Consider the following 72,089-nt stretch of genomic DNA (forward strand, 5'->3'; position numbering starts at 1 on the left):
AACCCATATCAAGTTCTACTTACTGCAATAAAGACCCTCACATTTGGATCTATATTTCATATTGTAAGACAACAACCACGCCACAAGACTTTGGATGAGCACTACCTGCTTCATCAGAAACATTCCCATCAATGAATGGTGAGCCAAGTGCCAGTCAGCAGGGTAATATACATACAGAGGTGATGCAACTGCCCACCAGATTTGCCACAGAATTCCTGCTATGCCTTCCAGCCAAGAAGCCACGTCTGCATCTAGCATTTGGCTCCCAAAATGGACATGGCTTATCATTCTGTGGCTGTTTTTTAGTGGACTCCTCTTGATTATTTTTTGTTATTCATCAGAATTAGAAGATAAAAAATCTCAGAACCAGACCAACTTGCTGTTCCAGGCAAAAAGGTCATCATCCGTCCTAAGGGCATATAACAAGCCTTCCTATACACATCACACAAGCTTCCTAAAGACTAAAAACTAGAAGTTTCTAAATACTAGGCACATACTCTTATTCCTGACAACATGGGAGAAGGTTTCACATTGATAGCTATTCTACAGATAATCACAGACACAAGTGTTTTTGCTTGCTATAAGAATTAACTATGAACAGACATGTTTAAATTTCTGCTTTAATTTTTTTTAAATGCATGTTTAAATTCCTCTGAGTGAGAGAATAGAAGGTTTAAAGATGAGTATTATTCTATATCATCAAATAATGCCATCAATGGCCCTTATCTGCAGCTGTCTCTAACTGAACAGACTATTGGATTTAGCATATTGTCTAAAAGAGGGTCAATTTTACTAGGTCACAAAGGTAGCCAGTTGGCATGGTGAACAGAGCACTGGATTAAGAATCAGACAGATCTGAATTTGAATCTTGCCTAAAGCACTTACTAGTTGTGTGACCCTGGCCTAGTCATTTGACTTCTCTTGGTTTCAGTTTCCTCATGGGTAAAATGAAGATAATCATAGCACCTCCTTCACAAGGTTAGAGTGGGAATCAAATGAGGTAATATGTGTAAAGAGATATGTAAATGTTAGCATTATGATCAGCTATATATATTTTGACTATATTATAACTAGCTTTCATTTTCATTCATCAAAGAATTTATCTGTCTATATTTTAAATTATTCTCAACAGTTACCAATACTATTTTAATCCTTAATGGTACGTATAATTATATGTTGTATTTATATTTGTCCTTTTACCAGCAAACTGGCCAGGATCATGTTGTGCATAGTACGTAACCCCTGCTATGAGACAAGTTTCTCATCGTGAAATCTATTTCCAAAAATGGAAATTTACTGTCATATTATTCCCAACTTAGGAAGTTGCTAGAGCTTTTAGAAAAAATAAAACTTCCATCAAAGAGTTCAAGAACAAGTGAGCAATGATAGTTTTCCTACTGAAATAATTGAAGAAATGGTCGATATTCAAAGCAGAATTGAATAGCTGTGGATTTTGTACTAGCTGCTAAAGGAAGTATATGCGCTCTTATCAGAAAAACAAAATGTTGTACTTATGTTCCTGTTGTATTTGAACACACTCATGTTCAACTACTCATATCAGATGACAGTCAAAACTCCGTGAAGATAATCAATGGAACTTGATACAGTATACCAATGGCATTGTTCTATTTTGGATCCCTTGTTTCTATTATCATATATGGACTTTTAATACTAATTATTGTACTTTTCAATATTTGTGTGATAATTATAATTGCGTAATGAATACTGCTTGGTAGATACTTTAACTCAAGCATCAAAAAGTTTTTAACCTAGAACAGAAGAGAAAAGAAGGCTTTAATACTTATCCTGAAATGTTGAAAATGAAAGAATTTGAAGAAAGGGAAATAATATTTCATGTATACTGACATTTAAGACACATGTTGGGCCAAAAGACATTAATGGGTGAATTGAGAAATCAAAATATTGGGGTCACAAATTTATAGCTAAAACTAAGTAATGCATAAATAAGCCTTAACAAAAAATCTCTAGTTTTTGAGATGTATAAATTACTACTTGGGAATCAAAACAAAATAGCTTAAGTACTAATTCTAGCATTCACTGTATCAGACGATAATGACATTTTAATATACGCAATGAAGTAGAATTTAGTTTCTTCTCATAAAACTATTATTGTCTAATTTGTTCCTGTTTGAAATATATTTACTTCACCCTGGAAGTCCTTGAAGTTGTATGATGCTGACTATTCTGATTTAACGTGACAAAGTATAAATTTGATTTGTTTTTTTCTCTGTTTGATAAACACTCTGTTCCTAAATTGTAACTGCAGTATTAAACCCTGCAGTATGACATAATGTCTAGAACTTTTTAGAACTTTACACAAAGCCCTATTTGTCACAAGAGTATAAAAGACCCAAATGAATCACATCACTCTGGGACACTTCTTGGGCAACATTTTTACAAACAATTTTGAATATTTTCTAATAAAAATATTGCTTCTATAAATCTGATCACTAAACTCAATTACATGTCACTTAATTTTTTTGTTTTGTCATCGAGTATTCGTATTTTTCAGTCCTTAAGAAAAAGCCCTTCTCAGACCCAACAGTGATTGCAGCAAAGCTACAATGAAAACACAAGAAGTTGGGATGAAAGGAATGGGGAAGGTGCTTTAATTGATCTGTGCCTTGCATCCCTCCACTGGGATATTCTCCTTCCCTCCAGGCTCTCTCCTTTCCAATCCATACTACACGGAGCATCCAGAGTAATACATTTGCCTATGGCATATGTTTGACTGTACTCAATAATCTTCACGGCTCTCTTTTACTTCAAGGATTAAATGCCTAAACCTGGAATTTAAAGACGTCCATAATCTCATTCCAACATGTATTTCCATATTAATTTTACATTATTCCCCATAGTACAATCCTTTGCATACAATAGAGCTTAATGTATGTTTGTTAAATTGAAGTGTTAGACTCCAGTGAAACTGGGCTGTTTCCCAAACTTTGCATAGGGCCACAGGATGGATCATAGAAGGTACTTTAGAGGTTACTTAGCACAAAATATTCTCATTTTGCAGATGCATCCTGTCTGCTGCCACTTCCATGTCTTTGTGCAGACTGCTCGCCTTGCCTGGAACACACTCACTCCTCATTTCTGCCTCTTAGAATCCCTAATCTCACCTCAGGCACCACCACTTATCAAGGGTTTTCCTGATCTCTCTACTGTTTCTACCTGTCTGTCTGTCTCTCTCTCTACCTCTGGCTCTGTCTCTGTCTCTCTGCTGATCTCTGTCTCTGCCTCTGCCTATCTCTGTTTCTGCCTCTGCCTCTGCCTCTGTCTGTCTGTCTCTCTGTCTCTGTCTCTCTTTCTCTCTCTGTCTGTCTCTCTCTGTCTCTGTCTCTGTGTGTCTGTCTGTCTCTTTGTGTCTGTCTGTGGACATGTGTCTCTGTATCTCTGTGTTTGTGTCTCTGTCTCTCTGTCTCTGTCTTTCTTTGTTTCTCTTTCTCTCTCTCTCTCTCTCTCTCTCTGTCTCTGTGTTTGTCTCTCTCTATTTCTCTTTGTCTCTCCCTTTGGATAATGCTTATTTGTCTGTATACTATATTCCTCAAATAAAAGGTAAGCTTCCTAAGAGTTGTTGCACACAACAGGAGTTGAATATATTTTTGTTAAATTAAACTATTGAATTCTTGCAAGGATAATATGAGAGTAAAAGAAAATACAAGCAGTTCTTTTCATTCCTAAAAAGAAAAGCACTTCATAAATTTAAAGTATTATTAAAAGTAAATTCCATCTTCTCTGAATGTAAAACACTTAAGATCAAGTAGTCCCATATTTCTTTACAGCAAAAGTTATCACACCATTAGCCCTGGGGCTGCACTGGTATCCATTTTAACTAGGGACTCAATGCTGCATTCTTTGTTTTAGCGATATTTAAAAGAAAAATATTCATTCAAAATGACAAAAAAAAATCTCTTCCTTTCTTTTGGGAAATGTGTTCAGCTTAAAAAAATTCATTTATACAGTGCAATGATACTGCCATTCCAGGTAAGATGGAAAAGCTTATGGAAAGGGATTTGGGCCTGAAGGTGACAGGAATACTTAATAATATCCCAAATATATAGGTATTATTTGTTGTTGTTGTTCAGTTGTTTCAGTCACGTACAACTCTTTGTGACCTCATTTGGGGTTTTCATGGCAAAGATACTGAAGTGGTTTGCTATTTCCTTTCTCCAGCTCATTTTATAGATGGGAAAACTGAGGCAAACAGGGTTAAACCCAGGGTCACACAGCTAATAGGAAGGAGGATCAGAAGCAGAATGATGATGTTATCAAGAGGAGGAGAAAGAAGAAAGATGACGATTGAGGATTGCTTCTAGTCCTAGGGTATGTGCAGGCAATGACAATCTATAGTCTCTCATCCCATCCATCTTTTTCACAGAGGCTAGAATGAATGAGATATTTGGCCAAAGATAGGGTTCCACCAGGTGGCTGTAGAGAGAGGCAAAGCTAACTAGTCCATGCAGTAATCCAGTTTAAAGCCCCAGGTACCATCAGCATCTTTAGCAGCAGCAGCAGCAGTAGTAGTAGTAGTAGTGGTAGTAATAGTAGTAGTAGTAGTAGTAATAGTAGTAGTAGTAGTAGTAGTAGTAGTAATAGTAGTAGTAGTAGTAGTAGTAATAGCAGTAGTAGTAGTAGTAAATAATAACAGTAGTTGTAGTACTGGTAACAAGATTTGACACTTGCAGCGTATACTAAGGTTTGTTTGTAAGCACTCTCCATACATTATCTTATTTCAACCTCACAACAACCCTGTAAGGTTGGTTCTTCTGGAATCATTATTCCTATTTTATCAATAAGAACACTGAGGCTTAGAAAGGATGCAACTTGGCCCAACTCAATTGGTTAGTGTCCATGGCTGCATGTGAACCTAGGCTTCCCTGACCCTAGCTTCAGCATTCAATCTACTACTCCATGCTGCCTCAAGAAAACTAGAAGAGTCCTCATTGTTGGAACGGCATTTGCTCCATCTATTCAAAGCTCCAAAGGTCCTTGATTCAATGGCAATGACAAATGGCTTTAATCCTTCTGGGGTGTGGTCATCCTGCACATTAGCACATAATGGAAATTTCAGCCAGTTTCTTCTCTAATAAAAAGATTTAGGGGCTCTGATTTTAGACCTTTTTTTTCCCACTGCTTGGGTAATACCACTACCTTTTAATTAACATGGGATCTAGAAAACTTGTTTTACATGCTATCTCACAATATTTGAGATAAGGCCGGAAACATCTCAATGCTTCTCCCCAATTTGTAATCTGAAATCCTTTCTATGACCTTTCAGATAGTATATACAGCAATATTTCTTTAGGAAGGGAGAAAATCCTAGAAATTAAGGCATATAGGAAATTCTCCCATAAAAGTAATGCCTTCCTTTGTTCTAGAATCACAATATTTTCGATTTCAGAAGGAACTTAGAGATCATCTGGTCTGACCATATTTTGTAGATGACGAAACTGAAACAAAGAATAGCAAAATTATTGGAATGTCACACAAATAATAGCAGAGGCCAAGACTAGATCAAGGAGAACCCTCTAACCTTTCCTCCACTGTATCACACTGCCTCTCTGACCACCTTAATCACATACTACAGTAAGAATGGTTTGGAAAGGTATACATCCCTCCAAAGGATGAGATCCAGATTCAATAGGGAACAAAGTTTGGCAGCTACATCTCTAATATGTCCCTTCTAAGAGGGATAAAAAAATCATCTATTAATTCTAGTAGACAAAGGATCAAAGCTGGAAAAATACAGCCCTAAGGATCCGTATAAATTATAGAAAAGGATTTTCAAGCCTTTAAATAATTAACATTTTTAAAGAAAATTTCAAAAGAAGAAAATTAGTGTTTTGAATCTTTTACTCAGTGTTAAGTGCTAAGCTATTATTGCATGTCTAAAACAGTCAAGTAAGCATGGCTGAGAATCAAAGACCATGGAGGGTTGACAATAACATTCCAGTTAATTACCCTGACAGCCAATTCAAAAGGCAGCCATTAACCATGAGGAGCTTATTTTCCTAATTCCAAATTAGTCTGTCCTTCCTGGGAGGTCTTAATGTGCGATTTATTTTTCTAAGCTTTCCTGTATTTCCTATCAAAGGTGTCAGGGTTCAGTGTTTCATATTTAATGTAGCAACCTAGGATGGTTGATCCATTGAAGCCTCATTCATTCCATTCAAAGGAAAGCTGATTATGATTCAATTGCATCATACAAGCCTCCAGCAGTTCCTTCTTTTTCATTTGAACCTCACTGACCTTGTAGTTCCATGACATTTCTCATACCCATTTCCTTTCCACCTACATAGCCGACACTCCAGTTCAGACCCTCATAACCTCTCACTTGGACTGTTGCAATAATACCTCCACTGTCTTCCCTGCATCTAACCTCTCCCTTTTCCTAAGCATCTTTCATCCAGCTGCCAAATTAATATTCCTAAAGTGCAAGTCTGAGCATCTCACTTCCCTCTTTGGGAAGCTTAATAGACTCCCTCTTGCCATTAGGATCAAATATAAACTTCTCTCTTTGATGTTTAAAACCCTTCACAGTTTGGCTCCAATAAAATTCCTCCAGGCTTATTTTAGATGACTTTCCTTCACACACTCTGTGTTCCAAAGAAACTGGCCTATTTAATGATGACCATCCATGGCACTCCATCTCCCATCTCTACAAGGCTTTTGCTTCTCACCTGGCTTACAATGCTCTTCCTCCTCACCTCTGCTTCATTAAAGCTTCCTTCAAAACTCGCTTCAAGCATAAGCTTCTACATGAAGCCTTTCCAGATCCTCTCAATTGCTATTGCCTTTCCTCTCAAATTACCTTGCCTTTATCTTACATTTATTTAGTTTATACTTAGGCATGTGTTGACTCCCTAAATATAATGTAAGCTCCTTGAGAGCAGGGTCTGTTTTGTTTTTTATCTTTGTATCTCTAAAAACTAGCACAGTATATGGTACATAAGACACTTAATAATTGACTATTGATTGATTGATTGTTCCGTTGCAGAGCCATAAACTGGATCCCTAACTCTAACCAGTCAGCTCACAAATATGTGCCATTTGGAAAGAACAATTTATCCAGGAACTACAACATTGTAAAGAAAAATAGCTCTGAAAAAACTTAACAACTCTAATCAGTGTAATGACTAAGCACCTATGATAAAGCAGGTTTCCAGCCTCCTGAGAGGTAATATCCTCAGCACCTGGGACAGTGCCTGACACATACTAGGCATTTAATAAATATTGATTCATGGATGGATTTGAGGTGCTAAATAATGTGCACATTTTAAGATACGGTCAATTTGTAGATTTGTTCTGTTGAAAAATATTTACTTATTATAAAGGAGAGGTGTTGGGGGTGGAGTAAGAAGAGAAGGGAGGTTACTGTCAATGATACAAAAAAAGAGGATGATTAAAGCAATATTAAAATACACAGAACACTAGAGAAAGAAATTCAGAAAAACATAGATAAATAGAAGAGATTTGAAATGAATTTCTGAAATTATTATGTACTTTTTAAAAAAGCAGTATATTAGTAGAGATTTGTGCTTCCATAGACAATCTCCTTTTTCTGTTCTTTGTATATAAAATATGGTCATGTCTGTTGGTGTCTGTCAAGTTTGGAATAACAAAAAATAAAAATTATTTTTTAAACTATATATATAAAAAGTAGTGGCAGGATCAGTACAAACATATTGCTGCTGCTGCTGCTGCTGCTGCTGCTGTTAACTGCTGCTGCTGCTGCTGCTGCTGCTGCTGCTGGAAAATCAATTCAAACAGGTCTTACCTATTTTTCATCAGAGAACAGTCCAGGGCAATCAGTTAACAAGATTGCCTCTGAATTGTTAAGTTTTACAAGCAACACCAGAAAGAGGTGGTGAGCTTCTCAAAACCCATGAGTTTCACCTATGGTAAAAAGGAAGGAGTAGGAATGAAATTGTTAAAAAAACAAAAAAACAAAAAAACATGACTTGAGATCAAGTAGATTCAAGCAGATTAGGATATACTGAGAGAGGGGAGAAGAATTCTGAATTTACAAAGTCAAGGGAATGGGACCATGAGAAAGGAATCCTTTTTTAATTTATTTATTTTTAGCTTTCAACATTCACTTCCATAAGATTTTGAGTTCCAAATTTTCTTCCCACCTCTCTCCTTCCCCCACCCCAAGACAGCATGCAATTTGATATAGGCTCTACACATAAATTCATATTGAACCTATATTCACGTTAGTCAAGTTGTCAAGAAGAATTAGAATCAATGGGTGAAACCATGAAAGAAGAAACAAAGAAAAAAAGAGAGAGCAAATAATGTGCATTCAGACTCCACTTTTCTGGATATGGACTGCATTTTCCATCAGGAGTCCTTTGGAGTTGTCTTGAATCCTTACATTGTTAAGAAGAGATACGTCTATCAAAGTTAGTCATCACACATTGTGGCTGTTACTCTGTATAATGTTCTCCTGGTTCTGCTCACTTCACTCAGCATCAGTTCATATGTCTTGCCAGGTTTTTCTAAAGTCTGCCTGCTCATTATTTCTTATAGCACAATAGTATTCCATTACATTCATATACCACAACTTGTTCAGCCATTCCCCAACTGATGGGTATCCCCTCAATTTCCAATTCTTTGCCACAGCAAAAACAGCTGCTATAAATATCTTTGTACATGTGGGTCCTTTTCCCATTTGTATGATCTAATTGAGATACAGACTTAGAAGTGGTATTGCCAGGTCAGAGGGTATGCACAGTTTTATAGCCCTTTGGAAACAGTGATTCTTCTTTCACAACATAACTAATGTGGAAATATGTTTAATATGATTGTACATGTATAGCCTATATCAGATTCCTATAAGAAATAGTGAGCAGGCAGACTTCAGAAATAGCCATGAGAAAGGAGTCTTGAATCAAAAGCTTAAGTATAGAGATAGAGTGGTATAGAGAAACTAATCTTTCTTTAATATTGACACTTGGGCTCTGATACTTACTGTGTATAGAGAACTCTTAGTGAAGAAACTCTGTACCAGTGCAGATCAGTTACTGTTCTGTAAATTAGAGTCTTGATAGAATTGGCTCAGGCACTGGGAGGTTAAGTGACTTGCTTGAAGTCATACAGCAAAAACATGGCAAAGACAAGACTTAAGGTCAGTTCTTCCTGACTTAGAGGGCCATCTCTCTATTCACTGGAACATGCATCCTTTTGCTACCATATCAAGTTAATAAGGACATCTTCTTTTATTTTTAATTAATTAATTTTTAGTTTTCAACATTCACTTTTATAAGATTTTGAATTCTAAATTTTCTCCCTCTCTACTTCCTCCTCCCCAAGAAGGTGTGCAATCTGATATAGACTATACATGTACAATCATATTAAACATGTTTCTACATTAGTCATGTTGTAAAAGAAGAATCAGAAGAAAAGGGGAAAAGTGCAAGAAAGGGGGAAAAAAAGAGAAAAGAGTATGCTTCGATCTGCATTCAGACTCCATAGTTCTTTCTCTGGATGTGGGGATAGCATTTTCCATCATGAATCTTTCATAATTTTCTTAGGATCATTGCATTGCTGAGAAGAGCTAAGTCTAACAAAGTTGGTCATCAAACAGTGTTACTGTTACTGTGTATAACATTCTCCTGGTTCTGCTCACTTCACTCAGCATCAGTTCATGTAAGTCTTCCCAGGTTTTTCTGGTCTGCCTGCTCATTATTTCTTATAGCACAATAGTATTCCATTACATTCATATACCACAACTTGTTCAGCCATTCCCCAATTGATGGGCATCCCCTCAATTTCCAATTCTTGGCCACCATAAAAAGAACTGTTATAAATATTTTTGTATGTGTGGGTCTTTTTCCCTTTTTTTTATGATCTTTTTGGGATCCAGACCTAGAAGTGGTATTATTGAATCAGAGTATGCACAGTGGGCATAGTTCCAAATTGCTCTCCAGAATGGTCGCATCAGTTCACCACTGATCTCCACCAACAAGGCATTAGTGTTCCAATTTTCCCACATCTTCTCCGATATTTACCATTTTCCTGTTTTGTCATGTTAGCCAATCTAGTTGGTATGATGGGATACCTCAGAGTTGTTTTAATTTGCATTTCTCTAATCAATAGTGATTTAGAGTATTTTTATATGACTATAGACAGCTTTAATTTCTTCATCCAAAAACTGCTTGTTCATATCCTTTAACCATTTGTCATTTAGGGAAGGACATCTTCATAGGTAAAGGACACTCATGTGCTTATTTTATGGCAGGAAAACATCAACAAAAGTAAAGAAAACCATACTATAGAAGAAAAAGTTAAATACACCATCATATTTACCAAAACCTCACAATTAGTCAAATATAAGTTTTAACACAAATAAAGTCAGTTAGGCTATGAGAATGTCCATATCTGTTGCCCACTTTCCAATAATGGCTACAGCTTACACAAACCATCAGGCAAGTTCTGGAAATAGAACCAATATCTGGTCTGATCTTCCAGATGAAAAGCTCCTCTTTGATTTCAGTTTGCTTTGGTTCCAGCATCACAGAAACAACCACTGCCACACAGGGACAGGAGGACACAAGGGCAAGAGTTCCTCTCCATGAAACAGTATTTTGATGTGTCTTTTCTCCCTCTTTTGCTCTTTGCCTTTAGGGGGAAGAAGTGGAATACTAATAATAATAATAATATCACAGAACTTGACACCTGACGTGACGTCCAAGCCCCACTCTTTAGGTGGTGCAAAAGGGCAAGAGAGTCTTTCCCCAGCCAGCTCTTCCTACAGCCAAGGCTGACGTGATCAAAGTTTCCTCCAATCAAATTAACTCCCCAAATCAGCAGCCTGTCACTTGTCAGGTGGTCACAGCTATGCTTGTCTTCATCACCTTCTGTGTTCCGGCTTCTGCTTTTTGGTGTCTCTTATCATTTCTCTATGGTTTCTGATCTACCTTTTATTAATCAAGGCCTCCTTGTGAGTAGTGATCTGTCTGAGACTGAGAAACCCAAATCCACATTTCTATCAGATACAACAGACTCCTAGTCCCAAAAACAATACTTTGACTCCAAATCCTAAAAGCAGACATTTGTAAATTAACCACAGGATAAAAATACAATGTAGCCATCTTTAAAATCAGTCAGTGTTTTTGCCTCTGAGGGACATAATTTCTCTCTGGTACCCTATAAATTTATTTATCTCTCCTTAAGTACTTTTATCTGAGGGGCTGCTTTTCTCTTAGATTCTCTCACAAATTTCGTATTTCTACTTTTCTCTTTGTTTCATACAAAAATGTCTTTTCCCTCCCTTTTCTTGTCAGTAAATAAAATGCTCACATAAAAAGGGGCACAACCTTACAATTACAAAATGTAATTGATTAATGAGTACCCTAGAAGAATACTTTTTATGAAAACACTTCCAAAAATGGAAAGAGAGAGAGAGAGAGAGAGAGAGAGAGAGAGAGAGAGAGAGAGAGAGAGAGAGAAGGAAAGAAGGGAATAGAAAGGGAAATGAAAAAAAGGGAGAAATTTCGAAGAACAAATTTTCCTGAAAAAAAACCTCTTGCCTTTTGTTGTCTCTCCAGAGATGGAAAAGAGAGGAAAAAGGAAAGCCAAGGGAAGGGGAGAGAGAGCAAGGAGAAGGAAAGGGGAGGAGAAAGAGGGAGAAAGAAAGTAGCAAGCCCCTGAATTACATTGCAGAATTCCCTACTCTTGTCCTAACATAAACCGTTTGGTAATCCGATTTTGGGTGTCCCCTGCCTGACTTAAATCTGAAAATAACAAAATCAAATACCAGTCTCAAAGTCTTTAGAAAACAAGTAATGGTTCAAAGAGGACACTCCTGAAGACAGTGAAGGGATTTCAAAGCCCTTACTGAAAACCCCTTGGGTCTTTAATACATTTCACAGCAAAATTGCCCAAGTAATATGTTTTTCCTGGTCTCTTAGGATTTACTTAGAATGGTAACAAAGACACTAGTCATCTATCATTTCTATGCCAGGTTTTTCTCTCTCTATTCATTTCCCTCCTTTTGCTTCTGACAAGCATTTGTTTCCTGTGCTACCTTCAGACACTGGGATAGACTTTCTCCATGAATCCCACTTCCTTTCTATAGAATGGCATCCTGCCCTGATGAAGACCTTGGAAAGAGAGGCTGAGAAATGAGTCTAACCCTGCTACAAGAGGGAGAGAAAAGAGGCTGTTCATCCTATTGCCTGAAGGGCTCACCTGTCCTTCTAATGTCTTTCTAACTAATGAAGGTTAGGGCAATTGGGGACAACTGTATTATTTGTGGAGAGAGGGAAAAAAAAGGAAAAGATGCCTCCTTTTATAACAAGATCAGGGAATTACAAGGCCTCAGAGGCTCTGGGCTTCTCAGGTCACTGACTTCCACAGAAAAAGAGATTGGCTTTAAGCAATCCTCATAAGAGGAAACGCAGATTGACACAAAAGATGAATTAAGGGTGAATCCTTGTTTTAATAGGAGATTTACCAATATTGGGATAGAATTAAGTGAAAGTAGAACTAAATTAGAGGTACACTTCAACAATGATTAATATGATAATGTAACTTAGAAGCATCAAGGTCAATGGTGTCATAGTAGGCCTTGGAGTAGAGAAAGAATGGGTTCAAGTCTTGCCCCTGACACATACTGACTTTCTGACTATAGGCAAACCACTTAAATTCAGACTACCCCCAGTGAGCTCTCCAAGACCATAAATTACAGAGGAGTTGCCAATTTCTGTGGTGAGGAGTTTTAACGCCTGATTAAAATCACCCCCATATATATATATACACACACACAAATCCCTCTCCCCCCCAATAAAGGAAACTTGGGATACTTAAATGATATGGAGGGTTGGACATCTGGAATTCTGCCCTGAGACTGCAAGGCTGGCAAGATAGATGTGCTCCAGATAAAAGCCAGCCAATTTCATTAGGACTGTCAGAACCATGTCCTTAAGGGAACTTAGTCTACCCAATTTGCTCAAATTCATTTACCTCCCTTGACAACCACCCTTCCTAGCTGAAAGTCAGCTATTATGGATCCTCAAGAGGGTACACCTACAGTACTCTGACTTCAAATGCCTCAATGCCCAGGCACGTCCATTTGGTAGGCCAACTAAATGTTTTAGTATTTACTCTCCTGGAATCCCTTCCCCACCCCCATCCAAAAGCTTCCAGGGTCCCTAACCTAGGAATCTCTAGTCCTCTACATTTCCTCTGTTGAAAGAACAAAGCTCACAAAATCCAAAGCCTTATTCCAGAGCTTTGGTGGGGAGAGGGGGAATCACTGACTGAACTAATTCATTTGACTCTATAATTCAGCTGCTCTGAGGCTGGGAAAGAAAAAAAAAAGTTCAGAAATGGATATAACTAGTTACACCAGGGTCTTATTCTGGAAACTTTCAAGAAAGTCCTAGGTTTGTGAACTGATCCAACCATTTTGAAGGGCAATCTGGAATTATGCCCAAAGAGTTATTAAACTGCCTATACCCTTTGACACAGTAATACCACTACTGGGTCTATCCAAAGATGATTAGGGAAAAAGAAAAAGGACCTATATGTCCTAAAATGTTTATAGCAGCTCTCTCTGTGGTTCTAAAGAACTTGAAATTGCAAGGATTCCCATCAGTTGGGGAATGGCTGAACAAGTTGGGGTATATGATTCTGATGGAATACTACCGTGCTGTAAGAAATGATGAGTTTGGGGCAGCTAGGTGGTACAGTGAATAGAGCGCTGGCCCTGCAGTCAGGAGGACCTGAGTTCAAATCTGACCTCAGACACTTGACACTGAGCAATTGCCTAGCAAAAAAGAAAAAAAGAAAAAGAAAAGAAAAGAAATTATGAGTTCAATGATCTTACAAAAACATGGAAAGACTTGTATGAAATAATGAAAAGAAAAATAAGCAGAAGATGATGGCCATCTCTGGGGGCTGGGTAGGGTACAGAAAAAGGAAAAAAAAAAGAAATTTGCATAATAACTTTATTATATATTTAAAAGAAATAGCAAATTGTGCATAGTAGATTTGTAGTTTCATGTGCAATCATCTTTTTTATTATACTATGTTAAGGAAATGCTTGTTTTATTCCATAAATTAAAAATAAAATGATAAATTTTTAAAATGTTTAAAAGAAGGTCCTAGGTTAATTCAAGAGCTCAGGAGGCTGCATGATTCAATGGAAAAGCCCCTAGATGTGGAGGGAGAGCATCTTGGTTCAAATCCCAGCCTTGGTACTAATTACCTGTGTACCTTGGGCTTAACTTTTCCCAAGTTTCAATGGTCTAATCTGAAAAATGAAGGCTGTTGAGCAGAGGGTCTCTAAGGGCTTTCCCAGTTCAAATCTAAAATACTATGACCCTAAAGGTGGAAATGAATACTTACTCTCCGTACCTCTTAGATTTGCTCTTCCATGTGTAGAAATATCATCAGCACTTATAAGTCTTTATAACTTACATAGCTGCCAAGCCTCCCTCCTCAAAGTGTTTTGCAGAGATTTTTTTCCAAGCTTCCATGTTCAGCTTTCAGCATAGATGGGGAAAGGGCAGTTAGGTGCTGCAGTTGATAGAGTGCTGGGCCTGGAGTCAGGAAGACTCATCTTCCTGAGTTCAAATCTGGCCTCAGACACTTAGTAGCTGTGTGACCCTGCACAAGTCACTTAGCCCTGTTTGCCTCAGTTTCCTCATCTGTAAAAATGAGCTGGAGAAGGTAATGGCAAACCACTGCCAAACCCTTCCAGTATCTTTGCCAAGAAAACCCTAAATGAGGTCATGAAGAGTCAGACATGACTAAACAACAGCAACATGGATGGGGAAACTGAGGCTGGGGGATTAATATTTTGGCACTGTTGGATTCGAACACAACTCTCCCTGACTCCAGAAGCATTACTTCTTTTCCTACACTGCAGTTAGCAAGAATATGGGATGGGGGCTAGATGAGTCATAGTGCTATGCATTCTACGTATAATAAATAAACTGATAGATAATCCTGGTAGTCACCAGCTCATTAATGTCTTTTCTGGGAGCCACATTTTAGGAAGGACATTAATAAGCTGAAAAGTGCAGAGAAAAAGGAAACCATGATGGGGATAGGGACCTTAAGGTCATGATATTAGGATCAGATGGAGGAATTAGGAAGTTTTATCCTGAAGAAATAAAGACATAAGAAGTTCATAATAGAAGTCTTCAAATATCTGAAGGTCTGTCATATAGAAAGGGGATTAGTTGTTATTGTTTTTATTTCTGGAATCGGCCAAGTGGCGCAGTGGATTAAGTACGGAACCTGAGTTCAAATCCTCCCTTATCAACCATGTGATACTAGACAAGTCACTTAAGCACTGTCTGCCTCACTTTCCTCATCTCTAAAATGGTGATAATAGTGGCACCTCCTCCCGTAGTTTTTGTGAGGATAAAATGACATGATATCTATAAAGCATTTTTCAAAACTTAGAGCACTATGGTTAGCAATGGGAGGAAATTTCAAAAAAGAACATTTAGGCTTGAGGTAAAAAAGAAATTTTCCTAACAATTATTGCTCAGTCATTTAGTCACATCTGACTTTTCCTGACTCCATGAACTACATTGTCCAAAGGATGTTCCTGGCAAAGATAACTGGAGTGGTTCACTATTTCCTTCTAAGCAGATTAAAGCAAACAGAGGTTAAGTGACTTGCCAGGGTCACACAGCTAGGAAATATCTGAGAATGCATTTGAACTCAGGTCTTCCTGACTCCAGTCCCAGAGCTCTATCTACTGAGCCGCCTACAACCTCTCTCTCAACAATTACAGATGTCCAAAAGCAGATTGTGCTGCTTCCGAAGAGAGATTTCCCTTCTTTACAACCAAGGCTGGATGTCCACTTTGGAGGTGTGTGGTCATGGTGATTCTTGATCAGATACTGGTTGGACCTCTAAGGCTTCTTCCAATTTTGAGATTCTGTGATTCTAACCTTGGGAAGAAAATGCAACCCAAGGCCAGGACTGATTCGTCTTATTTCATTTCAGTTTATTCATTGTTGAGATGACCAAGTAGTCAGAATATTGTGGAAGAGATCACCTTTTCCTTGGGATCAGTCCTTTCCTTCTACTTTTAAAAAATAGTATAAGGAATTTGAAGGGAGAGGAGGAACACCCCAGGATAATAGGCAGGAAACTATCCATCCACCCAGAATTCCTCGCTCTCTGAAGCTCTTCCTGCGATTGTTGCAAGGGTGGGCATTAATATTGGAGTGACTTCTTCATTGGGTCCCTTCTTATGCCTTCCTTTGCACTCATCATCCCTCCCAGATCTCCACATAGATATTATCAAAGGGGAAGAGAAGATGTTGACTATGATTTTTGACAAGTAATTTCAGGGGGTTAGTGAAATATCTAAGATTGTAGACAGAAGGCAAAGATAAAAAATAAGGAGAAGATGCCAATAGATCAGAAGTTAATAGTTTTGCAATTGAGGGCTTAGGGGCAGATGAATCCCATATGGTAGGGTTGGGGACAGAACAGTCTTTGAGGAGTCAGAACTCAGATCTTGGAATGTAAACAGGCAGGGACTAGGAGGGACAAAGGAAAAAAGAAGAAATGGACTCTTTTCTCTATCTTTTTTCTTTTTCATTTCAGTTTCACGAATATACTTTACATCTTAAGTGGAAAATTAAATTCCCTCAATTTTTGCTTTAAAGTGGCAAACAATGATTTAATGACACCTAGAAATTTTCAATTTGTCTCCTTAGCAATAGAGGCCAGAGAAATCCCTTGCATAAAATATGCCTCATGAGGTCTACCCAGCTCAACTCAATTCAACCAATATGCCTGGATGCACCTCTGGTGCATCTGAGGTAGGCTTTCTTTCCATCCCTTCTTTCAAGGAATTCACCGTTTAGTCAGGCCATAAGACACAAATAACCACAATACAAGGCAGATTGGGATAAATTCTATGAGAGGTACAGAGGATAGGGGATTGGGAGAGGAGGTGTCAGCTCTATAATTGGCAAAGACCGGTGTCGATCTATAGATCCAATGAACTGCAATGTCAGCCGATTCCTGCAACCTGGGCAAAGCAGCCTGAGCATTTAAGGAGATTGAAAAGGTTATTATCATTGCTGGTGGATCACTAGGCTTGTCAAACCCCTGCTTTCTTTCTATAGATTTAGGTATTTGCAAAATGAGGATCACATCCTGGTAAACCTCAGGAAGGGCATACATTTCCCAGGAGTTTTTCTTAGGTGGATTTATTTTTTGAGCCTGGGTCTCCCTATCTTACCCAAGCTGAAAGTTCAGTGGCCAATTGTCAGCCCTGACCCTACTGCTAACCAGCACAGAGCTTTTCCTGGTTCCTTTCCATCCTGGACTGGTTTGCCTTTTGTTAGGAAGCCTGGTTCCCCAAGTTCAAGTAACCAGCCTCAACCTCCCCAAGAGAAAGGATTGTAGCCCTGAACCACTGAGCCTGGCTAGATGTGTATTCTTCACCCTGAGTGTCTTCTTTCCTTTAGGAAAATAGCCAAGAAATCGGTAGTGCTCTGGCTACTGTACTTGGTACATTCCTCAGGAGTTGTTTTGGTCAGGTTGGTTTTTTTCTCTTCAGTCATGTCCAACTCTTTGTGACTCATTTGGGGGTTTTCCTGGAAAAAATACTGGGATGTTTTGCTATTTTCTCTTCCAGCTCATTCTACAGATGAAGAAACTGAGGCAGACAGGATTAAGTGACTTGCCCAGGGTCACACAGCTAGTATGGGTCTGAGGGAATTCAGTTCTTCCTGACTCTAGGCTCAGCACTCTCTCCACTGTACCACCTCGATACCTTAAGATTACTATGGCCAGGCACAGGGCTAGTCTAAGGGTACAAAGAAAGGTAAAATTCAGTCTCTGCCCTCAAGGAGTTTACATTCTAATGGAAGGCAAGGACATGTAAATGACTATATACAGACGAGGTATGTAGAGAATAGGTGGCAGTTAATCTCAGAGAAGGTACTAGCAGGTCAGGAGGACCCCTGTAGAAGGTGGAACTTATATCTTAAAGGCAGTTATGGAAACCAAAAAGCAAAGATGAGGACCAGAGGGCAGTGGAAAGGAACACTGAAAGAAGAGTCACTTTTAAGCTGTTATAGACAGGTGAGTGCTGAAGGCCTTTTTCAAAGTTTAGTTAGTTTTAGATGTGAATTTAATTGGCTTTGCTATTGTTGCAAGTTAAGTTCACGATAAATTACCCTGATACTTCAAGCAGTTGGAATTTTTTTTGTGTGGGTAATACCTCTACCAACCCAGAACACAAGGCCTCTCTGACTCAATAGGTAATGGTAATAACAGCTAACAATTACACAGCATTTTAAAGTTTGCAAAGCACTTATCTCTAGATACTCTGTGTGAGAGTTGTTCAACTGTTTTTCAGTCATATCACTCTTCATGACTCCATTCTCGGCTTTCTTGGCAAAGATGACTGGAGTAGTTTGTCATTTCCTTCTCCAGCTCATTTTCAGATGAGGAAACTGAGGCAAACAGGGTTAAGTGACTTGCTCAGAGTCACAGAGCTAGCAAGTGTCTGAGGCCGGATTTGAACTTATGAAAAGGAGTCTTCTGGACTCCAGGCCTGGCACTGTATTCACTTCACCACCTAGCTAAGAGTGGTGGTGGCCAAAAATGCATCATCCTATTGTCAATCTGGTGATGATCCTCTCCAAATTTGCCTAGACTTGCCCTTAATTAACAGGCATACCAGTAGTTGGTAGATCCTGTACTCAGGGTCTTTGTTTACTCTAATGGTTGAACAATGGAGAACCCAAAGCCATCTCCATGTTGTGTTGAAGCATAGAAGAAAGTCTTTCATGGAGACACAATAAATCACTTTTTCTTTTTTTTTTTAAGACTGATTCACTGGTCTATGTTCTAAGTGTTCAAGCATGAAATGTAATTGTAAATCTTCTCTTCTACTGACCCCGTTTCTCTAAGTATCTCTAATTGTTTTTTGTAGTTAACTCTTCTAACAGATCTTTAGGTCCTACCCTGATTGTTCAAGATTGGATATCATGGAAATCGTCCAATTCAAATGAATTACCCACCACCCACTGTCACCCCCACACTCTAGCAGAAAACTGATTTCTGTGACACCCTTCTGGATGTAGATGTAGGCTTGTAGTCACTAGGCCTTGAGCCATAAGATAATCAAGTTTGACAGCTAAGGAAGACTTTCTGGAACCATGAATTCTCTATGTTTCAGGAGGCAGTCAGAGTACTGATTGATGATCTCCTCTGGGAAAGCTACAGAGATGGGAGAAATAATTCCTGGTTGCCACATAACCCCATCATTCCAGGGAATGACTGAGTCATGGAGTCATGTGAAACTGAAAAGAATGGGGTCACCCTTAAAACAAACTGGACCACCCCTCTAGGAATTATTCCAAACATGCCCTAAAGGAGCACAGGTGCACCCCAATAGAACCCAGAGGTAACCAAAATACATGCATCTCCCTGGATTTACAAACACCCAAGACTGCTGGTTACATGGGGAAAAATTCTCTTCCCTGAGAGGAGGGGCCCTTAACCTTTTTTGTGTCATGGATTTCTTTGGCAATATAATGAAGCCTGTGCCCCCAACCCCCCCTTCTCAGAATAATGTTTTTAAACACACATTATTACAAAGGAAACCAAATATAGAAATAATTTAGAAAGGAAACCAAAAATAGAAATAATTATCAAAGTATTTTTAAATAAGTTCACAGAATTTCCCTCACCCCCAGGTTAAAAATTCCTGCATCAGGGGAACATTTTTGCATATGCTTATATGTGTATATGTTGTCTCTCCAATTAGAGGGTAGGTATGGTTTCATTTGTCCTGGGGTTGTTTTTTGTTTTGTGTTGTTTGTGTCTCTGAATCCTCAAAACATAGCATAGCACGTGGTACCTAAAAAGTACCTGATAAATGCTTGTTGAATGATTAATTAATTCACTGACCCTGGCTTTTGAGATGCAAGAGGTTTGGCCCGAAAGTTGAACAGGCGGAGCCACTCTCAATAATCTTAAAAAAAAGGTACAGAAACATCTGTAGAGGTTTCTGGCTGAACTCAGACTCATGACCCAGTGCCCTACCTAACCTTTCCAGAGACTAAAACCAGGCCAGACCTGTCTACCCTCTGTCACTGTAGAGCATCTGGCCACATTTGTGCCCATTCTTTTCTGTTCACCACAGTTTGGACGGTTCCATAGTCTACATATACAGGGGTTGATTGACCACTCAGGATGCCTCACTGCCCACTTCTCTGAGCCTCAGTTTCACCATCTGAAAAAATGAGAATATCAATATTTTTCCCACATACCTCAAAAGGTTGTTATAAAGTTAATAATAATAATAATATTAATAATAATAATAATAAACTAACAGCTGTGACAGCATTTTAAAATTATAATGGGCTATAGAATTGTAAGATATTATTAAGGGTAGGGGTATCTCATGGAAGTAACTCCTTGTCATTTTCTATTCCTTCTAGCTTCTGCCTGGCTATGTTTGCTGAAATACTGGACCATTGATTTAATTTTCCAAGAAGGCCCTCCTAGGTTTAACAATGCTTGCACATGCCTTCACGAATAAGGATGTATGTGAGAGGGGCCTGTAGAACTGTAAATCTATTAATGACAATGTGTTAGTACCTCTGGTGTACTGGAACGTTTGTGCCAACCCAGTAAGTTGGAGAGCCTTTATATAAATCACTAGGATGGGAGTAAAGAGCTGCAACCAGGATATTAGATCCTGTCACTGTAGAGGCAGAATAGATGTTCTAGTAAGCTCCAGGGCATTTATGACCTGGGGTTCTGATGCCAGCTTTCTCCAGTAATTACTTTGCGTTCTCAGTAGCCTGAGAGGCTTGGAGCATGTAGCAGATAATCTATAAAACTACTAATACCTTAGATTTATATTGCTTTTTACACTAAAACCTTGGCTCTTCAACACCACCAGGAAATGAATCATAGGAATCACAGAACTGTGGAGTTGGAAGGGGAGGCAGCAGTCAGATAAGATGAGTTCAATCCTGATTCTAAAGCTTACTATATGTGTGACCTTGGGCCTCAATTTCATCATCTGTAAAATGAGGGGGTTGGATTCCATGGTCTCACAGTCTCCTACACCCCACCCCCAACTCCAGATCTGTGAAAGGAGGCAACAGGGTACAGTGGAAAGCAGATTGAGGATGTTAAGTCAGAGAACCTGGGTTCAAATCTCACACCTAATGTTTGCTGCATGCCTGACCTTAGACATTTCCTTCACCAACATAGACCTAGGGGTCCTACTCTGTAAAATAATGGAATTATTTACATGTCCTCTGATGTTTCTTCCACCTCTCAGGCTTGAGGCAACTATGTGGCATAATTTATAGGTGCTGGACCTGGAGTCAAGAAGATCTGAGTTCAAATCTTGCTTCTGACACTTACTTGCTGTTGACTCTGAGTAAGTTACTAACCTCTCTCAGCCTCAGTTTTCTCCTCCAAGAAAAAGTGGCAGTTAGATTAGATCAGGGGTAGGGAACCTGTGGCCTCAAGGCTACATGTGGCCCTCTAGGTCCTCAAGTGCAGCCCTTTGACAGAATCCAAACCTCCCCTTAATAAAAGGATTTGTTCTGTGAAGTTTGGATTCAGTCAAAGGGCCACATCTGAAGACCTAGAGGGCCACACATGGCCTCAAGGCCACACAGTTCTCCATCCCTAGACTAGATGGTCTTTGAGGTTGCTTCTGGCCCTAAATCTGTGATTCTAAGATCTTAAGGGACATAGGTCACCTACTAAAACCCCCAACCAAAATAAAAATCCTCGGGGGCAGCTAGGTGGTGCAGTAGATAGAGCACTGGCCCTAGAGTCAGGAGGACCTGAGTTCAAATCTGGCCTCAGACACATTACACTCACTAGCTGTGTGACTTTGGGCAAGTCACTTAACCCTGATTGTCTCACCAAAAAGCAACAAAAAAATAATAATAATAATTAATAAATAAATAAATAAATAAAAATCTTCTCTATGACCTTCAGAGTAAGTGAGCCTCCAGCTTCTACTTGAAGACCTCCAATATTGAGGAAAACACTTTCTTTTGAGGCAACTTGTTCCATATTTGGACAGCTCCAGATCTTAGGAAAATTCCCCATCAACTGAGCCATTTCCCAGTTAATGAATGGTCCATATCTATTACAAGCAAATTCTTAAGGGAAAAAACCCAAGCTATTTGTAGCTATATGAAAAAATGCTCCAAATCACTACTAATTGGAGAACACAAACTAAAGTAATCCTAACATTCTACCTCACACCCATTAGAGTGGCAAAGACAACACACACCAAAAAAAAGGAAAAATTATGAATTATATTGGAGGAGCTGTGGGCACATTGATGCACTATTGGTGTACCTGTAGATGGGTACAACTGCGCTGGAAAGCAATTTGGAATCACATACAAAAAGTTATTAAACAGTAGGTGCCCTTTGAGCCAGCAATACCAATAGTAGTCCTATATGCACAAAAATATTTATAGCAGCTCTTTTTATGGTGGCAGAAAAAAAAAACCTGAAAACTAATGGGATTACCATCAACTGAAGAATGTCTGAATAAATTGTGGTATGTGAATATGATGCGGAATGTGATGTTCTATGAAATGAGGAAAGATGATTTCAGGGAGAGGGGAAAAAAAACTTGTGTGAACTGATATTGAGTGAAGGAAGCAAAACCAGAACAATTTAATTATACAACATCCATATTATACAAATGAATGATTTTGAGGATGATGAAGAATAAAATGAACAGAAATGAGAGAACAATTTATAAAATAACAATACTGTAAAAACAAATTTGAGAACTGAAGGAACTATGGTTAATATAGCGACCATTTGTGATTCTGGGAGACTGATAATGAAACAAAACATTACAGATGGATTTAGGGTTCAGATGAGACATTACATATGTGTGTAAGTTTTGTGTGTGTGCATATATACATATATAGTTATAACCACTGAGGGATTTGTTTTTCTTAACTATATTTATTACAAGGAATTTGTTTTTTTTCTTTTTTTTTCAGTGAGATGTGGGGTAAGAGAGAGAAAACATAGACTTCAATTTTTTTTTTAGAGAGGTGGGGGTTGCTACAGATGTAAAATGTTGAATGCACTTTCAGATGAGGTCACTATGTTATTAATTTTACTTAACTATTTTGCTTTGTTACAAGAGACCTCTCATAAAGTAGGAATAATCTAGCATTAAAACTCTAAAAAGAAAAGAAAAAGAAGCCTTTCCTAGTACCTCACCTTCCACTTACATTGTATATATCTCATAGGTACACAGCTATTTGCATTCTCGGTCCCCCATTAGAAAGGCAGTCCTTTGAGGGCAGGAACCATGACTTTGCCTTTCTTTGTATCCACTGTGCTTAGGGCAGTTCTTGCCTCATAGAAAATGTTTAATAAATGCTCCTTGACTGATTGATGAGCAAAGGACCCCCTCACATGGACACTTGGCCTATTGGTTCAGCCTCACACTGCTTTTATTCAATGCTTAGCTGTACATGACCTTCCGCAGGGTTTTACATAAAAAGCTGTCAACATGGGAGCTCTGGGTCTCAGACAGATCACGATGATGTAGATAGTGATTAAAGACACCCAGCCACAAGAAACATTGAACAAAAAACAAACATCCCAGACATAGGTCTAGAAGGCTAATTGGTTCCCATTGTGAATGTCAGGGCTGAGAGAGGAGTGAATGAAATGACAGAAAATCTTTCTGATATTGGTTAGCTAGCTTGATCCTAACCATTCCCTCAAATAAGCTTTGTTGGCCTGGGAAGAAGCAAGCTTTTCTCCCAAGAGAAAGTAGTGGACTCCAGATAGAGAGGACTATGTCTACTCTGTGGTATTATGATCCAGAGTAAAATTGTCCAGACTGGAAATAATAACTCCTGGGTCTTTTACCAGTTTTAGGGCTTTGGCTAGTAAGGTTGGTATGCACCAGTGGTATCAAACTCAAATAGAAATGGGGCCAATAAATTATAGGAAAGGATCACCGTGGGCCAAAAATTGATGGTTTTTAAATGTAACACTATGGGGTTTTTTGTATTTTTATTAATTTTGTTAAATATTTCCCAATTACATTTTCATCTGGTTTGGGTCATACTTTGGAATATTGTGGGCCACATGCTATAAATTTGGTATATCTGGTTTACATGGATGTGAAAAGAGGAGGAAATCTCAGGTCTGTGTATGAAACAGATGAGGTTGCCTCTGTAAAGCACCTCAAAAGCTTCTTCACCAGAAGTGGATATTGGTTGAGTAAACAGGCATTCTCTTATTATAGCAGCTTCTCCATTTTCTGGGAATGGCTGGGTCAATAGATAGTTCTGGAATACTAAAAGTTAATCATTTAAAGGATAACACTTTTATTTCAAACTTTTTTGTAAATGGAAATCTTTCAGTATGGATTATACCCTCCGTTTCATGGTGTACAAAATCTGTCAAATATAATTTATCCTTTTCTTCATGACTTCAGGACAGGGTAACATAGTAGAAAAATTCTAGACTTGGAGACAAGATAGTTGCCTGGATCTTGTTACTTGTATGTTTGATTTTGGAAAACAGTTCATCTTATCTGGGCCTCAGTCTCCACATCTGTAAAAAGAAAGGGACTAGAAAAGTTGATCTCTAAGTTATTTTCATCTACAGAAGTGTAGATGAATAGCATTGGAAGGGACCATAGAGATCAGCCAGTGCAATCAATTTTTATATCACACTGCAAATGTAAAATCTGTGGAATGTTGGACTAAGTGTCCTGTCCTCCAGGGTCACAGAGGAACTTTCTCAAATAAGTTCCCGATCTCAACTTGCTTTTTCATTTGTCATTTGCCGCTTTCTCCTGAAAATCAAGCACAGCTTGAAGGACAGCCCCATAACTACCTGGACAGCATTGTTCTGCAATAGTGCATCAGTGGACTGTCTTTCTGCAAAAATTAGTTAAGGAATCAAATACTGAAGCAATCTTCTTCCTAGTTTCCTCACTTTGAGTATAATTAGCATCGAAGTTTTCATCCAGCTCTTGCCTTTTCAGCATTCAAAGCACTCTCTGTGGCATCAGCTTCCCCAGCACCGACTACCACTTCAGCTTCCTTGTCAGTTTCAGTCTATCCCTCTTTCTCTCTCTTACTAAAGTGGCTATAAGGATATGTGAAGGAGTATCTCAGTTTCAGGAATCTGTGCTCGTGTTATTTTTGGAAGGCTTAACATTCTGATAATCATAGTGGTGTGGTAGAGAGAGCACCAGACTGGTGAGCAGAAAAGCTGTGGTCTCTGCCACTAATCAACTGTTTGACCTTAGGCAAATCATGAGTTCTCCAAGCCTCAGTTTCTTCATCTGTAGAAAGAAAAGTTTGAAGATCTCAAAGGTCCCTTCCAGCTCAAAACCCTCTGATCTTTCTTATCTATAATTTAAAGGGGCTTGACTTAAATATCTCTTAAGTCCCTTCCCACTTTAGCATGCGTATAAAATCTAAACTAATCAGTCCTTTTGAAAAGAAATATAGAATTATATAAAGAATTTCATAAGTACTCATACTGTTTGACCCAAAAATTCTATTTTTGTTTTATACCTTAAGGATATTGTTGAACTGTTGGAGGGGACAGAGGGAGAACATATGTGTCCAAAAATATTCTTAATATCACTATTTACAATAGCCCCAAACTGGAATCAAACTACTCACCCAATAATTGAAGAAGGAATGAATAAACAAAATAATGGAATATTTTTATATCAAAAGAAGAGGCAAATATAAAGAATTGCAAATATAAGAAGTCATAAATTGTTATAAAGTGAAGAAAATGAATGTAGATGAATAACATCCATAGTCTATAGTTATTTAAATTAATTAATTAGATAAATAATTTAAATAAATAAACAAAATTCATGTTGACTGTATTAGACAACTTGTCCTGGGCCCTCATCTTTTTTCTTGAATCACATGCCCCATAGCCATCTCAAACTCAACATGTCCCAAACAGAACTCTTATCTTTTCTCACTAACCCACTCCTATTCTGATTTTGCCTATCACTACTGAGATAATCCTCTTGGTTATCCAGATTTGAAACCTTGGTGTTAGCCTCAAATTCTTACCCCAGGTATCCAATCAGGTGCCAAATTTTTTCCCATTTCTACTTCCACAATATCACTTATGCATGTCTCCTTTCTTTTATTCATATAGCTACTCTCCAGCTCAGGACCTCATCATATCTAATCTGAAGTATTGCAGTGGACTTCTGTACTAACTGGCCTCCCTACCTCAAGTCTTATCCCATTCCAATCCATCAGCTACCAAAGTGATTTTCCTAAAAACAGATCTGTGCATGTCATTCCCCTACTCATTAAAATTTAGTGGTTTCTTCTTACCTCCCATTACCCCTTGTGTTAGGGGTCTGTAGGACGTTGAGGACCAGGCTGTTCATGAGACTTCACTGATGGGCAGAGGCCCCTCTTGGGTGTTAGTACATCAGCAGAATATCCTGGCTTGGTTCTCCGTCCACGGACCTTGCACCTCCCAGTCAGCAAAACTCTGACGCTAGGCGAGCTCAAACTATAAAACAATGTTGCTAGCTCAAGGCAGTCGGCTCTAGCACAAATATCTGTGAAGTATTGCTAGCTCATGTATCAAGTATTGGGACATTCCGGGAACAAGAAGTACGTGGTGTCTTTACGGGAACAGCCCGGGAGAAGGACACAGACAGGATAATGTTGCAGAGAAATGCACTTGTTGATACTTTGATTGGTATTCCCATGAGAAAAATTCTCGGTATTGCCTATTGGTAAAGATATGTAAACTTTGTTGCTTTGTCCGCTGTTACGTTGGGGTATGTTCCCATGAGTCAAAGATATAAAACACTGTCTTGTGCCTTGAAATAAACAGAGCTTCACCATCTTGTCTCCCGGCCTCTCACTGCTCGGCGCAGGGTATCAGGAACTAAGTTGGCCTTAGCATTGCTGGGGAGGGAGAGGTTAAGACTCTCACAGCCACTGAGCTGGACGCGAGCAACACCCTTGAAAACCTTACCTTTTCCTAATCTTCACTTTATACTCTTCTACACACTACAATCTAGCCATACTGGGCTACTTGCTTCTCCTTGAACAGGATATAGGTTTCAGTCTCCCAGCCTTTGTACTGGTTGTTCTCCATACCTGTAAAGTTCTCTATTCTCACTTCTGCCTTTAAGCTTCTCTGGCTTCCTTCAATACTCAGATCAAATCTCACCTTCTTCAAGAAGCCTTTCCCAGTTCTGCCCAGAGGCTAGCATTGTCCACCCTGAAATTACCTTTTATATAATATGATACAATGGAATATAATGTAATATAATATAACATCACATCATACCACATTATATATACACACATATATATGTGTGTGTATATATACATGTGGATATATGTGTATATAGTATATACTTAGTTGTATGTACATAAAGTATATTTGTGTGTATGTGTGTATGTATATGTGTGTATATGTATGTGTCTGTGTATGTGTGTGTTATGTGTATATGTGTATGCATATATGTATGTATACGTAAAAAAACTAGGTACATGCTATATACACATATATAGTATATACCTAGTTGTTGTTGTTTTTCCTTTTTTGTCTCCCCACTTTGGAATGTGAACTCCTTGAGGGTAGGGACTGTTTTTACCTTTCATAGTAATAGCGCAGTTTTAACTTAGTGTAATTTTAATTTAGCACAGTTCTGGGCATATAGCATAGACTTAATAAATGCTTATTGATCAATTGATTGATTGTTGAAATTAATAGACACAGTACTTCCTATGAGCTCAGATGGTAAGTCCAATCTGTTTCTATTAACTAGTGAATAAAAGTATTGGTATTTTGAGCCATTAAAACCTGTGGACCTGTCAAAGGGAGCTAGTGGCTACGATCAGAGAAGTATTAGATATAGAAGTTCTGACATCATCTGAACAGGGGCACTGAACCATTATGGTGGGACAGGGAGAGAGAGAGGAGTCCATGTGAAAATGAGCTCTTTTTATTAGGAGGAAGTCTGATACAATTGTTAAATACATTTTATTTTATTTCAGCAAGAAATTTTGTTCATATGTATAATCTACATAATCTGTTACTCATATAACATCATTGTCTATTCAGAATTGTATCCAATTAGTCCTGGGTGGGGAGATTGGTATAAGGTCTTTCCTGCCAGAGAATTGGTTTTCCCTTAAGTGGAAAAACACCTCAATTAAGCAAGGGAGCTAATCATTAACAAAAACACCAAAAGGAATACATAATAAAGGCAATTGATTTTCTCCTAACCCAACAGATTCATAAGTAATCCATAGGGAGGAGAGAGAAGCGAAGAAGAAGCTGACTTGCCTTCTCTCAACTGACTTTCATTCTCATTCCCCTTCACTTTGTGTGTTATGGCATGACAATGCTAAAGAGAGATAAATAGATGTTTTCAAGTCCCCAGAAAAAGGAAACCAAGGAAAATCTATCAGATTTTATTGCTATTGTTAGAGTGCTTTTTGGTTTAAGTATCAATTATGAAAAATGGTAATAATGATGATAATTGTCAGCTCTTCCCTCTGAACAAAATAAACAACTTCCTTTAACTCTTTATGGAGAAAATATGGTATAGTGCAAAAAGCAGTCTCTAACGTCAGAGCACCTGGATACAAATCTCACTTCTGATGCTTACTAGCTGTAGATAGAGCAGGACGACTGGAGATGGCCCTGTTGCAATGGGATAGCTTGGCCCTGATGGCTCAAAATGGATGTAAATAACAATTATTTCTGTTTTGGCTGGAAACTGGGAGGGTCTTCCCACCCTGATTGATCTTTTTTTTTTTTAATTAGGTAAAAGAGGCCATTCTTTGCCTCATTTCTTACCTAGCCTGAATCACTAAATGGGTATTGCCTCAGTCAAACTGAGACTTAAAAAAGTCAAATGAGTGGAGTACAAATAACCCACTATATCTAGCCAACCCAAACTATGTAACCCACTCTATATATCTGCCTGCTATCTCCAGAAGGTGCTTCCCAAGCTGTCCAGGCATCCAACCCAGGACATCTTATTATCTTCTCTGCTTCTGGACATCTCCTCCCCTTTCTACCTCTTGCTCCGAGAATAGTATTTAAATCAAGATTTCCATTGCTCCTGGAAAGGACATGGCAATCAATGGCTTCATTATGGCTTCACTCACCATTCCTGTGACCAACCCCCACCCCAGACCAAAACTCCCTTCCCAGTCACTACCACCACCACAACTGTGTTGTTTTATCCTATTATGCTGCTGTTCTATCCTATCATAATGCATCCTATTATAAAGTAAGTTTCTTGAGGCAAAATCTATCCCTTTTTTGTAATATTATCCCCCTCAGGAAGAGTAAGTAGAGAGACCTCCATGTATGAAATGCTCCTCTATTAGTTATATGAATTAATAAACTGGCATTTATTAAGTTCCCTTAGTTCACGCCATAAGAGTACACTTAGCACTCCCCCATACAAAAAAATGGAGGGGGTGGCAACAAAAGACTTAATGAGCACACTCTAGTGTTAAAGTGAACTGAGAACTAAGTTCAGGTCAAAACGACCTTGCACTTTTAATACGTGGACCCCTCTCACACTGTTCTAACTCCTCCTCTCAGGGGAAGTAAAATGGGGCTTGGAAATAAGAGGAGGGAGGAGGGTGCTTCATTCACCAAGGCTGGTGCCTCTGCCCAGTTATAGTTTATCCCCAGGGGTGGAGGCATTTTTTAAGGTCTCCTAGTACCTGGAAAAATATTCACTTTCAGTTATGCCTTTGACCCTTGGCTCTCTAGTCCCTCCCCACCCCCATTATTTATCCACTGCAGAACTCAGAGGCTGCCACAGCCCAGCTGAAGGCAGTCTTCTCTCTGTTTTGGTCTATCCATTCTCAGCTTTCACCTTATTTTCCTCTCCAAAAGCTGTTCCTGCTCCTAGGAGCACAATGCTTATTGCTGGCTGTCAGGAGATTTCCCCAGGAAGGTAAGTGAGTGATGCTTACCTCTCGACTCAAATCCTAATCCATTCAGCCTCTGCCATCAGGGAAATAGAAGGTAGAATTAAGTAGCCAAGAGGTACTCATAAATTGCCACATGAGTACAGAGAGAACGGAGAAGCAGATTGATAAAGCATTCCTCTAAGAAATAAATCCTAGAGAAATGACACATTGCCAGGAACGGTAACTAGCCTTTCTGGTTACCAATTACATCCTGCAGAAGGACAGCTTCAGTCCCTGCTCTGGCAAATTGCATTCTGAGATCTGCATCCTCAGTCAGACAATGAGCATTTAGTGAGGATCAGCTATGTGCCAGGCACTATGCTAAGCACTAGGGACATAAACAAAGGCTAAAGATGGTCCTTGCTCTCAAAGAGCTCACATTTTAAAGGGAAGGGAAGCAGAAGGGAGGTAAATAACTGTACATACAAGGTACATACAACTCCAGAGGGAAAACAAGAGCACCGGGCAGGACCAGGACGGGCATCTTGCAAAAGATGGGATTTGACCAGAGTCTAGAGGGAAGGCAGGGAAACAGACAGGCAGAGGTAAGGAGGAAGAGCATTCCAGGCTTCCTGCCATTGTGGGGGCAGTCAGTGAAAGTGCATGGAGTTAGGTTCAGAGAGTGAAGCAGGCCTTAAAGGGAGTCTTTCCTCAAAATAGAAAGATCTCTCTTCTTCATCCAACCCCAGGAAGTTTTTAGGGTCTTCTAGCTGCCCAATAATCCACCTCAATCCTTCCCTTGCAAGTCTGCATGCCATACACATCTTGCCACCCTCTGCCCCATTAAAAATTAAGATAAAAGATAAGGCAAGTGAGAAAGGTTTTTATGTGACTTGCTCAAGGCCACCAAGGTGATAAGTGAAAGATCCAGATCAATCCAGCCTTCTTTTCACTCCACCAGATAGCCTCTTCTTACTTGTCTTATGTTCAATCCCTCCTGAACCCAGCTCTCTTAGAGCTCTAAAGGGGAAAAGAAGGCAATCTAGTAAATAAATTAAAGGTAAGAAATTAAGAATTGATGAGGAGGAGACATAAAACTTCTAGGAATATTTTCATTTTAAAGGAGGTTTTTTAGAACAGAAGTTCTTAACCTGGGGATTATAGACCCCTAAGAAGTCCATTGTAGATTTCAGAGTGTCCATGAACTTGAGCAGGACAGAGTGGGGTGGGGGGAGGAATCACATCTTCATTTCAATATAAGTTAATAATATAACATATTAATATGTCAATATATTTTAATAATATAACACCAACAAACCCACAGGTTAATTTGTTTCTTTTGTAATTCTATGTACTCTGTCGTATATTCGTTTTTAGTTGTCTGGCCCTTCGTGTTTTCCTTTCGGGTTCATCTTGCTGAAGATACTGGAGTGGTGTGCCATTTCCTCTCCAGTTCATTTTATGGATGAGGAAACTGAGGCAAACAGAGTTAAGTGACTTGCCCAGGGTCACACAGCTAGTAAGTGTCTAAGGCCAGATTTTAACTCAGGAAGATGAGTCTTCCTAACTCCAGTTCTGGCACTCTATCCACTGCACCACCTAGCTGCCCATGTACTGTATTTTATGCATTTAAAAATATCTTGAGAAGGATCCATAGGCTACTCCATCTACTCAGCTGCCCTGATTGCCAAATGAGTGGAGCACAAATGACCCACTATATCTACCCAACCCATACCACATCACTCACTCTATATAGCTGCCCCCTCTCTCCAGAAGGTGCATCACAAGGAATTCACAACACAGAAAATACTATTGTAGACATAGTGTCTTACCCAAAAAATAACCCCAAGAGTAGCATTTCAGGCACTTGAATCATATGAGAGGATGTATTTTGGAGAATTTTTTAAAGGCCTCCTCTAATCATAGCACATAGAAGGTGTTAGAGCCAGAGCTAGAAACCACCTAGTCCTTCCCTCATCATTTTACTGATAAGGGCTCAGAGTTAAATGACTTACCCAAGGTGATACAGCTAATGGATGGTAGAGTGGAAATTGGAAGTCAGACCTTGATGATTCTAAATCCAGGGCTCATGACACTGTACCAAGTGGATGAATTCCTCGAGTCTTGGCTCTGCCACTTACTAGCTGTGTAACCTTAGACAAGTCTCTGAACCTCAGTTTCTTTATACATAAAATGATGTTTCTCAGTTTCTTTATACATAAAATGATACCTTGCTTCATTGCATTGTCATGATAATGGATATGATAGTGCCTAATAAACTTTATTGCTCTCCAGATGTAAGTCATGGTGATGAGAACAATGGGGGTGGGCAATGTACAGGAAAGAGAAAAAGGTTTGTAATCACAAGTCATAGACTCTACCCTGCAATACCAACATGGCCTAAGACAAGTCACTTAAGCTCATGACTCTGCTTCCTCATCTACAAAGGCAGTGCAGTTGGTCTAGATGGTTTCTAGGTCCCTTTTAGCTCTAAGTTCTATCATCCTATGATGATCATTTCTAGTCCAGCCTTGGAAGACTGAGTGCTGAGTCCCACCTGTAGCATGTCCCTAAACAGTAGGTAATGTTCCTGCTATTGCCCACAGAGACTAACATGGACAAATGAGGCAGGATAATCCTGAATCATTTTCCTTCTTCCCTCAGATTCTACCCCTTACACACAGCAGGTTGTACACACAGACATACACACACACACACACACACACACACACACACACACACACACACACACACACACACATCCTTGTAGCCTGATAATACCAACAAACCCACAGGAGAAAAAAAAACAGATGGCTCCCCCTGAATCATTGAATGAGAAAATTAACAAGAGAACTCTGTTTTGTCATTGATGTGATAAGGTATGGCTATTAAGGATACCAACCACAGGACTCTTTTTTATGAGAAACAGGCCCTACATACTTCATTATTGCAAGAAGTTCTTTTCCTGACCCTAGCATGACAGAATCCAAAAATTCATGTTAAATTTAGACATGGGGGTGGGAAGTAGGAGGACTTCACTCTACCTGATGAGCTCCCAATTTCTGAATCATTCCCTTTCCTGCAAATTATCTTGCTAACAACATCAGGGAAATATCAGTCATTTAATAAACTTAGTTGCTTACCTTAAATCTTTCTCTTTTCTCTGTGGAATGACCCAAGCAACTTAATGTTGAGATTTTTATTTATAAATCTGTGTGACAAAATTCGCAATATACAATCTAAAGAACACTTTTTTAAACATATGATTTTACAAAACAATAAAACGAACCTACCTGGTATCACTTTTATTTGTCTAAGGGATCCTTCAGTGTAACTACAGAAAGTCATTTCACCTCAAAGGGAAGGGTAAGGAGCTATCAAATTAACAAAAATAAAATGTATAGCATTTTAAAGTTTGCACAGTTTGTCATTGATACTATCTAATTTGAGCCCTGTAGTAACACTGTAAGGTAAATTCTAGGGAAGCTAAGTGGCACAGTGGATAGAGCACAGACCTGAGTTCAAATCTGACCTTAGACACCTATTAGCTATGAGATCCTGATCAAGACACTTAACCCTGTTTGCCTCAGTTTCCTCATCTGTAAAATGAGCTAGAGCAGGAAATGGATTTTCAAACATTCCTGTTGAAAAGACCAAGGTGGTGCTTGCTTCGGCAGCACATATACTAAAATTGGAATGATACAGAGAAGATTAGCATGGCCCCTGCGAGAGGATGACACACAAATTCATGAAGTGTTCCATATTTTGTCTCCTGTAGCCAAAATGAAAAAAAAAAAGACGAAGGTGAATAGAAAATTTGATTTTGAAGTACAAGACTCAAGAGAAGCATAAAGAGGTAAATAGGAAAGAGAATTCATAAGGGACTCAGTAATGTTAAACTGTTTACATTCCTATATGGGAAGATAACACATGCAATTTCTAAGAACTGTATCATTATTAGGACAGTTAGAAGGACTCCTATAGATGTGATGAAAGTGAGTCAGTTATATTGGAATGATCTCAAAAAAAATGTTGGGCAAGAAAGAAGGATGCAATGGAAGAAAGGGAAAGGAAGAGGAAGAATGCGGGAAATGATCTCACATAAAAAAGATGTAGAAGGAAAAACTTCCACAGTGGAGGGGAAATAGTGGAGAATTGAGTAATGCTTGAATATCACTCTCATTTGAATTGGTTCAGAGAGGAAAGAATATATATATACACACACACAATTGGGTATAGAAATCTATCTGACCCATCGGGGGGGTGGCAATGAACAGAATAGGAGAAAGAGGGAAGGGATAAAAGGAAGGGAAAATTAAGAGAAGCAGTGGTCAGAAGCAAAAGAGATTTTTGAGGAGGGACAGCGTGAAAAGGAGAGAGAGAGAGAGAGAGAGAGAGAGAGAGAGAGAGAGAGAGAGAGAGAGAGAGAGAGAGAGAGAGAGAGAGGATAAATGGGGGAAAAAATAAGGTGAAGGAAATGCACAGTTAGTAATCATAAGTGTGAATGTGAGTGGGATGGATTCACCCATAAAATGAAGCAGATAGCAGAATGGATTAGAAACCAGAGCCTGACAATGTTATTTACAAAAACACATTTGAAACAGAGTGACACACAGAATTAAAATAAGTGGCTGGATTCTATTACACTTCAGCCAAAGCAAAAAAAGGGGGGGGGGGAAGGGGAGCAGTCATAAACTCAGATAAAGGAAAAGAAAAAATATATCTTATTAAAAGGGATAATCAGGGAAACTACATTTTGCTAAAAGGATCATATACAATGAAGTAATAACAATATCAAACATATGTACACCAAATGGCATAGCATCCAAATTCTTAAAGGAAAAGTTAAATGAGTAACAAGAGGAAATAGACAGTAAAAATATACTAGTGGGAGACCTCAACTTTCCCTTCTCAGAGTTACATAAATCTAACCATAAAATAAGTATAAAAGAAGTTAAGGAGATAAATAAAATTTTAGAGCAATTGGACATAATACATCTCTGGAGAAAACCGAATGGGAATAGAAAAAGATATACCTTTCTCTCATCTGTATGCAGCACTTCCATAAAAATTAACCATGTATTAGGGCATAATAACCTCATGGACAAAAGCAGAAAAGCAGAAACATTAAATGCACCCTTTTTAGACCATAATGCAATAAATATTACATTCAACAAGAGGCTATGGTGGCACAGATTAAAAATTAATTGGAAATTAAATAATCTAATCATAAAGGAGTGGATCAAAGAATAAATTATAGGAATAATCAATAATTTCATTAAATAAAATTACGACAATGGGACAATGTAACAAAATTTGTGGGATGCAGCAAAGCAGTACTTAGGGGGAAAATTACGTCTCTAAATGCTTACATCAATAAAATAGAAAAAAAAGCTGATCAATGAATTGGTCATTCAACTAAAACATGGAACTAGAAAAATAACAAATTAAAAATCTCAATTAAACACCAAAATTGAAAGCCTGAAAATCAAAGGAGAGATTAATAAAATTGAAAGTAGAAAACTCATTGAAATTGTAAATTAAGCTAACAGCTGATTTCATGAAAAAATAAATTAGATAAACCATTGATTAACTTGATTTTTTTAAAAAACAGAACCAAACTACCAGCATCAAAAATGAAAAGGGTGACTGCATCACCAATGAAAATAAAATTAAAGCAATTAGTAGGAGTTATTTTGCCCAATTATATGCCAATAAATCTGACAATCTCAGTGAAATGGATGAATATTTGCAAAAATGTAAGTAACTCTGATTAACAGAAGAGGAAATACAATACTTAAACAAGAATATTTGCAAAAATATAAGTTACTCTGATTAACAGAAGAGGAAATACAGTACTTAAGTCTGTCTTAGAAAAAGAAATTGAACAAGCCATCAATGAGCTCCCTAAGAAAAAATCTCCAGGACCAGATGGATTTACAAGTCAATTCTACCAAATACACACACACAAAAAAACCCTAATCTCATCACTAGATAAACTATTTGAAAAAAAGATAGATAAAGAAGTAATCCTGCCAAATTCTTCTTATGACACAAATATGGTTATGATACCTAAGTCAAGGATAGCAAAAACAGAGAAAGAAAACTATAGTCAAATTTCCCTAATAAATATTGACACAAAATTTTAAAATAAAATACCAGCAAGGAGATTACAGGAATATCCCACAAATATCAAACATTTATATCAGGAATACAGGGCTGATTCAGTATTTGGAAAACGATAAGCATCTAGGTGGTTCAGGATAGAGTGGCAGACTGAAGTTAGGAAGACACCTTCCTGAGTTCAAATCTGGCCTCAGACACTTACTAGCCATGGGACCCTGGGCAAGTCACTTAATCCTGTTTGCCTCAATTCCTCATCTCTAATATGAGCTAGAAAAAGAAATGGCAAACCACTCCAGTATCTTTGCCAAGAAAACCTTGAATTAGGTCACAAAGAGTCAGATGTGCTTGAAACAACTGAACAACAATGATAACAAATAACTGTAATTGATCATATCAGTAACAAAAATAAGAATGATTATGGTTATCTCAACAGATGTAGAAAAATCTTTTGTCAAAATAAAACACCTATTTCTATTTTTTTTTTTAAAAAAGCATAGTAATAAATGGAGCCTTTCTCAAAATGACAGGTAGTATCTATCTAAAACCAAGGAAAAGCATCATCTGTAGTGGGAATGAGCTAGAACCCTTCCCAGTTAGATCAGGAGGGAAGCTAAGATGTTCATGGTCACCATTATCATTCAATATTTCATTAGAACTTCTAGCCATAGCAATAAGATGAGAAAAAAAATTGAAGGAATAAAATAGGCAATGAGGAAACAAAAGCATCACTCTCCAGATAATATGATGGTATACTTATTGAATTGTAGAGAAATCAACTAAAAAACTAGTTGAAACAATAACAATTTTGGTAAAGTTGTAGGATATAAAATAAACACACATAAATCATCAGCATTTATATCACCAACAAAACCAGCAAGAAAAACTGCAGACATTATAAAGTACTTGGGAGTCCATCTGCCTAAACAAACCCAGGGACAATATATAAACACAATTACAAAGCACTTTTCACACAAATAAAGAAAGATCTAAACAGTTGGAGAAATATTAATTTGTCATGGGTAGACCGGGCCAAGATAATAAAAATGACAATTCTACCTAAGTCAATTTGCTTATTCAGTACCATACTAATCAAGCAATGAAAGAATTATTTTATAGAGCTAGAAAAAAATAATAATACAATCCATCCAGAAGAATAAAGGGTCAACAATATCAAGGGACTCAATGAAAAAAAATGTGAAGGAAAGTAGCGTAGCCATACCAGATCTCAAACTGTATTATAAAGCAGTAATTATCAAAAGAATCTGGTAGTAAGAAATAAAGTGGTAGACCAGTGGAATAGATTAAGTTCATAATACACAGCTGTAAATGACCTTAGTAATCTAGTGTTTGATAAAATCAAAGATCCAAGCTCTTAGGTCAAAAACTCACTATTTGACAAAAATGGCTGGGAAAATTTGAAAGGAATTTTGAAGAGGCATAGACCAACATCTTACATCATATACCAAAATAAGGTCAAAATTGGTAAATGATTTAGCTATAAAGGGTGATATCATAAGCAAAATAGGGAAGCATGGAAAAATGTATCTGTGAGTTTTATGGATAAGGAAAGAGTTTATGACCAAACATGAGATAGAAAGGGTCATGGGAAGTAAAATTAATAATTTTTATTGCATTAAATTAAAAAGGGGTTGCCAAAATTAGAAGGAAAGCAGGAAACTGGCCATGGGAGTGGAATTACAGCAAGCTTCTTTGATAAAGGTCTCATTTCTTCAACATATAGGAAACTGAGCCAAATTTATAATAAAAGGGGAAAAAAAAGACCTATTCCCCAATTGACAAATGGTCAAATGAGAGAAACCATCAATTTTCAGAAGAAGAAATTGAAGTTATCAATAGTCACATGAACAGAGAACACTGTCCACAGTAACAGCAATGTTGTAAGGATTATCGGCTGTGAAAGACCTAGCTACTCTCTTCTAGACAATGATCTGAGACAATTCCAAAGGACACATGGTGAAAAATGCTATTCCCTTCCAGAGAGAAAACTGATTAACACTGAGCATAGATTTATCTTTATTGTTTTTTGTTTTGTTTTGTTTTTACAACATGGCTAATATGGAAATGTTTTCATAACTTCACATGTATAAGTAATACCATATTACTTACCTTCTCAATGAGTGGAAGAGGGGTGAGAGGGAGGAAGAAAATTTGGACATCAAAATGCTTAAAATAATGTTAAAAATAAATATTTTTCTTAAAAATTAAATCATCTGGGGCAGCTAGATGGCACAGTGGATAGAGCATTGGCCCTGGATTCAGGAGGACCTGAGTTCAAATCCAGCCTCAGACATATAACACTTACTAGCTGTGTGACCCTGGGCAAGTCACTTAACCCTATTGCCTAGCCAAAAAATGAAATAAAATAAAAATAAATCATCAATAGGCAGTTGGCGATGCAGTAATTAAACTCAATAGAGAAAGGCTAGGGTTGGATGTATTGATGTGGGAATCATCAGCATAGACATGTCAATTTAACCCATGGTAACTGATGAAATCACCAAGTGAGAAAGTAAAGAGAGGAAAAAGCAAAGAAGGTAAAGGACAGTTGGGGAAGACTCATAGTTATTAGTTATGATATGGATAAAGATGCAGCAAAGAATATGGAAAGATAGGAAAGTCAGGGAAGAGCAGTGTTAAAAAAAAATCCATAGATAAAACAGCATCCAGGAGGAAAAGGTGATTAATAGTGCCAATGGCTTGCAAAGAGATCAAACAGCATGAGAATTCTGAAAAGGCCATTAAATTTGGTAGCTTTGAAGAGAGTAATTTCAATTAAATGATGAAGGCAAAAGTCAAATTTCAGCAGGTTTAAAAGAGAATGAGAGAAGAGAGAGTGGAGGCATCCAGTGTAGATTTGTTTTGTTTTGTTGTTTTTGTTTTTTATAGAGCTTATCTGAAAAGAACAGAAATACACTGTTGAACGATAGCTAGCAGGGATGGTGAGATCTAGTGAAGTCTTACCTGCTTAACTGTGGTGAAGAGCTGAACCTGGGTTCTTCAAGACTATCAGTGCAATTCAAATTCTAGTATGTCCTATCCTGGTGGAAAGTTTGTAATTCCAGGGCTGGACTGGGTATTGTCACCTAAGGCCCAGACAAGCTAAGTTTGGAGGAGTTCAAAAAAATCTCCAAAAGATTGGCTACCAATTAATTTTTTTTCAAAAGCAACTTATTTATTAAGGCATGAAGAGGTTATGATTTTGTAGCAATTAAGAAAGTACCCACACAGATACAGTCATGGATCTTTTCAAATATTGAAAAATGCATCAATAGCTTACATTTCTTTTTCATATCGAAGTTTTTCACAGCACTTTTCTCATAATAAACCTGTGAAGTAGGTAGTACAACACAAATATGAGGATAGCGAAATTGAAAACTAGAGAAACCAGCAATTTGCTGAAGGTCCAAAGAAAGCATCACGCCATAGCTCAATCAATCTGAAGTTCCATCAATCGAAGGCATCCAAGTTTCTGATTCAATCCAAGTCTCTTCCCTTTCTTCCACACAGTTGGCAAAGTGATATTACTAAAGCATAGCTGTGACCATGTAACTAACTCCCTCAGTCAAGAAATTCCAATATATTCTTATTAACTCATGATTAAATAAAAAGTCCTCTGTTTTGGCTTTTAGAACTCTTCACAACTTGGCTATCACCTTCCTTCTATTCCTTAGTATTAGAGGTGGCTAGGTGGCACAGTAGAGACAATACTGGATTTGGAGTCAGGCAGACCTGAATTGAAATCCAGCCCCAGATATTTACTAGCTGCGCCATCCTAGGCAAGTGACAAACTCTGCCTCAGTTTCCTCAGCTGGAAAATGGGGATAATAACAACACCTACCTCACAGAGTTAGGAGGATCAAATGAGATAGTATTGGTGAAAAAAAAAGCACAGCACAGTGGTTAGCACATAGTAGGTGCTCTATACACTAATATATATGACAATGGGTACTTTATACACTACTCCCCGTTGCATATGTGACATTACATTCCCTTGCCTCTTCACAGGCATTCCCTTCCCTAGAATGCCATCCCTTCTAACCTGTGTTTTAGATTCCCTAATTTCCTCCAAAGCTCAGCATGAATACCGCCTTCAAAATCAGGTCTTTCCTGATGCTTCCAAGTCACTAGCTCCTCTCTCTCAATATCACCTTGTATATATTTGCATACAGTTTTATTTCTGTGTGTTCTTTCCTTTGAAAAATGTAAACCCTTTGGGGGCAGAGACCATTTGATTTTTATCTTTTGTATCTCTAGTGCCTAGCACAGAGTAGGCACTGCTGTTGCTTGATCGACTTTCCAGGAAAAGGGAAGTGTATGGTATTCTGTATTTGAAGTTCAGTCTTCACTTATCATGACCACGGTTTAGGAGAGATATCAACAGATCGGAACTCTTCCAGAGGAAGACTGGGAAGGTAAGATTGTGCCAACAGTTAAAATCACTGGGGAAAAAAAAGACTTACAGGATCATTCTTAATCATGTCTTGAACAGGTTAAGTGTTTTGAAGGATTGGCATGTGGAAGAGGGAATAGACTTATTGTGGCCATGAGGGCTGAGAGCTGGTATTTCTGGGTAGAAGTTACAGAGAGATACATTGGCTCAATATGAAAAATAGCTTGGCTAACAATCGGCACTGTCCAAAAAAGAAACAGGCTGCCTCCTAAGGTAGTGAGCTACCGTAACCTGAAATGTTCAAATAAGGGGCTATCTGATTATCTGACTCTGATGCAGAAGAAATAACTACCACATTACAGAAGAGTGTGGACAAGATGGCCAAGGAGATCACTCGTAAGACCAAGTAAGATTCTATGACTCAATGAGCCAAAATCCAACTTTGTTCTAAAGCCCCAGTCAGAAAGGTGAGTACTTGAGGGCTTGCACACTTCAAAAGATGATTTCTCCAATTCAGTGTTAAATTAGTGCAATTTAGTGAGTTATGGGCTCATAGTCAGAAGTCTCTAGGTTGACTTGAGTTATTTAATCCCACGGTGTTTCAGTGACTCTCAAAAATGTTTTTTAAGGGAGAATACTCTCACTTTGGCACCCTCTTGCCCTCCCTTCCTTCCCCCTCCCCCTGCTCTTCACAATGATGAAATCACAGCTAAAAACATACCCTGGTTTTCACTGGGGGAAGGTGATGAGTAAGCTCAGTTATTTAACAGCCACAGCTTTAAAATAACTCACCCAGAACTCTTAAGGAAAATGTCTGAAATGAGTGGGCTTGGGGGTTTGGTACAAAACAAACGAGTCCTGAAAAAAAGTGATGCAAGCAAAAAGTGTGACTAACCTCCCAGATTAGGAGTAAGGAGAATGAGGGGACAGCCTGGAGGAGGACAAAAATGTGGACTGGGCATCAGGAGGCCTGGGTTCTAGTTCCATCTCTCCCATAACCAGCTGTTTTACCAAAGAAGAGCAAGTCATTTCACTGACCTAAGCCAAAGTCTCCTAATCTGTAAAAAGGGTGAGGACCAGATGATCTCTAAAGTTGAGCTGAGCTTTGTATTTCTATCGTCTACCTGAATTCAATGACCTAACTAGACCATTGTACCTCAGGGTACCTTAAACCAATGCCCACGACAACATTGGGAATTCTAGCTGGAATTACAATTTTTGCAGATTAATACAACGTCTATTTCTCTTACAAATTCCCCCAAAAAACGAAATGTAGTTGTGAATAGGACAAAAAAGAGCTTTTAATTACCATAAGTGTCATCAATGATACATTAGGCTTCGGGTATAGTTCTATGGGGAAACACTGATTGTTGCATCTTGTACTTCCCACAAATATCCAAGAATGCCAATATCTACTCAAGAATGCCCTAAAGGAAGAGTTCTTAACTTTTTTATGTCAGGAGCCCTGTTAGTAGTCTGATTAAGCCTATAGACCACTTCTTAGAATAATGGAATTTCTTATCATAATTTCAGTAAATGCCAAATTTCTGTTAAAGATAAGTGAAAATAAAGATGTAATTTCTCCTATCCAAGTTCATGCACCCTCTAAAATCTACCCTGGACCCCACGATAAGAACCCCTGCTCTAAAGTCTAGGGGCCTCAAGGTTCCCTGGTCTGAACACCACATTTTATTCATGAAGAAAATGAAGATCAGAAAGCATAACTAATTCAGGGTCACATAGCTATTCACTGACAGAGCTCAGTTTAGAACCCTAGTCTCCTGGTTTCCAGTATAGTAGACCAGATCACACTTCTAGGTTGTTATTATTTCAAATTGGTATATAGATACCACTGCCTTCCATCATAAGACAAAATATTTATTAGATTGTAAGCCCTTTGAGGTCAAGGCCTGTCTTTGTTCTTATTTGTATTTGTATCCCCAGTACTTAGCATAGTGCCTGGCACATAGTAGATCCTTAATAAACATTTATTGACTGACAGACTAACCAAACTCAGAAACATTATCCTCTGAGGCCTTCTGGAGAATTCAGGAAAAGGTAGAATGGGAAAACAGCTTAGGCTTGAAGTAGGCAAAATAGTTTCTTTATTTCCTGCTGAAACCTGTGCTTTTTGGCCGAGGTAGCTCTTAATTTTAAGGCTTCCTAAAAGGTGGTCCTGAAGAAGAACCTTAGAGAAAGAAGGGAAAGAAGGGAATCACACAATCACAGCTTTGGAGATAGAAGGGGCCTCATAGGCAATCCAGTCCAACTCCCCCATTTTGCACATTAGAAAACTGAGAGAGGCCTAGACAAGTAAAGCAATTTGTCTAAGGTTCCATAGGTAGCATGCATCTTGAACCGGGATCCTCCAACTCCAGAGTTTGTATCCTTTTCACCAGGGAAGGTCGATCATTTAGATATGGAATCCTCCAAATGGATTGCAATATGTACAACAAGGCCTAATAGTCTATCCACTCACACACTCAGACCCCCACCTTGCCTTAAATTGATTTGTCTCCTGACTATGGCTGAGGAAGCATACAGGTCCCGGGGCAGCCCTTTACCTCCTGGGTATAATGAATTGGAATTCAATTTATAAACACTTAACAAACACCCGCTGTTGACAAGGTACTATGACAGGCTGGTTCTCAAGGAGCTCCAAGGAGCAGGAAAATATAGAAACACAAATAACTACCAGATATAAGGGGATATGAAAAATATAAACTAGAGGTTTAATCTAAATGTTATGAGGAACCAAGAATAGATACAATTTTCAGCTGGAAGCAGAGGGTCAGAGAAATCTAGGAATATTGCATGAATAAATGGTACCTAAACTGGACCTCCAAGGAAGGGAGGAATTTCAATAGATGGAAATGCAGATGGAGTATTCTGGATATGGTGGACAACATGAACAAAGGCATTAATATGGGAGAGGGAAGAATAAGAAGGGGGATTGCAGAATAGTTCAGTTTGGCTAGATTGTAAAGACCAAATGAAGTGGAACAATATAAGACTGGGGATATAGTTTAAGGATAGATATTAGACCAGGAAAATAATGTCTTAGCTATATAGGGTTTTTGTTCTGTTTTGTTTTGGTTTCAGTATTGAAGCAGGATTAAGTTTACAAGCTCCAAGGGCTACAAACATGGAAAGGTTAGGTGGAATGAGACCTCAAGCCTCAATGGATATATACTGCAATGGGGGGCTTTAAGGTAAAGCAAGCTGAATGAACATTAGCTACTACTATTAATAAAAATAATAATAGACATTTATATAATGCTTTAAGTTGGCAAAGCATTTTGCATATCTTGTCTTGTTTGAGCCTCACAACAACCCTGCAAAATATATACCATAGGTATTATCATCCCTCATCTGCAGATGAGGAAACTGAGGCTCAGAGAATCAGTCCACAAGCATTTATTAAGACTATCAATCAATAATAAATTAGCATGTATTTATTAAGCATCTACTATATGCCAGGCACTGTGCTAAGTTCTGGAGACAGAAAGAAAGGCAAAACCAGCCTCTGTTCTCAAGGAGTTCACATCTTGATGGGGGAAACAACATGTAGATGATTAGGTGTATACAAGATATATATGCACAGTTGATGGAAGTTAATCTCAGAGGCAGAAGGCACAAGCAGCTGGGGGGAAGTCTCCTGCAGGAGGATGGATTTGCACTGAGTCTTGAAGGGAAGCTAGGAGTCAGAGGTGAGTGGAAGCATAGAGGGCATGGAGAGAAGGAAAAAATAAGAAGTCTGGAAAGATAAGAAGGGGCCAAGTTACGGAGAGCTTTAAGTACCCAATGGAGTCATTTCTAGTTGATCCAGGAGGCAAGAGGAATCCATTGGAGTTGATGGAGCAGTTAGGGAGATATAGAGTCAGATGTACACTTTATACAGACCTCTTCACCACATAAGTGCAGTCCAGATTGGAGTGGGGAGAGACTTGAAGCAGGGAGAGAGACTAGTTAGAAAACATTTGCAATAGTACAGGCAAGAGGTGCTGAGGGCCCAGACTAGGCGGGCCTCTCTGTTAGCAGAGAGAAGGTGATGAGCAGATTGGATATGAGGTAAGTAAAAATGGAACATGGAGGATAACTCTAAGATTGTATATGTGGAGAGGAAATAGGAACCACAATCACTTACTACATTTTGATGGAGTAACAATGCAGAAATCCCCCAACCACCTGTTAGCCTAATATTAGAAAGTCCCCAACCCCTACGCAAGGACATGGCAAAGCAGATGGTCTCATAACAACTACTCGCTGATCTTGGATAAAAGATCCTGAAGTTTTGTCTAAAAGCACAGCTCTCACAGTTGTAGAAGTATTTAGTCTTTTCTACCTTGTCTCGTGCCCTTGAACTAGGAACGTTTTCTTAGTCTAATAATGAATCCTGCCATTTATACTCAAAATCCTTCCTTTTTCTCCCTTGACTAATCCCCTTTTTCTCTAACCCTCCTTCTCCTGTGAAAGATCTGACTTTTCTATCCCAAGTTGCTGCACAATGCTACTGATTGTTTAATGGAAGTGAGCCTGAAAGATTGAAAGGTTATAAAAACCAAATCTGTACCTCAGGAATCTATTTCTTATTAGCGAGATCAGATTCCTTAGCATATTAATAAACCTCTTTATTTTGAGTTTGGCCTCCTATCTTTGACCCACAGTCAGCAGACCCTTGCTGATGGGTATGCCCCTCCCAAAATGTCAAGAGAATTCACCAAAATGGACCTGAGAAATTAGAAGGATAGTGGTGTCCTTGATAATCATGAAGAAGGTTGAAAGAGAAGAGAGTTTGGAAGGAAATAAAATGAGCTCTCTTTTGGACATGTTAAGTTTGATATGTCCATGGGACATCCAGGTTGAGATGTCCAAAAGGCATTTGATGATACACGAATAGCTCATGAGAGAAACTAGCACTGGATATAGAGATTTGAGTAAGAATCATCTGTATGGAAATGATAATTGAACCAAAAAAAAAAAAAGCTGATGAGATCACCAATTTAAAAAATATAGAGCAAAAAGAGCCTTGGGAGGCTCAGTGACTAGTGGATAGGACATGGATGAAGAACCAGCAAAAGTGAGTGAAAAGTAGGATTTGAACAGATGAGAGAAAAACCAATGTTGCACAGCTATTAAGTGTTGGAGGTAGAATTTGATCCCAGGTGCTGCTGACTCCAAGTTGAGCATTCACATAAGCAAGTGGCAAATACACTTGTTTATCTTTCATATCTACTGATCTCAGGTATCCTATAGATAGATAGTATTCACTAACAGCTGGATACAGACGTTTTTGTAAAGGAATTAGGTCCTTGAATAAAATTGGCATCTGGTGGCAGCTAACTAAAACAAGGGAAGAAGGTAGTGGAGGCATGATGAGGGGGCATCTGCATTTAGTTGGGGAAGTATTCAATGTTGTATAAGACCTGTAATAATGGATTGAGTTGATGTATGAGTTTGTGGTCTGCAATGACTCTCCTTCAGCAGGCCAGATGCTGAGTAGCAAATAAAGCTACAATGAAAACTTACATTGTGATTTCCCCACCCATTTCCTCCACCCAAAGACCACAAAAATATACTTATAAAACACTTTGGCAAGTCAGCAGTCCTATACCCATCTGGGAGGACATTAAAGCAGAAGCTGACAATTAAAAATTTCTACTTTATTCAGTAGGCAATGGGGAGCCACTGAAAGATTTTAAGTACAGGAGTGTGGTGAACAATGTTAGAGTGAGAAGATTTCTCAGGCAACAATGTGGCAGACGAATTGCAGAGGGAATAAATTACAGGCAGAAAGTCTCTTTCCTGACTCTCTAAAATGAAGTAGGTCTATGTGTCCTGAAGGGAACTACATTGGAAATTAAATCTAATTTTGACTCTGGCATCTTTACACTCAGAATCTTCTCTCCTAAGCCATTGAAGTGTTGGGGTGACCTTTCTGAGCTCCTAGCAGTCAAAGAGAGATTTAGCAGAACAGAGGACTCCTAATGGATTTTATCATTGAATATTTGAAGTTATTTCATAGGCTCTGAGATAGAAAAGTTCCTAAAGGTCATTTAAACTAACCTCCCACCCACTATAGGAATTCTCCTTTGCCGACCCCAGCCATAATGTCCCTGATAGATTGTCATAATGTCCCTAGAGTTTAACTATTTCTTATGTTGGAGAGTTCAATATGTCATAGGTATACCTTTGCAGCATTAGACTTTTCAATATATCAGTAAGTATTTGCTGGCAGTATTGGCCAGTATAAGAAATTTTTTTCTTTTATTGAGCTAAATCTCCCTCCTTATAATTCCACCATTTGGTCTACAGAAAATCCAAAATATTTACTGACCAAATATTTATAATCCAAATCCAAGTATTGCAACTAGTTGCTATGCACAAGGTGCCCTTATCCTGCTTCCTGATCATTCATATGCCTCTATGGCGGATGAGATCAGATCTCAGTGATGAAAAATCCTCTCTCTTTTTCCCTATTACATTTGAATTACAATCTTACCTCTCTTTTTGCTGCAAAAAAAACCTATCTCATGTGCAATATATGTAAATGTGGAAATCTGAAAATGCTATATTAGTAGTAAACCAAAAGGAATAAGATTGACAGATACCTTGACCTAAAGACGGCCTCCATGGTGGGGCCATGTCAAAGTGAGTAGAAGGTAAAATGGCACAGATGAAAAAAATAATAATCAACCTGAAACCTAGACAGTCAGAAGAGATTGTGACAAAATTAGAAAGTAAGAAACAAAACAACTAATGAAACTGACTCAGGCCTGCAACCTAACCGAAAAAAGAATTCAGGAAGTCTAGACATGGATTTCAGAGACAGGCAGTTGAATGCTGGGCCCTAAGGGAATGGGTTAGGTTTGGAATCAGCTTGTTGTACTTGGAGTTAAGATGGGTTTGACTCCTGCTTACACTGGACATAACCCTAGGCAAGTAAACTAATCCCCATCAGGATTTTTTTAATCTGAAAAATATGGATGACATAGACTGTAATTCTTACCTCAAACCTTTTTATAAAGATCAAGAGACTAGACAGACAGATAGGTAGATAGATAGGAAAGAAGGAAGGAAGGAAAGAAGGAAGGAAGGAAAGAAGGAAGGAAGGAAGGAAGGAAAGAAGGAAGGAAGGAAGGAAAGAAGAAAGAAAGAAAGAAAGAAAGAAAGAAAGAAAGAAAGAAAGAAAGAAAGAAAGAAAGAAAGAAAGAAAGAAAGAAAGAAAGAAAGAAAGGAAGGAAGGAAGGAAGGAAGGAAGGAAGGAAGGAAGGAAGGAAGGAAGGAAGGAAGGAAGGAAGGAAGAAAGAAAGAAAGAAAGAAAGAAAGAAAGAAAGAAGGAAGGAAAGGAAGAAGAAAGGAAAGGAAGAAGAAAGGAAGGAAAGGAAGAAGAAAGAAGGAAGGAAAGGAAGGAAGAAAGAAAGAAAGAATAGCAATTTTAAACCCCTCTGTAAATATCACTTGTTATGATGGAAACCTGGAGATTAGGAAGCAACCCAGCAGGCTTGGGTAAGTAAATTCATGCCCAGGGCCTTTTTATTCATTCTAAAGAAATGTATAAAATCACTTAATGGTTTAAGCATGTTCTACTACTGCTGAATTATTAATTATCATGAGTTTATTATCATAGATTTAAAGTTAGAAGATACTGCACTCTTCCCTTTGCAGGATTATCAGAGCTTGAGACTATAACTGTAGCTGTGATTTCAGTTGTTAACCCTGTTACATGGCAGCCAACAGGAATGTGCTGTCAAGACATTCCTCTGCTACCCCCAAAGAGGTGCCTTTGTTTACAAAATCCTCAGATTATACTGAAATGCAGTCCTCTTACTGCAATAAACTGTCCTCATCGCTGGCCAAGGTGACAAGAAGCCATTTCTCCCTTTTAACCCAACATCATATCTATTTTTTTCTCCTGTAGCTGACTCTCCACTCAGCATGTTTTTAGAGCCAGAGCAGACAGATCAGAATAAAGTGGACAGTTGTAGGCCATTTGAGGCTGCCTGCTGAGAAAGACAGAAAACATGCAGGCTTTCTGCTGGCAGGACTAGCATACTCTGCCATGAACCTGGTAAATGACTGATTTCCAAACAATATAAACAATGGCTGGATTCTGTGAAAGTTCTGAAATTGTGTGGTCACTTTTTGTTTACCCAAGAGAACGTGATAATGGCTTTCCAATGACCGTTCAGACAACTAGTCCTCCTCCAAGCATCCCTCTGAGCCTGGGCATTAGTAACAGTATGGTGATAACTCCCAATTAACACAGTGCTTTAAGGCCCATAAAGAACTTTCTTCACAGCCACCCTGTAAGCTGTGTATTATAACCCTTTAGGTTGCCAAGTGAGCTTGATGGTACAGATAACCTTCCTTCCAAGAGCAAAGAGTGAACTCAGTGGATGCACAGAGATTAGACTGGATCTGAGATGACAGATTTGTCATGTATGTTTTTCCACATCTCCTGAGATACAGCAGAGTAGTGTCATAATAAATATGGTGCTCGATTTAGAGTCAGAAAAACCTGGGCTCAAATCCCATCTAAGACACTAGCTGTGTTACCCTGGATCAATTGCTAAACCTCTCTGTGCCTTAGTTTCCACATCTGTAAAATGAGAAGATTTGATTCAACTTCCCCTCTGGTCTTAATACAGGATACTAAGTAGGGGCCCTGCCTTGTGTGGGCATAGATAGAAGCCCATAGAAGCCTGGAGAATAATGAAAGGGCAGAGCTGTAAAGGGGGAGATTAAATAAGTAAACTCACTAACAGTCCATATACCAGGGGTGGGGGACCTACAGCCTTGAGGTCACATGTGATCTTCTAGGTCCTTGGCTACAGCCTTTTAACTGAGTCCAAGTTTTATAGAACAAATCCTTTTATTAATGGGATTTGTTCTGTGAAGTTTGGTTTCAATCAAAAGCTGCACTTGAGGACCTAGAGGGCCACATGTGGCCTCAAGGCCTCAGGTTCCCCACCCCTGGCATGGGCCTTGCTTCCTAATCCAGTAACAATCTCCCTCATTTTTTCTTTCCTATTTAAAGTTTCCTTCTTAAGTTTAAAGCATTAAAAAACAAAAAAGTTAAAAATCACTTTAACATGTAATTGGGGGGAAAAATAAAATATTACATAAAAAATAGTTCCCTTCTTCCATTTTAGAGCCTTGGATTTGGTTACTCCAAAATGTCATGGTCCTCTCTGAGAACGGAGGAAAACACAGCCTATGAGTAGGCCAAGCTGCCTGAATAGGGACTCAGCTGTCCATTTCCAACTAAGTAACTCCTCTCTTTCTCCCCGTCCCTGTTCCTGTCCTTCTCCTCTTTCTCCCTTCCCTCCTTCTCCCCTTCCCCCTCCTTGGCTGTTCTGCCCAAAGAAAGGTAAATTTTCAGGGCCAAAACCTACTTAGTCTTAAACCCAACTCACTCTGGATCTCATCGATTGAACAATAGGTCCCTTCAAGCACCACTTTAATGATTCTCTTTTGGGCCCTCCTGGCTCAAAGCGAACATAAATAGTAACTGCTTCTCTTTTGGCCAACAACCCTGAGAATCTTCCCCTCCCAGGTTGACTTTTTATTTTATTAACGGGCCATCCCTTGGCTCATTTCTTAAAGTGGCCTATTCACTGAATGGGCATTGCTTCACTCAAAGTGAGCACCTGAAATGACCTTAGCTTATAAAGGCCAAAGTCTCCCACTGCATACTGAGCCATCTCTAGTTATCCTGATGAATGGACTCAGATGGCTCCTGAGGAGAAAATGAGGCTGGTGAACTTGCACAGCTCTCCACTCAAATCAAAGTCAATTGCAAGCCATCTCCCTGATGCCATGGCCCTCTTCTAGACCCAAGGACAAACAACTCCAAACCAACCCTAGGTTCTGACTTAGCCAGAACTTTTGGTTAACCCTTTAAGACTTGTCATTATTTGCCCTAATAACTGGTAAGCATCTGTCACCCTTCCATACCTACTGCTTAATGAAACTTCTTCCCAATTAGAAGTTTTATCCCCAAGCAATTTGGGAGTATTATTGTAAACTAATCATGCCTTCCTATAAATCAAAGTTTATAAAAGCCCACATAATAAACTCAGACTGAATTAGACCCACCCTCCAAGGTTGGTGAAAAGGTCTCCTAGTTGGGGACAAAACAGTCATCTTCAAATAAGGGGTCACAATTTGGAAAATGATCATTATCAATCTGGAGAAATGCTATTAGAATTTTGGGGAACAAGTTAATGTGATGGTACTTAACAATATGTGGCCTTCCTCAGCATCATAACAACTTAAGCAGACTTTTCAGTTTTTTAAAGCTATTCAGAAAAAGTAGATTCCAATCTATTGGGGAATGGCTAAACAAATTGTGGTATGTGATGACAAGAATATGATGGTTTTATATAGTGAATAAGAAAGGAAGACTCTGAAGAATTTAGAAATATGTTGGAAGATTATATTAATTGAGTCAGAGTGAAGCAAGCAGAACCAGATAAAGAATACAATGACCACAACACCTTACATTAAAAGAGCCGCTCTGACATCCCATCCCCCTCGAGTCTAAATCTGCCTCTTTCAGGCAGCTGTTGCTTCTGCTCTCTGAGGAAACCAAAGAGAACAAGTTATATCTGGCTTTCACATGACAGCCCTCTTTATGCTTGAACCCAAGTAGAATGAGCCCATGGGTCCCCTCTTCTCCAGCGGAAACATCAGCAGTTCCTTTGATCTTCAGAGGGCAGGAGCTTGAAGTCCATTACAATCATGGCTGCTCTTCTCCAGATACCCTCCAGCTTATTAGGACCCCTCTTAGACTGTGGATCCTGAACTGACCATGATCTCAGAGATGAAGTCAGACCAGAACAAAGTCCAGAGGGATTCTCACTTCCTAACACCTGGAAGCTGAACCTCTGGACTCAAGTAACCTGAGTTTGAATCCTGACTGATACATAATACCTGCATGAGCTTGAGTAAGCAAGTCTCTCCACCTCTCTGTGTGTTCTTCATCTGTAAAGTGAAAGGATTGCACCAGATGATTCCCAAAGTTCCTCCCATTTACACACACACGTGTGTATTATGTGTGCATGCATATGTATGATGTATTCGTATGTATGTCTACATATATATTTGTGTGTATTTATACATGCATGTGTATGTGTGCAGATATGTATTCTCTGATATATCACATATGTGTGTATATGTGAATATGCATATATACCCATTTATATTGCTCATATGCACTATATGTGTATATGTATGTATAGGTAGGTGTAGAGGGATACATATATGTATGTGTATATATTGTGTGTGTACATATGTGTGTAAATACACATGTGCATGCATGGATATATGTACATATACATTCCAAAAGTGTACTGTATATTCCAAATATGTGTATATATAAATTTGCATATGTAAATATATACACATATATACGCATATATATAAGTACACGTATATGTATATTTCTGTGGTGTTATTGTAACCCAGGATTCTATTAGCATGTTTTCTGGCTGCTGACAATATTGTCTGCTGACCTATATTCAACTAATTGTCCATTAAATGTTCCTCATCTTATGCCTCTCTCCTCTCGCATCTGTAAAGTTGATTTTTGTGCCCAAGTATAAAACTTCAGGTTTATCTTTATTTCATCTTATTAGTTTCAGCCCAATGCTTTAATGCATAAACAGTTTTTTGAATCCTGACTCTTGTCATAGTGCATGTTAGAAATCCCTTCCAGCCTAGCGTTATCTGTAAATCTGATGAACATGTTATCTATGCCTTTATATGGGTGTGTGTATGTATGTGTATATACATACACACATCATGAGTAGAAGTTAATGGTGAGGATGGGGGGAAGATACTAGCATCTGTGAGGAACAGAAGTCTTCATGCGTAGATGTTAATAATAATGATAATGATAATAACACTATATGCCAAGTACTTTTCTCATTTGATCCTCACAACAACCATGGAACATAGGTGCTATTATTATCCCCATTTCACATATGAGAAAACTGAGGCAATCAGAGGTTAAATGACTTGCCCAGGATCACACAGTTAGTAAATATCTGAAACTGGATTTGAACTCAGGTCTCCCTGACTCCAGGGTCAACACTCTATCTACTGTACCACCCACGTACCCTGACGTTGTCTCTTGAACTGAGTTTGGAAAGGAACAAGGAATTTTTAGAGGCAGGGGTGAGGAGGGAGTACATTCCAGGGATGGAGGAAAGTGAGAGCAAAGCCACCAAAGGTGGAAGATGGGGTGTTTTGTGTGGGAGGAACAGCAAGTGTGTTACTGTGGCTAGACCACAGAGTGCTAGAACCGGAGGCATATATAACAAGGATGGAAAGGTAGGAGCAAACCCGGCTGTCAAGAGCAACTGAAAGCCAAATGGAGGAATTTCTGTGGGATGCTCATGTCAGTAGGGAGTTAAGTAGGGGTGTGACTTGGTCAGATCTGTGTTTTAGGAAGATCACTTTGGCAGCTAAGCTGAGGATGGATTGGAGCAGGAAGACACTTGAGACAGTGAGACCAATTAGAAGGCTAACGCCTCTAGAAGAGAGGTCATGAGGACCTGATCTAGAGTGGTGGCTGGGAAAGAAGGGTACAGACAGCCCTGACCACTTTTAAATGTGTTTTACTTGACTATACTCATTTGTTCATAAGGAGAACCTTTATTCTCATGGGGGTGACTTATGAGGGCAGGAAAAAGTGATAGGAATACAAAAAAAAAAAGGTGGAGGGGAAGTTCCTCAATAAAACATTTTTAAAACAAAGAGGAAAAGAACTGAAAGAAGTTCAAAAGAGGACAGACAAGCTGGAGGGTGTTGGTACTATGGCATTAAATTTAATATACACTTTAAAAAATAAGCTATTAAAGGCTATTACCATAAGTAAACTGGGAGAACAAGGAATAGTTTACCTATCAGATCTATGGAGAACAGAAGAATTCATGACCAAACAGGAGATAGAGAACATTATGAAAAGCAAAATGGTTAATTTTGATTACATTAAATTGAAAAGTTTTTGCACAAACAAAGCCAATGCAAGTAAGATTAGAAGGAAGGTAGAAAATTGGGAAGGGGAATTTTTACAACCAGTCTCTCTGATAAAGGCCTCATTTCTAAAATACATAGAGAATTAAGACAGTTTTTGGATAAAGAAATTAAAGCCATCTACAATCATATGAAAAAATGCTCTAAATCATTATTGATTGGAGAAATGCAAATCAAAACAACTCTGAGGTAGCACATCACACCTATCAGATTGGCCAACATGACAAAACAGGAAAATGATAAATGTTGGAGGAGATGTGGGAAAATTGGAACACTAATACATTGTTGGTGGAGTTGTGAAATGATCCAACCATTTTGGAGAACAATTTGGAACTATGCCCAAAGGGCTACAAAAATGTGCATACCCTTTGACCCAGCAATAACACTTCTAGGGCTATATCCCAAAGAGATCAAACAAATGGGAAAAGGACCCACATGCACAAAAATATTCATAGCAGCTCTTTTTGTGGTGGCAAAGAATTGGAAATTGAGAGGATGCCCATCAATCGGGGAATGGCTGAGCAAGTTGTGGTATATGAATGCAATGGAATACTATTGTGCTATAAGAAATGATGAACAGGCTGACTTCAGAAAAACCTGGAAAGACTTATATGGTCTGATGCTGAGTGAAGTGAGCAGAACCAAGAGGACTTTGTACACAATAACAGCCACATTATGTGATGACTAATATTGTTAAACTGAACCCTTCTCAGCATTACAAGGATCTAAGACATCTCCAGAGGCCTTGGGATGGCACATGCTGTCCACATCCAAAGAAAGAACTATGGAAATCAAATTGCTATCACTTATTTTTACCTTCTGTTGAGTTTTGTTTTATCTTTATCTTAAAATTTTATCTTAAAATTTAAAAAAAATAAATAAAAAGGAAAAAATAAAAATAAAAAATAAGCTATTTGTGATAGAGATTTATGTTCATATTCAATCTTCTTTCTGTTCTTTTTTATGGAAATGTTCATATCTGTTGGTATTGTCAAGTTTATAATAGGAGAATTTTTTTTAAGAAAACAAAAAGAAAGACAGATGAGTGAGATTCTTGGAGGCAGAAACAAGATTTAAGAACTGATATATGGGGTGAGGGATAGTGAGGTGTCCAAAATAATGCTCAGATTGTGAACCTGGAACATTGAGGGACAATAGTGTCCACAACAGAAATAGGGAAGTTCAGAAAAGGGGTGATTTGGGCAATTGATGATGCCGGCCAGGAACTCAGGAAGCAGTCTAGGGCAGGGATGGGGAAGCTGTGGCCTCAAGGACACATGTGGTCCTTTAGGACCTGGAGGGCCACATGTGGCCTTGAGGCTGCAGGTTCCCCAGCCTTGGTCAAGGGTCAGATTTATAGCTAAAGGAGATGCTCAGAGATGACCATAAAGGGAACTGAGAGGGTCATTTGTCTTCAATTAATTGAAGTACTGTCAAGAAGAGGGATTAACTGAGTTGGGCGTGACACCAGAGGGCAGAATAAGGAACAGTGAGTAGAAGATAGGAGAGGTGAATTCGGGGGCTTACTGTCAGGCAATGTTTTCTAATAATCGCCATTGTCCAAAAGTGTAGCTATGAGCAGTAGTGAGTTCACCGTCACTGAAAAGTGAAAGCTGGATGACCATTTATTGGAGACGGCGCGGGGCGATTTCTGACTGGGTCCAGGTTGCGCTAGGTGACATCTGAAGTTCTTCCGACTCTAAGATTCTTTGAGTCTACAACTAACTGGCAAAATCTAAATAGATGAGGAAATCTGGATGTTTTGAGACAGAGAGGCAAAAAAGGGAGGGGAAGGAGGAAGTCAATGCTGACAATTCCCTGGAGGTATTTAGCCAAAGGTCTGGAATTTTGCCTGGAGGAAATAACCTGAGATCTGGTATTGGTTAATTTGGAGGCTGAGAGACTAGTCTGGCAGCAGTAATCAAGGGAACATGGAAAGAGGGCTAATGATTATAATGAGAGTCTATTCTACTTGTAAGTCACAGCAGGTTGGGAGGGTGAGGGGATATCAGAGAGTGATAGAACAGTATAGAATAAGAAAATAGTGTTTTTTGGAAGGGAGTTTGGTTTCAATAGTTGAATATGATGAAAAGTGAATCCCTCACTGAATTCTATGGCAAGATCCAAGCTTGGGAGCCCTACCTGTGCTGTGGGACCTGGTGTAAGAAAGAATATAAATAAATAAATGTAAATATCGCAGGACTCTGACCTGGTTGCTAGGAACCCCACCAGCATATACCAGCAGAGAAAGCTGTAACACAAAGGCTGTTAAGATCAGATTCTGTCTCACGTCTGAATTACAGGCTTTTCAGATTCTCCTAAATTTCTTTTGGGGATATTTTTAAGTTTGAGTTGAAAATGGTGATCTATGGGGTATAATGAGACAGCATGATACAAATGACTATATTTAGATTTGGGAAACTTTCACACTGAGAGAATAATTAAACTCATAGATACTGAGCACATTCTCAAGGTCGATAAGCATGATGCAATGGAAAAAGTAAGTAACCCTAATTACTTGACCATCACAAGGGAATAGAACTTTAATGAAAGGCAAATATATATGACACGGCAAAATTATTATGAAACTAGGTTCCACCTAATTTTACAATTTATCTGGTCCAACGGCTAACAGGCAGCAGTATGGCTATATAAATAATAATTATTATAACAATTAAAAACAATAATAAATAGCTAGCATTTATATAGCACTTCAAGGTTTATAAAGTGCTTTAGAAATATCTCGTTTTATCTTCACAATAACCCTGGGTAGTAAGTGCTATTATTATCTCCATTTTACAGAGGAGGAAACTGAGGCAAACAGAAGTTGTAACTTCTGAGGGGTCATACAACTGGTGAGTATCTGAGGACAAATTTGAACTCAGGTCTTTCTGACTCTAGTACAGTGTGCTACCTTGATGCTTAGATATATTCATATCTATGCCTATGTAATATATGTAAATATAGTGAGTGCTAAGATATTTTCACACACACGCCCATCCCATTTAAGTAACTGGAATATAAAGGGTATGCTCCCCAAGTTGTGCATGGTGTGACAGATGGGGCTAATCACTGAGAGTTACTCAAGAAGACAAGAATTCTTCACAGGGAGGAGTTGGGGCAACCAAAGAAAAGAAAAAATTCTAAAGGGTTTGTTCTAATCTTGCACCGAGGGATGGCATGTACCCAATAAAAAATGAGATTCATCTTCTTGACGCTTAGCAATTTTGTGGAGTTTGGAGCACCATGAAGAATGACCATAAGTTGGAAAGAGGGAGAATTTTTAAATGTCCCTTCCCATCCCCTTCAGCAGCAAAGAGCAGTAGAACATGACAAGATTTGTTGAGGAGTCCTCAACTAGATAATTTCTCCATCTTTGAACCAGTGTAACTGGAACTTATGTCTATATCTTTGTGACTAATGGGTTGTTTATTTGGGATTTTAAATTTTGTCTTCCTCCTTATAATACATCTCTTTTCAGACAATGTTATTAACTGTGTGCTTCTAAGTGGAAGTGTGCAGTTTCAATATATCTAGGGTATCATCTATGCATTTTTCCCAGGTTTTCTCTGTGAGAGCTACAGGCCATGAGAGTGAGAAAATCTCCCCATGTGTTCCGGGGAAGCCTTTGCTGTCATGCAAGTCTGGAGGCCTGGATTCTAATTCTGTTTCTAATACCATCTGGCTGTGGGATCTTGGGAAGACATTTAGCTTCTGTGGGACTATTTCCTCATCTGTACAATGAAGGCCTACATGATCCCTGAGTTTCCATCCTTTTCTTTGATTCTCACACAAGGAACTTCATCATCTAAGCAGAATTCTCTAAGCAGCCTTTTTCACCAGAAAAGACCAATAGATTTCCACAGGGATATGGAACAAGAGGGGCATCTACTGGTCAGTTTCAAAAGTAATAGGTTTTCTTTTCTTGATAGAAAGTCTATTTACATAAGATTTGACCTTGGCAAGGCATGACTCTACTTCAATTTGGTAATTTGCTTTATATGCTGAATGTAAGTAACATTAAAGATGGGGCTGATCACCGAGAGTTTAGAAATTTGGCAATAATTAGGGTAATTTTCTTGTTTCTTCCACAAGTCAATCAACTGATACTGAGTGTTATTTCCATGTGGACATGTTTCATCTCCCTTCCTACTTCCCTGTCTCTGGGTCTACAACTCACTTGTTCCTGTCCCAGCCTCCATAGATATTTTATATAAATTTATTTGTAAACATTTTCTTTCTCCCATAGAATTTGAAGGCAGAGACTGTGACTTTCCTCCTTAAATCCTCATTCGCAAATCAGTTAGTCAACAAGTCTGTATTAAGCGCTTACTGTGTGCTAGGCATGCACCACATGAGGCACAGGGAATATACAAAGAAAAGCAAAAATCGTCCCTGCCTTCAAGAAGTCCACATTCTAATGGGGTGGAGGGGGAGGGGCAACATGTAACTAACTGGGTGCATCCAAGGTATATAAAGAATAGATGGAAGGTCATCTGAAAGAGGAAGGTACTAGCAACTGGCCAACTCAGGAAAGGCCTCCTACAGAAGGTAGAGCTTGAGTCTTGAAGAAACCCAAGGAAAAAAGGGAGGGGAGGGAAGGGGAGTAGGCAGAGCATCCAAATGTGTAGGAAACAAAAATCCAGTGCAAAGGGAAATGGGAGAAGAAATGGGAGAAGAAAATGCATGCAGGCCAGTGTAGCTGGATTATAGAGTATTTGGAAGGACTAGAAAGGCAGGAAGAGAACAGATTATGAAGAGCTTTCAATGCTAAACGGAGGACTTGATATTGCATCATGAAGGCCACTGGGATGCACTGAACAGGAAGTGACGTGGTCAGACCTATACTTTAGAAAAATCCCGTTGGCAGCTAAATGGAGGATGGATTGGAATAGGGAAAGACATGAGGCAGAGAGACCATTTAGAAGGCTTAGCATAATATCTGGTACGTGATAAGAATTTAATAAATACATGTCAATTGATTAATGAGTATACTCATCAAGCAGGACTCTCTAAATATTGAGCACCCTCTCCCTCCCAAGTGATTCCTGCTGCTGTTCCAGGTGTTAGTATAACTGATAGTTCAAAAGATAGAAAGGACTATGGATGCTCCCTATTAGAAGTAGGCCATTTTGGGCAGCTAAGTGGCACAATGGATAGAGCACTGAGCCTGGAGTCAGGAGGACTTGATTTCAAATCCAGCCTCAGACACTTACTAGGCTTGCTAGGTGTATGACCCTGGACGAGTCACTTAACCCCAATTACCTCAAAAATAAAAAAAAGACAAAGAAACAGGCCATTCAAGCTAGAAAAGATGCTCACAACAAGAAAAAAAGGAAGATTAATTGCCTACTGTCCATCACAACATACCAGGGCAATGAAAGAAAGTTGAAAGCAAGCCCAGAAGACAATTTTGGGTCATTAATGCAAAGGTAAGACTAGATTTAGCTTGGAGGGAAAAAAAAGACTTAAGCTGGGATTTATGATGTGTTGCTGGGTTTTTTTTTAATAATTTAGGTAACTGTATTTTAATATAATTTATTTCCTTTGTAATCCAATGCATTTTATTTCGTGCATTTAAGAACATTTCTAAGAAAAAACCCATAGGCTTCATCAGGCTGGTCAGAGTGGTCCATGACCAAAACAAATGGTTTAAAATCTTTGGGGTTCTGCTAAAGGTCCATCAGGCTGGTCAGAGTGGTCCATGACCAAAAAAAATGGTTTAAAATCTTTGGGGTTCTGCTAAAGGTTCAAGTGTTTATGGGGATTTGTTCTATTCGACCCCAGAGGGTCATTAGCAGCATTTTGGTATATGTTTTTTTGTTAGACAAGCAAGGTTAACTGACTTTCCCAGTGTCACACAGCTAGTAAGTATCAAGTGTCTGAGGCCAGATTTGAACTCAGGTCCTCCTGACTTCGGGGCCAGTGCTCTATCCACTGCCCCACCTAGTTGCCCCTCTGGTAAACTATCGGGGTGGGGGGGAATGTATATAGGACACACTTTTAAGTTTAATCTGAATTATTAATGTTTTTCTATTACTTTAAGTCCAGACAACCAACAAAATAACAAAGTCCTGATTTGTGACATTTCCTGGTTTCTGTGGCATAAATGCTCACACTAAAAGTTTAATTACTGGCTCTCTTGAGCCAGGTAGAACTGACCCCACCTCATCCCTGACAGAACTAAAAGTAATGAGTAGAAATCAGACAGGCAAAGTTCAGCTTGATGTAGGGAAAGCTTCATAATGATGAGAACTATCTGAAAGTGGAATGGACCACTGATGGCAATGAATGTGTTAGTTTCTAAAGTAGATCTTGAATGACTACTATTCTCAGACATTGTGGGAGAGATTCCTTGTGGATTTTATGGCCTCTGAGGTCCCATCCAACTCTGGGATCATGTAATAAGTGGGAGGCAAACTGAGAGCCAGCCCCCAAATTAATGACTTGGGATAAGTAGGAGTCCACAAACAAAGACAGGAGAGGGAACGTCCCAAGGTCAGCACAGGATTTGGGTAGAGTTTACAATAAAGTTGTTCTGGGATTTGTTCACTCTAGAGTTTCCAGCTTCCTTTTCAACATCCTTTTATCATGCCTGCCTATTTCAAAAGGTAGCACTCTGGGAATTCTTCACTACCAACCACAGTTTTGGGGCTATGTATAATGGACCACTGAATGAGCAAGTGTCTATCTGGAGAGAGTGGTAAATGAGGACTGTTAAGCTTCAATTCAATTCAATTCGTGAGACACGTATTAAGCACCTACTGTATGCAAGTCAGTAGGGTTACAAGGACTATGATGCAGTCTTTGAACCGACAATCTATTGGGGTTATACACGTGTTCACAAATTATTAAATACAAACTTTAAGAACCTGCAATTTCATTACTATTAGCAACTCCCAGGAGAGGAAACTCACTCTCTCCCATGCAGGAAGGCATCTTTTCTGCAACTTACAGTCTCAGGGTTGCCTAGAGCACTGAAAGCTTAAGTAACTTACCCGGAGTTTCATAGCCGATATATGTCAGAGGAGAAACGGAGAAAAGAAGAAATACATCAGAAAAGGAAGAAAATTGTGTTGTTTCTGGGCCATTTTTAGTCTCTTTATGTGTTTTCTGCATAGTGTATTCAATAAGCCATTTATCTCCCTCATCTCACCATTGTAGGTCTTGTGTCTAACACAAGCTATGGCCTAAGAACAGATTTAACTGATTGTGGCCACGCTTAGAACCCTCAATGGGAAATGGGAGCAATTTGCCAAAATGGCCAATTCATAACAACATAATCACCCAGATACAGTCCAAGGTTTTTATCTGATAGGACCAGTTTTGCTAAGAATGCACCCCATCACCAAACCTCTGGGGTTGGAGAGCCTCTGACTTACCTCCTCTTACCCTGATGTTCAAGTGGAGCAAGTGTGAAATCAGGGTCCTATAGCCTGAGCTGTCTTCAGAATCAAGAAGTCAGTGACAGGAAGTGGTAGGCAGGCAAAGTCACTAAAGTGCGTGGGAAAAGAGAAGGAAAGACATTCAAGATTTCAGGTCAGAGGTAGCATGTATGGAGCAAACCAGAGTGATAAATCCATGTATGACATTGTAGGAGACAATTGGAATAGATCCTGCCCTAACTACAGCAGCAGGTGCCTTTTGACAATCCCAAGCAGGTCTTACCCTATTGTGCCTTCTTATCCATAAGCAGATGCTTGACTAGTGCTCAACAGTTGGCTTAACAGCTGGCTTAACAGCTAGGTAATGCAGTGGCTAGAGTGCTGGGGCTGGCATCAGGAAGACCTGAGTTCAAATCCCGTTTCAGACACTTCTCAGCTTTGTGATCTTGTGTGACACTTAACCTCTGCCTGCCTCAGTTTCCTCAACTGTGAAATAAGGATCATAATGGCATCTACCTCCCAGGGCTGTTGTGAGGATCAAATGAAATAACATTTGTAAAGCGTCTTATAAACTTGAAATGCAACATAAGTGTTAACTATTATTATTAGCTAAGACAACAAAAGCTACAATGAATTTCTCATTATTTAAACAAGAAACTTAGGCAGGTCTCTTATAATGTATGCATTTCCTACCTCCCCCCCCCCAAAAAAAGGTATCTCAAGCTAGGCCTCTTGTTTTCAAGTGTTCAACAAGGTTTTTGCTATTGTAAATACCATTACAAAGAAATCTTATGTAAAACAAAGCCCTCTCTGTATTGTAGATGATGGCCCATAGTAACAACAATTTATGGTCAGAGCAAATAATAACCAATACAACCAATGTCATTAGTCTCTGTCTCTGCAAAAAAAAAAAAAAGAGGATGCATTTGATGGTATGTCAAATAAACTGCAGGTGAGGTAGGGAAAAAACTAAACTGTAACCAATTATTCTCTGCTCTTTTGTTCTGCTATCAAACAACAATTAAAATTCATAAGTGTCTCAGAATTGTGCTGCGGCTATGAGAATTTTTTAAAAGGGATGTGACATTTCATAGGCCTCTTTAAGGAGCTCACAATTCGGTTTGGGAGAGAAGGAGGAGGAGGAAGAAAAGAGGAAGAAGAAGAAGAAGAAGAAGAAGAAGAAGAAAGAAGAAGAAGAAGAAGAAGAAGAAGAAGAAGAAGAAGAGAAGAAGAAGAAGAAGGAGATGATTTATATAATGCTATCTATCAGCCAGGCACTATGTTAAGCACTTTACAATTATTAGCTAATTTGAGTCTCACAATAGCCCTGGGAGATAAATGCGATTATTATGCCCACATTATAGATGAGGAAACTGAGGTAGACAGAGTTGAAGTGGACTTGCCCAGGGTAACATAGCCAATAAGTGCCTAAGATCAGATTTTAAAATGAGGAGTTTTGCCTAGTAGTGTATCATCTGTGCTCTAGGTAACAAAAACGTATTTTACAGACAATAAGTGTTACACTTGGTTAGAAAAGGGAAGAGACTTCAGTGAGCTGCAATTCATACAAGTCTCAGAACTGAAAGAGACCTCAGGAAACATCTACGTACAATTAGTACCTGGAAGGGGCCTCTGTTTTGTAAAGGGCCCAAGAAATCCACTCTCCCTTGTTTCTTTGCTCTGTTCCTGACCCACCAGACTTTCCACTTTGTCCCTCCCTGCACAAGTATCCTTCACACCAGCACCCTTTCATGACATTTTCTTCTTCCATTAGAATGTGGGCTCCTTGAAAGCAGGGCCTATCTATCTTTTTGCCTTGTATTTGTATTCCCAGAGTTTATAACAGTGCCTGGCACAGAAAACCACTTAATAAATGCTCTGTCTAAGGATCTACATATCTATCTTCCAAATGAGAGTCCATCAAATACTTGAAGGCAACCACCATGTTCCTCTCAAGCCTTCTCTACTTCCTACCTGAGTGACCCTGGGCAAGTCATTTCACCTCTCTCAAACTCAGTGACTTCATCTGTAAAATTAGCATAATAATAGCACTTACCTCTCAGGGTTTAGAAGATCAAACGAGTAACATATATCCAGCACTTTGCAAGGCTTAGTGTCTTACAATGCTAGCCATCAGTGGAGACTGTCCTCCAAGTTGGCATTGATCCACTAACTATTTGTTTTATCTTTGATGCTTAATTTCTGTTTTGGAGAGGTTTCAGTTCATGGATATCAGAGACTTTGATGCCTAGTTTCCGTTTTGGAAAGGTTTGAGCTCATGGATATCAGAGACTTCGATGCCTAGTTTCCATTTTGGAGAGGTTTGAGTTCATGGGTATCAGAGACTTCGATGGCTAGTTTACCTTTTGGAGAGGTTTGAGTTCACGGGTATCAGAGAAACAAATAAACAGCAACCAAAGTTGGAAGGTTGTGAGACGAGGCTTCATGGATGAAGAGGGAATTGAGCTAATCCTTGAAGTACTGTTAGGATTTGAATAAAGAGAGAGACATGCTCACTTCCCCCACCCCCTTCCACCTACCTCAATCATAAATTTCCTAATCCATACTGTGCTCATTGCTTCAAGACCTGGAATGTTACAGGGTGTCTTCAATGAGATCAATGGTTATTCCAGAGAAATCAGCCTAACAATCCATATGGGAAAAACTGAATTGTCCGGACTGTCACATGAAACTGAATGGCCACCTAAAATCTAAAGCACTCACCCAAACAAATCAAGTCAACAAGCATTTAGCACCAAGCACCTACTACGTGCCTGGCACTAAACTAAGCGCTGGAGATAGAAAGACAGGTTTTAAACAATGACAATATACAAAAAAGAAACAGCATGTAGGAGGAGGACAGGGATGGGAATGGCTTACATCATAAAACTCCTTTTATTTTTCTCCCTATGGATTCATGTAGCTTTTCTGTAGCTAATTTATCACGAAGAGGCCCAGCATCAGCACTGTTTCACCTGTCCCCCCTTCCTCCTTCTCCTCTTGCAAGCCTTGAATGTGATTTTGAACAATTTATCACAGTTCTACTGGGACAAACAACGCTAACGTCCTGCAGGGTTCATTGTAGTAGGTCTTGACCTGGCCCGTAGGAGGAAATAGTAACCAAGGACACAGAATGGCATTCCGAAGCCCTGAGCTCTATTCCTAGAGTTGACATCGATTTGCCCAACGACCCTTCATTCCCTGGTTTCCCCATTTGCAAAATCAGGTCACAATCTGCTCACTCTCCCCTGTGGGCCAGGGAATACACATTCCTTGAATACAGTCATAGCAGGAGCTGCCAACATCCCTTCCCATAACCTTTCCTTATGCTGCACTGCAGGGGGAAATCATGCTTTCCAAGCCAAAAGCTTACAAAGCCATTGGCTCCAACTCCTATCTTCATGTCACACAGCCTGGGCACCCATCCAGGGCCAACCTTGCTAATCAGCTCAGTGGTAGGCATCCACCCACACAAGTGGGGTTTCAGGGGCACTGGGAAGGTTGCCCTCACCAAGAAAAAGCAATACCTTTATTACCAGCACTGTCATCACTTCCCTTCCCCATCAGCCTGCCCTAGAAGGGCTTCAGCACTTCAGTGGGTCTTATGCCCCATCCATGGGAGCGCTCACTCCTTCCATCAATACAGACCACAACTCCATCTTTGTCTTCTGACTACCACTAACTACCTATGTGACCTTGGACAAGTCAACCTCTCTGAATCTCAGTTTCTTCTCCTATAAGAAGAGGGGGTTGCATTAGATGAATTTACCATCATTTACTACCTGTTAGTGCCCAGGTGACTTGGGGAAAGTCATTACACCTCTATGGGCCTCTGTTTCCCCCTATGTAAGAATAGGGTGTTGAACTAGATGGACTCTGAGGTCCTTTTTGGCTCTAAATTAGTGCTTCTAGGATCCTGTGATTCTCATCCTATGAAATTTTTTTCAAAATTATTTTTTAAATTTTTTATTAATTTATTTTGATTTATCAACAATCATTTCCATAAGCTTTTGAGTTCAAAATTCTTTTTGAAATTCATGTTATCCCTTGGCACTTCCACAGAAGATAAACAAGATGCCGTGAGGCCTTCCATGAGCTCTTCTTCCATCTTATGGGCACCAGTACTGCACTCCAGATGTCCATTTGTTATCCCTAACACTCACTACGTGACTGCCCCACCTCCCTTTCCAATTATTCATTTCCACAACAATATCCTTTCAGCCACATCTTGTACTTGGGTTATCTCTGGGAATATGTTGCACTTTATCTGTGACTGCCATGTAGCTCTCCATTGTCCTTTGGGACACCTACATTTTAAACCTTCAGAAACTGTAATGTTCTAAGACTGGCAAGCAGACAGCATCACTGGGAATGCAATAGAGTGCTTAAAAATAAAAGAGTAACTTGGATTCATTAAAAGCACTACACAATGTCCCTAATCCAAATCCAAACCAGCCTCCTCTCTACCTATTCAATTTTGGACACAGCTCATTGCCAACTGTTGTACTTATCTGAATTATAAGAACTTACATACTAAATTAACAGACTGGCCATTCAGCTTCCTGTGATGGTCTGGACAATTTAGTTTTTCCCATGTGAATTGTTGGGCTGATTTCTCTGGAATAATCATTGATCTCATTGAAGACACCCTATAACATTCCAGGGCTTGAAGCAATTAGCACAACATAATCTTCAAACAGAAGCATCTGGAAAACTTCACCATCTAGAAGAAAATGCTCTTTCACTGGGATCTTCTGCAGAGCATCCTCCACAAGAGTAGTAAATACCTTTGATGATCATTGACCTGTGTCATGCCTTGCTTGATGTTAATAATCATCACTGAAGAGAATTATTTCTGCAATGACATCTATGAATGAATCTTATATGATCTTAACATATATGCATGAAAGAATATGAATTCGTGAATGAAAAGCATTTATTAAGGGCTCACCATGTTCCAGGCATTGTGCTAAATGCTGGGGATACAAATGCCTGGCAGAAATAAACGTACTTGCTCTCAAAGAGCTTATATGCTTATATGGAAGATAATAAAGTTGGAGACACCACAGAGCAGTGGCCTGGTTTAGAAATGGCAAAGAATACAGTAAAGAGTGGCTTATCAGAGCTCAGGATCCCAGTGGCAGAGTCCAACTTCTAACTGAAAAAAGATGAGAAGGACAGCTAGAGTTGAGGCAGAGTTGAGGTTTGGAAATATTGAGGAAGTGAGAGCTTACAGGAGAGTCTTAAGACTGGGCTTTGTTTTGCTCAGTCTAGTCTTTGTGGAACATTCTCATAAAGATCTTGCAAAAATAAGAAACCAGGCCTATGGGTTGATGGTTATTAGTATTGTCTCTCAGTCACTTCTTTGGGGTTATTATATCATATCATATGTTGGTTTTTTCCCATTCTTTTGTCATCTTTCCCTCTCCAAGATCTTAGAAAAATAATCCTTCAGTGTTCTCATGTACTTAATGTTATGTCACATGACCTTAACCTGGTTTATGTGCTCTTCCCCATAGCAGCTTTATAAATGCCACTTTAACTCTCTAATACACGGGGAATTACATGTTGGGGTCCAAATGCAGTAGTCCTTCTATCTCAGATGATGAAAAAGAATTGTATAGAAATATTGCCAAATGTGCTCTGTTCTCTATGTCTTGGTTTTCTTCCTGTCGCTTTTATCTTTGAATGATCCCATAATGACCCAACTACATTAGTTCTGAAGACCCACTTTCTATAGACTTGCTTTCACTTCTTTTACCCTTCTCTGCTTTGTAAAGCCACACAGCTTATAGAATTCAGCCATCTTCCCCAAAGTTTCACAAAATTATTTATGCTATATAAGCATGGGATTTCTGAGGAGATTATAAGCTTTTGGTCTCTTTCATTTCAAAATTCTGTGCCATATCTTCCAACATATTTTTCACCATTCTCATCTTTATGTTGAAGTCACCAAGTATCAACTCCATGTTGAATTGGTTTAGAGGATCTTGTCAAATTCTTCATAGAATTTTTCTCCATCTCCTACAAAATGTTGGCACTTAAGCTACAATTGTCTTCATGAGAGCCTTTTTGCTTCTACACAGAATAAGCCCTACAAGATGGGATAACCAAGCATCCCATGAAATGAAGTTTATCGTTGCCTTTGGGTGCAAACTGAAACCAATTCCATCATTTCCTTTGTTTAGCTCTCTAAGGAGAACATGAGTCCCCCTTACATTAAGCTACAACTTCATTTTGTCTTCTAATTTCCTTTGTCAGGAGAATATCGGTATTGATATGGTTCAGTTCTTCAAACTATATGCCAATTCTTTGATTTAAGGTGAAAATGAAAAAAAAATGGAAATACCTCTTGGATGGCTAAAGCTATAACCTTTATAAATAATTTACAGTTGTATGTTAAATTTTTTGTGTACTAAGAAGGGGTTTAATTTAACTGAGTATATCAGGTTCTTCACGTATGGCAAGTTTTTATGGGGGGAAGAAGAGAATGAGCCTGTGGACTCTAGGCGTCTCAATGTAAACAGCAGGAGGCATCAGTGAAAGGAGAAAAGTAAACGTAAATGTGGATGTGAAAGAGTAAAATGAAACCTATTTCGCCTCTAGGGTCTAGCCTGTGTCTCTCCTATTGGAAAAGCTCAATAGCCAGATACAGGCCTATGTAGCTCCACCAAGACAGTGCAGCAGAACAACTTTTAGAGCCATAATACCTGAACTCAAATTGTGGCACTCCCATATGTTACCTTTGTGACCTTAGGCATGTTATTTAATATCTTTGGGCCTCATCTTCCTAGCCTATAAAAGTGAGAGACTTAGAACTATTAACCTCTAAGATACCTTCCCACTCTAAACCTATGATGCCTTCTATGATTGCTCCTCTTTTCTCCCTTTACAAACCTCCTTATACCTTCCCTCAGCTTTGGGCATCTAGATAATAAGAGAATAATGTTGGTGTAACCCTGGAGATTCTTAAAAGGAAAGTCAGAATAACTGAAAAAAAAAATGATTCTTCCTTCTTCTTCTTTTTCTTCTTCTTCTTCTTCTCCTCCTCCTCCTCTGTCTCCTTCAATTTTGCCCAGGCTAGAAGTACAATGGCCACTCACCAGCTGGATCCCACTGTTGATTGTCATGAAAGCTTCAACTTGTTCTATTTCCAACTCAAAGTGGTTTGTACTTTCTTGGGCATCCTGGTGGCCCATAGCTCCTAGAGGCTCACCATATTTGCACCTGACTCAGTGCAGCTGCTTAGTCAGCTTTGGCCCTACTACAGCTCAGAACTCCTGAACTCAATTGATCCACAAGCTTTTACTTCCCCAGGAGCAGGGACTACATTTTAATCAAGAAGGAGTGTTTCAATGACTATCTCTAGAAATACTGAGTGTTAAACCTCGATGGTCACCTAGTTCAATCCCCTGGTTTATTATCAATGAAGAAACAGACCAAGGTAGGGCAAATGACTTGTCCAAGGTCACAAATCTACTTGGTGGCAGAGTCAGGACTCCAACTGAGGCCTCCTCAGTACTCAGCAGTGCTCTTGCCACTTTATATCACTACCTCTAAAGTTGTATTTTCCCTGTTAGAATATTTAGCAGCCAAACCATTACTTTAGCAGCAGGCCGTGAAGGGACCAAATCAAGCAACATGCTTTCACTTTGATTTTGCCCTTCATTTCTAAAGCCAAAGCCCCAAACTAATTGGAGGTAATTACAGTGCTTATTCCAGAGGGTGAGCTTTGCTCTTTAAAGCTTCAAGGGAAATAAATGGTAAGAGGATACCTCCAGCCATTGTCAGAGGTGACCGCTCTAGAAGGCAAGTGGCAGGGCAAGCTTGCCCCAGGGCTGAGCCAAGTTGTTGCTGGGAGGTATACCAGGCAAGAAAAGGAAGCAAGCTTCATTAACTCCCTGATAAAAATCAAATCTAGTGAAACAATTTTTTTTCCCTGGCATTCTCCCTGCTGCATGCTCAGGAGCCTGGGTACATCAAAGCTGGCAAGGTTCCAGCTCAGAGCTGAGCAAGCAGCAGAGACATAGCAAGGGGTGTTTTTAATCTTCTGGAGACACAGCTTATCAAAGTGGACCCTTCCCTCCTCACTTCTATTCATCACCAGCTTAATAGTGCAGGGGCCTGAAGGACAGATCCCTCTATTTGGGAATAAGAAGCCTCTGGCCTGCTGGAAAGGATGGGCCGGTGTGACAGGACTAATACCTATCAGTATTTCCCCACATTATGAATTAGAGACATGCCTCTCTTCTCCTCTTGCAAAATGGGTTAGACCTATGCCTCCTCCTCCCTTCCTGTTGTGCCTGGGATAACAGGGAGTGCAAAAAAAATAAATTTTTAAAAAACTAAAGAATAGGACTAGTTAAAGGGAAGGAGAGGAAACGAGAGGAAAAAAGAGAGGGGACAAATATATAACCAGATAGAGGCAGGAGGAAAAAAAGGAATTAATAAACTCTAAAGGGAAAGGAATAACAAACAAGAAGAGAGAATCAGAATTGAGGGGAAATGAGCAGATGTGAACAAGGCCACCTTAAAAAAAGATTAAAGTAAAACGACTGAAAGAACATAAAACTGTGTTTACAGCTGAAAGGGGAAATCATAACTTGAAAAAGAACCCAGTATTAGAGACTCTAAATCACATAGTAGCTCCTCCAAACAAGGAGTTCTAAGATTCAAGATATTCTATGGGACCATGTCTACTCTAAACCAGCATTTCTTAAACTATGGGTTATGACCCCAACTGTGGGGGTCTAGGCAATAGTAAAAGCTTTCTGAATGCACAATGACCAAAAATTAATTCAAAATCAAGTAAGTAATGAATCTGAGGTGTTTCTGGCAGCGCTTGTTTGTTGCACCACACAACTTCACTGCTGCCTTGCTTCTGAACACACAACATGCATACTTTGCACTATGAGTGCCATCACGCCATGCAACACCAACAAACACTGCCAGTAACACCTTGGCTCAGATTCCAGACTGTTGTCTTTAGTAAATGGTAAAATTATGTGTATACCAAAGAATTGTTTTAAAATAAGTTTCTTCATGATTTATTATCAGTAAATGTTTTATTTGTATACCTACTATATATACCTTTATCCTCAGGATCACATAAAAATTTCTCAGGCAAAAAAGGGTCAGGAGTGGAAAAAGTTTAAGAAGCACTGCTCTAAACCATAGCTCATGAGCCCCCACCAATGTGGCTATCTTTACCAGTCAGCTCAGGACACAGTTAATTTAAAGGTAAGGAATTCATAACCATAAATAATAAAGTAGCAAAACATTTCTCCATAAACCTGGGGCATACTCTCCAACAATTATATACATCATTATTAGGAAGAATGTATAGTCATTTGAAGGGAACATATGGAGAAAGGTATACATATGGGAAGCATAAGTGGCCAAGGCACATGTGGAAAAACACATACTTGGAAATATGTAGCCAAGACATAAGGTGAGGAGGGGCAACTCCTACCTCTAATGCTATAGGACCATTAAAGTCTTCTGATGATGTCCACGTATTGCTCCAGCTGGCCTTTCTCCCTATTGATTTTATGTGGAATACAGTCTCTCAGGCTCTGCAGGCACCATGGTTGCCATCAGGTACAATTCCACTGAGTCTGAGATTACAGCATTTTTCTCTGTCTCCAGCTTGCCTTTAACTGGAATCCCCAGATGAAGTGCTACTTCTTCTAGGAGGAGAAGTTGTGTGTATCGTTGCTTTTACTATAAAGTACAGAAGTTTTTCATTTTTATTTTTATTTTTATTTGCTATGACTTTTTTTAGAAAGGCCTGATACATGCAGTCACCAGATTAGAAGGGAAAAATTTTGGTGGATTTTTCTTCTTTCCATAAGAGTATTTATTTATTTTTATGAATCTTGGTTAGAATGTGTATTTATTTGTTTGTTTGTTTGTTTGTTTTTTATTTGTTTTTTGCAAAAAGAGATTCTTTGCTCCAGGGGAATCCAGGGCTGAGCCACTCCTGCTAACTAGTGGCTTTGGGCTTGACCCTATCTTTTTCAGTTCTATTTGCTGGTCACAAAGAGAAAAATTTCTGCCTGATTTGAGAGTGGGGGGCAGGTAGGAGGAGAGGTTCAGGGATTTGTTCTGTGAAGTTTGATTTCAGACAAAGGACCACACTTAAAGACCTAGAAGGCCACATGTGGCCTCAAGGTGGCAGGTTCTCCACCCCTGGGTTAAACCTATCATTTCTTTCAAACAGGGGAATTGAATGAGGATACTCCCTCTCCTGACTACCCTGCTCTTCAAGAGCTGCCCAGAGTAATGAGAGATAAAGTGACTTGGCAAGGGTTTCACAGTCAGCATTTGTCAGAGGAAGGACTTAAACGTAGGCCTTCCTGACTCACTAACTACCACACCACCCTTAACACCCTGTCAGACTTTTACCTCTCTTTTCATCATGATGGGTAGCCAGCATATCAGCATTTTCTTGGGAATTACCCATAAATTATACCCACTAATGAAGTGGAGGGGGGATATGAATTAATATTCTTATTTGTACAAATAGAGACAATTAAGAAAAAAGTAATGATATACATAAAAGTCACACAGTCAAGGACAAAGCAAGGAAAAGAACCCAAGAATAATCAAGTGTGGCAACCTCTTTGGGCACTCACCCAACTAGAATAATCAAGTGTGACAACCGCTCCGGGCACTCACCCAACTAGGCTATTTCTGCCTGTAAGTTAGTTTACCATATTGGGGTATGTTACTTCTTTCCTCATAATGCTAGGAGGACCTGAGTGATTATGGGTCCTTATACTGTTACCCCTTATCTCCCACCTGGTTTGCTCCCAATATCAATCAACCAGCTCACATAAATTAGTTTTTACAACGGGATAGTTACCAAAAGTGTACAGCAGCAGGTAGTAGTTACAAAAACATCCCCCAAACACAAGAAAAAAATCTGAAAGGAGAGAGGACATGTGAGCAATCAAAGAATCATGGGATCACAGATTTAGAGCTGCAAAGGGCCATAGAGGTCATCTAGTCCAACTCTCTCATGTTACCAATAAGAAAACTAAGATGTAGATAAACTATGTGGCTTGATGTTCTGGGTGGGGCCTGACACAAGCCGGACCCCTTGGGGCTTAAATTTAATATTGGACCAAAATGGGAGACTTGTAAGTCATTCAAAAGTTAATAAAAAGAGATT

The 72,089-nt window shown here is 39.0% G+C and overlaps 1 long non-coding RNA gene and 1 other non-coding gene across 2 annotated transcripts; one reads left to right on the forward strand and one right to left on the reverse strand.

Moving 5' to 3' along the window:
- Positions 1-22,659: 22,659 nt before the first annotated feature.
- On the reverse strand, positions 22,660-27,252 carry LOC144455787 (uncharacterized). The gene is made up of 2 exons (XR_013484554.1): positions 26,375-27,252; positions 22,660-25,344 (listed from the first exon to the last, which is right to left on the reverse strand). It is a non-coding gene; the product is annotated as an uncharacterized LOC144455787 (long non-coding RNA).
- Positions 27,253-33,608: 6,356 nt separating this feature from the next.
- LOC144456103 (U6 spliceosomal RNA) lies at positions 33,609-33,715 on the forward strand. Its single transcript, XR_013485004.1, has one exon. It is a non-coding gene; the product is annotated as a U6 spliceosomal RNA (small nuclear RNA).
- Positions 33,716-72,089: the final 38,374 nt, after the last annotated feature.

Source organism: Phascolarctos cinereus, unplaced genomic scaffold (genome assembly GCF_003287225.1).
Source record: "Phascolarctos cinereus isolate Bilbo 61053 unplaced genomic scaffold, phaCin_HiC Scaffold_2;HRSCAF=192, whole genome shotgun sequence".
Classification (NCBI taxonomy): domain Eukaryota; kingdom Metazoa; phylum Chordata; class Mammalia; order Diprotodontia; family Phascolarctidae; genus Phascolarctos; species Phascolarctos cinereus.